This window comes from Panthera pardus, unplaced genomic scaffold (genome assembly GCF_024362965.1).
Source record: "Panthera pardus isolate Hobbes unplaced genomic scaffold, ASM2436296v1 HiC_scaffold_13, whole genome shotgun sequence".
Taxonomy (NCBI): Eukaryota; Metazoa; Chordata; class Mammalia; order Carnivora; family Felidae; genus Panthera; species Panthera pardus.
This window is the reverse complement of record NW_026526688.1, coordinates 11,306,240-11,378,328: the sequence shown is the minus strand read 5'-3', so window position 1 is coordinate 11,378,328 and position 72,089 is coordinate 11,306,240.

Sequence of the window (72,089 nt, the reverse complement as noted above, 5' to 3'; positions counted from 1 at the left end):
AAGTGAAAAAGCTGTTTGTACCATAATAAAGGACAGCCCTTTTTATACCCCATCTATAACCAGTTTTCATTACACCTTTGGATCCTAGTCGGGCAAATCACAGTGTCTTTTTTGGTGGTATTATACGAGGCCAAGCTCATGAAAAAATGTTACCATTCATCATCCAGTCCTCCGTGGGCATCAGAAAGGTATACAATAAACAAACAAACAAACAAACAAAGAAAAAAACCCCAAAAAATCCCACTCTCTTACACACACACACAGAGGCACACACAAATTCTCCCACACTAATGACACATCATATGTGAAATTGTACATTAGAATGAGGTTCCTTTTTCTCTGATAAGATTCAAAATCCTATGGAAAAGACATATGTCATTCACTTAGACAACACCGATCCAATAATTAGGGAATTGCCGACTGGAAGTGAGTCCATTGTATTAGCTGTGAAATTAAAGAGGAGCTGATGACATTAATGTAAAGACACACAGTTGGAGAGGATGAAATGGCTCAAAAAAGCAGAGGTAGTTGACAATAGCTGTTTATTGATACCCATTATATGCTTGTCCAAATGGAAGGAATTTTTTAGTGAAAACTCATCCTTCATTGTTTTTGTCTGCTTGGGCTGCTATAAGAAAATACCATAGAATATGTTCTTCTAAAGAAGATAAATTCTTTCTCATAGTGCTGAAAACTGGTAAGTCCAAGCTCAAGGTTCTAGAAGATTGTATATCTGGGGAGGACCTCATTCCTGGGTCATAGAAGGCCATCTTTTCACTGTGTTCTCACACATGGAAGGGATTCTCTGGGGTCTCTTCTATAAGGCACTAATCATATTCATGAAGGCTCTATCCTCAGGATCTAGACACCTCCCAAAGCCCACCACCAAATATTAGGATCTAACACATTTGGGGGAAGACGCAAACGTTCAGTCTATAGCATTCAAATTTCACAATTTAGACAAACAGGGAGCCTTTCCTAACTTGCCACATCTGACAAGCAAAATCCTGGTACAAATCATGACAGACATGATAAGAAATTGAGAGTTTGATATCGCTCATGAAAATAGATGCAAATATCCTAAACAATAAAAAAAAAAAAAGGGACAGAATAAGAAAGAAAAGTAAAAAGAAACCCATTACGGCACTAGGGGCACCTGGGTGGCTCAGTTGGTTACGTGTCTGACTTTGGTACAGGTCATGATCTCAGTTTGTTGAGTGAGTTCGGCATCCACATTGGCTCTGTGCTGACAGCTCGGAGCCTGGAGCCTGCTTTGGATTCTGTGTCTCCCTCTCTCTCTGCCCCTCCCCCACTTGTTCTCTCTCTCTCTCTCTCTCTCTCTCTCTCTCGCTCTCTCTCAAAAATAAACAAATATTAAAAGAAAAAACCCAGCATGAGACTGATGTGAGAAAGCCCTGATTTTAGGCAGTTACTCTATCACTGCCATTGTGTGTCATTGTGTAAAATATAACGTCATTAGCCACATTCCCAAGGCTGTGGCTACCACAGCCAAGCAGTTCTACCCTCTGAAGACTATCATAAAGCTTATTCACCTGACAAAAACTGTCTTTTTTTCCCCTGCACTTGCTTCCTTTATTTGCCAAGTGCTTTCTGCAGGCTTTTGCTTTACCATCATCACTTGCTTTGCATCCCGTGATGGAAAAGCAGAGAACCCTCATCCCTAAGCCAGGAGATTGTATGGTCTGGCAACTCGGGGTTGAAAATGAGCATGGAAATGAGCCATATTTCTCTTGATAGAAGGAAAGAGTAAGAGAGGAAAGTAGAAAAAAATGAGGAGAGACTGAGAAGGACGACTTAGAAATAAATGAATAAAATAAATAGGAAGTGCTAAATGTCCTGCATTGGAGTCCTCAGACAAAAGAGAGACCAAGTGAAGTAATAAAATCTATGGATCCCAAAGGGAAATTCTACCTAACAAAATCTTAGGCTAGGTTCTTAATGTTTGAGGGAGATGTCAGGAAAATATACACAAAGTAGCTCACAACAGACAGGTTTATCATAAAGATCATGATATTTAAGGTTCAGCTTCTGAAGTCACTGAGGGCCCCATACACATTGTTTTCACATGGCCATGTATTTAAAATGTTTGGAGAGGGAGAGACAGGCTTCCAGTTATGGAGTGAGTAAGTCTCTGGAATAAAAGGCATAGCATAAGGAATAGTCAGTAAGATGGAACAGTCAGTGAGACGTAAGGGGACACACGGGGGTTACTCTTGTGGTGAACATAACATGATGTATAAATCTGTCAAATCACTAAGGTGTACACCTGAAGCTAACGTGACATTATGTGTCAACTATACTCAAATAAAAATAAAAATTAGAAAAAGATATTTTGACCCTTATCTATTATGAGTATTATTCATTTCCTCTGTCTTCTAGTGGCATAAGAGTCATTTTTAAGGGTTTGGCCAAGAGGAAATGTAGTGGAGTACATACAGATTTAATTCAGAGATACTGGGATATATTTATGGGGCTCAAGATCACTTCTATGTAAAGGGATAGGAAGGGTTTTAGCAAATAATCCTACCACCACTATGCTGATTCACCAGCCTTATGGCTGGAGGCCATATTGCCATACAGTCATGTACTCCATTATCCCCAACTAGAGGTTTGAAGATCAAAGAGAAGCTAAGTGTTAAATATGTAATACAAAAGGCTAGTCTGTGGAAATTTCTTCCAATTATCAAGCATGTAAAATTAAAACAAAGTCAAGGGCACATATCCTCATTTCAAAGATATATTTGATAATGCAACGTATATAATTGTAAATATATGACATGTTTTTGAGGGGTATTATCTGAATAGAATTTATCAAATTCACATTTTTAAAAACCTAAGCTGATAGAAGTAAATACATTTATGTGTGAAATTGCACGTTTTGTGTCTCAGTTATCAAAAGTTAAAAAAATTCATTAAACTAGATGAAAAGGCCAAATTAATTTTCTGTTCTATCCATAAAAATACAAAATTTTCATGTTAAGAGGCAATCAAAAAGTACACAAAATGTAAGGAGAGAAATATTATAGTAGTATGTGAGGCAGCTGATAACAAAATGTTGCATTATTTTTCTGCATTTTGTGTTATTTGGTATTTGTCAGCTTTTAAAATGTTTAACCTGCTGGTATTTCTTTCCTCTTTATAAATAAATATTCACTTTCATAAATGAAAATATATAGGTCATACTTCAACAAGCAGTTACTAAATATATACTCTATGCAAAAATTATATTTAGAATTCTAGCAGTGAACAAGATAAAAACCGTCCTTACCCTCTTTAATATTACAGAACATAAGACAAACATTGAATTGCTAATGAAGCAATGGTCTAATACAGTGCCAAAAAAGAGAAATTCAGGGTGCTTAGAGCTCCTGTTTCCCAAGCAGAGGTAGGGAAGATGGTAAGGGAAGGATTTCTTAGGGAGGTGAATTGTGTATTAACATTTTAGGATGAATTGGGATTATGTAAGGAAGTCTTGGCAGGTGTGAAAAGAGTCATTCAGGCAGAGGGGGAGCATATGTAATGGCTCTAAAGAAGGAAAAACCATGGTATGGTTAAGAATTTGAAAGACAGACAATTGATAAATGACAGATAACAAGGTGCAGCTGGGGCTGGTCAGTGGCAGGTGCCACAGGGCTATGTTAATCTCTCTTTTATCACTGGAAAACAAGATGAGCTTGTGAAGAATTTTAAGTATTCGGTGACATGCTTGGTAACAAATACAGTTCTGACTACTCTGAATGATGCCTAAAGGAGCATAGGATGAGACAGGATTTTGAGGCAAGCCAGATAACACCTGCTGCAACCAGGATGATAGCAGAAACGTGGAAAGATGGGAAAGCTATTCTTAATGGAGGAAAACAATGAAAACAAGAAGATAGAAGCCTGAAAATACAAAATCTATCAGGACTTTGACTTATCGTATGCAGCAGAGCACACGGTGACTCTTTAAAGGAAAGCGTAGAAAATGAATGCCAACAGATGGTCTATCTCCTTGAAGTCTTTGCTCCAGTACTCTTCAGTATTCTTTCAAAGAACTTCTAGGTCTTTCTATCACTCTAACTTGATTTCTGTTTTGTTCAGTTGTCTAAGCTCTCAAAAGAGTGCTTAGCATACACAGAACAAAATGGTTATGTGTGTGTTGAATGAATAAACAATGGCTCCAAACACTGAAACAAACAAAACCCATGATTTTGTAAGAACTGTATTTGAAGAGTTAATTCTAGAAAAAAGAGGACCTTTTTGTTGATATCTGGCACCTTCAAAATCTTCTCTAGTCACATCTAAGTTGCAAGTTTGTCTGAAGAACAAAAACAGCTATATCTCTCTTTTTCCTGTCCCAAACTCTGGTGAGATTTCAAAATAAGAACTTCCATGGGGCACCTTGGTGGCTCAGTAGGTTGAGTGTCCAACTTCAGATCAGGTAATGACCTCGTGGTTCATGAGTTCAAACCCTGCATAGAGTTCTGTGCTGACAGCTCAGAGTCTGGAGCCTGCTTCAGATTGTGTTTCCCTCTCTCTCTGCCCCTCCCCTGCTCACAGTCTGTGTCTCTCTCTGTTTTCTCTCTCAAAAATAAACTTAAATTAAAAAAAAAATAAAGAACTTCCAGATGGGACTTAGAACTTAATTTGAAAAGGTGAAAATTCTGCTCAGGAACCATTATCAAAAGTTCTAAAAGGAGAGCTGTTTTATTTCTTATTGAAAATTTATTTGATAAATATTAACTATCTACATTAGGAAGGCACTGTACCATATTATTTAGAGATATTGATGAAAAGAGCAGGCATGGTGTTTAATGTCTACGTTAGACATGAAAAACAAACACACAAAGTAGAACAAAAGAAATTAAAAGAAAAATATTTTAAAAGAACATGTCGATTGCTTTGGAGGTAACAAAATTTACTGAGATCGTGATTAGATGGCTCTCTTCCATAAGAAACGAATGGGAGGATTTTCCAAGGAGATAGTATTTAAGCAGTGATATGAAAGGTGAAAAATTTTTCCTGGAAGTAGCTAAAAGTTTGACAAAGGGAACAGAGAGTCTCTAAAGCAGGAAAGGACTTGAAAGGGTGAGGAAAAGGAAGGAAAGAAAGTAATGACAACAGGTGGCCTTTACTGATGGTTTCCTGTGTTTAAACACCATTCCAAGACTTTTCCTCTACTATATCTTTGAAACGAAACATCCTCACCAAGATCTCATCATTTTAGAGTCAAGGATCAAGTCATTCAGAGGTGTAACAATCATCACACATTTTAACTCAACTCCCTATCTATCACACAAGGGCTTATAAGAGGCTGTAAAGTTGTGTGGTCAAGATAACCTGGAACTTGAATTCTAGTATTAGCTGTGCACTGCTCTTATCAGCATAGATGGTTATCATACATGATAGTATCTTCATTCCTTAAGATTTCCAACTGGTATTAAAGGTTTCCTTTTTTCTAACTAGAGATGGAATTTCTGGAATTAGGCAGTAACCAAATGTTTCAATAGGATACTTATATATCCTGGAAAACATTCTCATATTTCAGAGAAAATTTTAAAAAATATTTAAATAAATGGAGAGATATACAGTTTATATTATATTATTATATCTTATATTATATCTTATATTACATTATATATTATATTATATTATATTATATTATATTATATTATATTATATATTATTATTCACAGTTATCCTAACTATAATCCCAGAAACTTTTTTAAAAAAGAGAAACTGACAGGTTTCTAAAATGTAATGGAAATGCCAAGGACCTTGAAAAATATATATTTATATATATAAATATACATATGTGTATATGTGTGAAGAATGAGAATGAAAATAGGAATAATACATGCTATTTGATTTCATGACTTACTATAAATCTAGAATAAGCAAAATAATGCAGTCTTGCCTTAAGAATAAAAATATACATCAATAGAAAACAATTGATAGCTGAGATATAGATCTACCCTTATAAGGCCATTGTATTTATGACAAAAAACACAAAAGCCATGTGGTTTGTATGAGAATTATTTTTCAAAAGTGATGGAATAGTTGGTTATATATATATACACACACACACACACATATACATACACATATATATTTCATTTATTTAATTTGATATTTAATTTAATACTATATATGTATATATATTATACATATTATATATATTATATACATATATACATTATATACATATATATATTTAATGACTTCTATTCATTTAACAGCATTCCAAGTGGTCTTAAGCATTAACTTGCTTCAAGCTTAGGTACTCCTTGCTGGCTGACCTAAGTCCCTTGATCTATAACAAAACTAACATACTTTCCTTGAGATTTGCAGACCACTGGCCTTGGAATGTGAAGAACCACACCTTCCCAGCAGGTAAGGCCTGACTACACTGGAAAACAGCTCTCCTGGATGCCAGCGAGTCTGTTCAGAGTCATGTTGACATATGACTAACTGCCTGGGCACTTGCTTCTTCTGCACGCAGACCCCCTCGTTTTCCCATGCCTTCCCATTTAAGTCCTCTGGCTTCCCCTGGACAGGGAAGGCGGTCTTTGCGACGTTAGGTTGCTGGCTTCCTGAATAAAGCAACCTTTCTTCCCCCCCCCATCACTTGTCTTTCAAGTATTGATTTTTGAGCAGCAAGCAGCTACACCTGTGTTTGGAACCTGTTCTCTGTCTAGACATACTCACACCTTGTACCTAATGAACTGATTAATTCAAGATGAAGCATATCCCTAAATATAAAAGCTAAAACCACAAACTCTCAAGAAAAACATAAGAGAATAGCTTTCTGACTTGAGGACAAGAAAAGATTTCTTAGGTCACAGAAAATAACAACCATAAAAGTGACTAATCAGACTTCATCAAAATTGCTAAAATTTTGGTCATTAAGACACATCTTTTAATAATACAGACGAGCATTACTGTAAAACAAAATATGCATAAAATATATATCTGACAAAGGACTCCTATAGAGGATGTCCTCACATCTCCTACAACTAAATAATAAAAGAAAAACAGATACTTTAAAATAGAAGATACACTAATGACCATTACACAGTTGGAAACTGCTCAAATCATTCATTGTTACGGAAATGTAAATTAAAATCACAGTGAGATGCCACAGCACACCCATCAGAATACACTGACAGATCAATGTTGGCAAGAATGTGAAGCAACGGGAACTCTCATAAATTGTTGGTGGAAATTTAAAATGGTACCATCACTTGAGAAACATTTTGGAACGTTTTCTATAAACTAAACATTAACTTGCCCCATTATGGTGTCATTCCTAAATATATTCCTAAGAGAAATGAAAAACATATTCACAAAGCCTTCTGTCATCATCAAGACAGAATGGTACCGGAACAAAAACAGACACGTAGATCAATGGAACAGAATAGAGAAGCCAGAAATTGACCCATAAACATATGGCCAACTAATCTTTGACAAAGCAGGAAAAAATATCCAATGGAAAAAAGTCTCTTCAGCAAATGGTGTTGGGAAAACTGGACAGCAACATGCAGAAGAATGAACCTGGACCACTTTCCACACCATACACAAAAATAAACTCAAATGGATGAAAGACTGAAACATAAGACAGGAAACCATCAAAATCCCAGAGAAGAAAAGAGGCAACAACCTCCTTGACCTTTACTGCAGCATTTTCTCACTGGACATGCCTCGAGAGGCAAGGGAAACAAAAGCAGAAATGAACTATTGGGACCTGATCAAGATAAAAAGCTTCTGCACAGCAAAGGAAATAATCAGCAAAACTAAAAGGCTAACCAATGGAACCGGAGAAGATATTTGCAAATGACTCATCAGAGAAAAGGTCAGTATCAAAAATTTATAAAAAAACTTACAAACTCAACACCCAAAAAACAAATAATTCAGTGAAGAAATGGGCAAAAGACATGAACAGACACTTTTCCAAAGAAGACATTCAGATGGGTGACTAATAGACACATGAAAAGATGCTCAATGTCACTCATCATCAGGGAAATACAAATCAAAACCACAATGAGATATCACCTCACTCCTGTCAGAATGGCTAAAATTAACAACTCAGAAAACAACAGATGTTGGTGAGGACGCAGAGAAAGAGGAACCCTCTTGCACGGCTGTTGAAATGCAAACTGGTGCAGCCACTCTAGGAAACAGTATGGATGTTCCTCAAATAATTAAAAATAGAACGACTCTATGACCCAGGATTGCACTGTTCCTATATCCAAAGGATATAGGAATGCTGTTTTGGAGGAGCATATGCACCCCAATGTTTATTGCAGTGTTATCAACAATAGCCAATGTATGGAAAGAGCCCGGATGTCCAACAAATGATGAATGGATAAATAAGATATGGTACAGGGGCGCCTGGGTGGCTCAGTCGGTTGAGCGGCCGACTTTGGCTGGGGTCATGATCTCACGGTCCGTGAGTTCGAGCCCCACGTCAGGCTCTGTGCTGACAGCTCAGAGCCTGGAGCCTGTTTCAGATTCTGTGTCTCCCTCTCTCTGAGCCTCCCCCATTCATGCTCTGTCTCTTTCTGTCTCAAAAATAAATAAACGTTAAAAAAAAATTAAAAAAAATAAAAAAGAAGATATGGTACATATATACAATGGAATATTACTTGGTGATCAAAAAGAATGAAATCTTCCAATTTGCAATGATGTGGACAGAACCACAGTGTATTATGCTAAGAGAACTAAGGCACTCAGATAAAGACAAATATCATATGACTTCACTCATATGTCAAACAGATAAACATAAAGGGAGGAAACCAAAAATAATATAAAAACAGGGAGGGAGACAAACCATAAGAAACACTTAAATACAGAGAACCCACTGTGGGTTGGCTGGAGGGGTGTGAGTGGGGGGATGGGCTAAATGGGTAAGGGGCATTGAGGAGGGCACTTGTTGGGATGAGCACTGGGTGTTATATGTAAGTGATGAATCACTAAATTCTATTCCTGAAATCATTATTACACTCTATGTGAACTAAATTAGATGTAAATTTTAAAAATAAAATAACATTAAAAGGAAAATTTATGTACTATATTATATTCTATATTTGTATCATAATTTATTTAATTATTCCTTTAGTGCACACTAATGAAATATACTGTTTTGCTACATAAGTAATACAGAGAAGTAAAAATTTCTACAATTAAAACAAAATAAAGCCATGAGGCTATATTTGTAATAGTTCAATATGACAGGCAACTTCAGTATCCATTGGTGAAAAAAATCTAGCATATGCAAACAATTGAAAGCTAGTCAGCAGCCAGGAACACAAAATGTCAATACTTGCAACATTTTTGATTAATATCAAAAACAATACACTAATCTAAGAAATCTGAAAGAGTACATGCTGCACAATTCTAAATGTATGAACTTTTATGACCCACGAAAATAATCCCTGTTGTAAAAACATCAGATGCTTATTGTAGGACTGGAGTGAGAGTATTGACTTGAAAAGGGCAGAAGGAAACTATCTGAGGTGATGATACATTTTATATCTCAAAATGATTTGGGTTACATAGATGTAGACAGTTTTCAGAGACTAGTGAATACAAACAAGTTTTGTGTATTGCATTGAGCAAATTTATATCCAAAGAAAAAAACTGCAACCAAATTATCATTAACCAAATTCTCATTGATTGAATACATATGTATAGGAGAAGGTATAATGATTCCATTTCCTTGGAAAGGTACCATAAATAATGTAGCTTGGTGGATGGATGGAGGAATGAACAGACGTACTGATATGTGATAATTATTGTAACGTGTTAACAGCAAAGTAGTTTGTAAGCCCATAGAGATTTGGTGTTGAGAGACTAAGAGAAAAATTACCAGGTGTACTCACAACTGCAAAGAAAAGACCCCCCCCCCCCATTCCCGAAACCAGCCAGGGCGTGCCTGGTTGTGGTTTGAAATAAAGGCGGGAACCAATCAAGTTCTGCTGAGCGTTCAAATTTAAATGTCAACCAATAACAGCTCTGTAACCTCAAAAAACCCCTAACTTGTTTGTGCCTGTCTATAAAAGAAGCTGTAAGATCCTTGCTCGGGGCCTCTTAGCATCACCGGCAACGAGTGCGCAGAGGACCGGGTTCGAACCTGCAATAAACGACCCTTGCCGCTTGGCTTTGACTGTGGACTCTGGTGGTTTGTTTTCGGGGGGTCTCTCGAATCGGGGCATATCATTTGGGGGCTCGTCAGGGATCCCCCCAAACCCACCAGACCTCAAGTCAACGGGTCGTCCCTGAGACCGATTGGTAAGTGAGCCGGCTCTGTCCGTTTCTGTTTGTCTATTTGTTTCTGGCTCTCCCGCGCGGGATCTGTATCGGTGACTGACACGGCCCTGGCGGACGCGCTATAGGGCAGTCGGTCGGGTCCAGTAGGAGACATCCACTGGCACCCGTCTGGGGCACCTTTTTGGGCCCATCGGAATTTTTCTGTTCGGGTGGCAGACACCCGAAACGCGCTAGCGATCTAAGTGTTGTGTTAAGTGTTGTGTTCTCTATTCTATAACCTTTAAGTGTTAAACTCCTTCTCTTTCACAGGTGACCTGGCCTGGCCCAGCCAGAAATCCTCATAACTTTACTGTTTCTCCTTTTAATCCTTTCCTCCACCTCCAGGATACAGATGGGCCAATCTCAAAGCACTCCTCTTTCTCTCCTCATTGCTAACTTCAGGGATGTTAAAACCAGAGGACAGAATTTGAGTTTAGACATCCGGCGGGGAAAATTAATAACCCTCTGCCGCTCCGAATGGCCAACCTTCGGCGTTGGATAGCCAACCGAAGGAACTTTCTGCCTCCCTATAATTGCTAAGGTGAAATCAAAGATTTTTCTACCGGGTCGCGAGGGACACCCGGATCAAATTCCCTACATTCTTGTATGGCAGAGTTTAATGGAAAATCCACCCCCTTGGTTGGCCCCCTTCCTATCCTCGGGAACGTGTAAGGTCCTTGCCATGCAGCCTGCAGGTCCCCCAAAATCAAGGACGCCAGCCGCGCCCTTGTATCCCATATTGCCCGATAGTCAGGACCTACTATCCCTAGACCCTCCACCTTATCATCCCCCTCCCCTCGCACCCCAGGCCCTGCCCGCAGCAGCCGCCCCACCAGTCACCCTGCTAGTTGCCCCCCTAGGGGAACCGGGAGGACGGGAAGCGGCAGCTGCGCCGGAACCAGGAGGACGGGAGGCAGCAGCCACGCCGGGCCCCATTGAAAATGAAACCAACCACAAGGGGCCAGCCGGCCGAACCCGCGGGCGCACCCAGCGTGAGCCAAACCCTCACCTCCCCGACTCCACTGTGGCCCTACCCCTGCGGGAAATAGGATCCCCCGATGAAACAGGCAACCCCCGACTCCAGTATTGGCCCTTTTCCACTAGTGACCTTTACAACTGGAAAACGCAGAACGCTCGATTCTCTGATAACCCTAAAGATCTAATAGCTCTTTTAGACAGTGTCATGTTCACCCACCAGCCCACCTGGGACGACTGTCAGCAGCTCCTCCGCATCCTGTTCACCACAGAGGAGCGAGAGAGGATCCAATTAGAAGCAAGAAAGCTGGTTCCCGGAGACGACGGTCGGCCGACATCTAACCCTGACCTCATTAATGCGGCTTTCCCCCTAACCAGACCTCCACAGGACGAATGGGACTACAACACTGCAGAAGGTAGGGGAAGGCTACTCATTTATCGCCAGACTCTGATGGCGGGTCTCCGGGCTGCAGCTCGCAAGCCCACCAAGTTGGCTAAGGTATATTCAGTCGTACAGGGAAAGGCAGCTGCTTACTTAGAGAGATTAATAGAAGCCTTTAGGCAGTTTACCCCCATGGATCCAGAAGTCCCTGAGAACCAGGCTGCAGTCGTTATGTCCTTTGTAAATCAAGCAGCTCCTAACATTAGAAAAAAAAAAAAAAAAAACCTCCAAAGGCTAGAGGATTTAGAAGGTAAACAGATCCAGGATCTGCTCTGTATAGCACAACGGGTCTACAACAACAGGGATGCCCCAGACGAGAGACAGATCAAGGCCACAGAGAAAATGACTAAAGTCCTGGCCGCTGTAGTCCAGAAAGAACAGCTACCCCCAGAAGGCACTCAAACAACACGCCCTCCCAGGTGGCACTTAGATAAAGACCACTGTGCCTATTATAAAGAAAAAGGCCATTGGATAAGAGAATGCCCCAAGAAGAAACAATCCCGCCCCAGCCAAGGGCAATGGCAGCCTAACATAGCCCCCATACTGTTTACCCAAGATACAGAATAGGGAGGACGGGGTTCGGATCCCCTCCCCGAACCTAGGGTAACATTGCAAGTGGAAGGGACCCCGGTCCAGTTCCTAGTTGATACTGGGGGGATCACCAACAGGGAGTGGGGGCGGGGCCGCGGCTCGTGCAGCAGTGGGCAACGCCGCGGCGTCCCGCGGGCCGCCGCCGGGGCACACATCCCCGGGGCACAGCCCCGCGCACGACTCGGCCTCGGCGCGAGCCACCCCGACAGGGCAAAGGGGGCCGGGAGGACTTGCAGGACCAACCACCAAACATTATCGGATGCGGACGCCATCTGGTTTACCGATGGAAGCAGCTTCGTTCACCAAGGACAAAGGTATGCGGGGGCGGCCGTAACTTTAGAAACCGAGGTGGTTTGGGCAGAAGCCCTACCCCCCGGAACCTCGGCCCAGAAGGCTGAAATAATAGCTTTAACCCAGGCCCTAAAATTAGGAAGAGACCGCAAGCTAACCGTGTACACTGATAGCCGATATGCCTTTGCCAACGCTCATGTACATGGGGCGATATACAGAGAACGGGGGCTCCTCACAGCTGAAGGGAAAGACATCAGAAATAAAGAAGAGATTCTAGCCCTGCTAGCAGCCTTATGGGAACCCAAAAAGCTAGCGATTGTGCATTGCCCAGGACACCAGAAGACAACCGATCCAGTTTCCTGGGGCAACAATTTGGCCGATCAGACTGCAAAAAACATAGCTTGGCCCCCAGCGCAATTGCTGACCCTGCAGCTGCCAGACCCCGGACCCCTGGAATTGCCCCCCCAGCCCTGAGTATTCAGAAAGCGACATTCAATGGATGAGTAAACTTCCTATGACCCGAATCAAAGATGGCTGGTGGAGAGACTCCAAAAGCAGCATTATACTCCCAGATAACCTAGGATGGCAAGTTCTAGAGCGGATCCATCACAGCACCCACTTAGGTTCCCGGCGAATGTTGGACTTACTGAGACAGACTGGACTAAAAATCAGAAATGTCTCTGATAAGGTCGATCAAGTAGTCACTAAATGTACAGTGTGCCAACTCAACAATGCGAGTAGCAATCCTCAGACAACAGGAGTAAGACAAAGAGGGAGCAGACCGGGGACCTATTGGGAAGTAGATTTCACTGAGGTAAAACCAGGAAAAGATAGAAGTATTTGCTAGTTTTTGTAGATACCTTTTCAGGATGGACTGAAGCCTTTCCAACCAAGAATGAAATGGCGCAGATTGTAGCCAAAAAGATCCTAGAAGAAATCCTGCCCAGGTATGGTTTTCCAGTAATGATAGGGTCAGACAATGGACCTGCATTCGTCTCTAAGGTAAGTCAGGGACTGGCTTCCATACTTGGGGCTGATTGGAAATTACATTGTGCATACCGACCCCAAAGCTCAGGACAGGTAGAGAGAATGAACAGAACATTAAAGGAGACCCTAACCAAATTGACCATGGAGACTGGCGCTAATTGGGTGGTCCTTCTCCCCTATGCTCTGTTCAGGGTACGTAATTCCCCATACAAACTGGGACTCACACCCTATGAAATAATACATGGTAGACTACCCCCCATCATCCCTAACCTAAAAGATAACCTTGTCAAAGCTGAGAACGATAATAGTCTTGAATTCTTGTTCTCCCTACAAGCCTTGCAGAGGGTCCATGAAGATGTATGGCCCAAATTAAAGGAACTCTATGGACTGGACCCCCGCCTATTCCACATCAATTTTGGCCAGGGGATTGGGTCCTCGTCAAACATCATCGGCAGGGAACTCTGGAGCCCAGGTGGAAAGGACCCTTCCAGGTCATCCTGACAACGCCTACTGCCATCAAAGTAGACGGAATCACCACCTGGATCCATTTCGCCCACACCAAACCAGTGGACCCGTTCTCAGACCTCATCGGACCTTCAAAGGCAACCTGGACTGTTGATCGGACTAAGACAATCCTTTAAAATTGACCCTACGCTGCCAACGGACTGAGCTGTAACTATGGTACTTGCCCTTCTCTTGATTGTTCTGCAAATTCTGTCTGTAAATCCAAACCCCCGCAACCCCTATAATTTGACATGGGAAATTACTAATTTAGAGGCTCATGAAGTCTACAACAAAACCCTAGGAACTGACCCATTAAATACCTGGTGGCCAGATTTATATTTTAATTTAGAAAAAATTAGTCCATTAGAAAAAATGGAAGGAGGTAAATGGAGGCAACTGCAAAGGAGGGTATCAATAAGTAGAAATGGAGTTTATGCATGTCTGGGATTTAGGATGGGGGCGATGAAGCACACATGTGGAGGGTTTGAAACCCTCTATTGCGCAGCCTGGAGTTGTGTCACCTCCAGTGATGGGGAACGGAAGTGGGAAGTAAAACCCCAATTTATTGAAATGTCCTATGTCCGACTATGTACCAGCACCAGGTATGATGAAAACTGTAACCTTATTCGTGTAAGATTTACAGAGGAGGGGAAAAAGGACAGGCGGTGGGTCTTAGGACTCACTTGGGGACTCTACTTATATCAATATCCCCTCTTTGGGACTGCCATTCAAATAAAATTAAAAGTCTCCCCTCTTGTACAACCGGTGGGGCCAAATCAGGTATTAGGAAAAAAAAAAAAAAGAAAAAAAAGAGACGAGCCTATCCCCAGGCAGATCCCCACTACTCCCTCCAGCAGGACGCCCGTCCTTATCCCAGGAGTAAAAGCACAAGCTGTCCAAAAAAAATCAGTACCCAGAAGGCATAGACTCCCTATGGAAATTGCTAACAGCAGCGTATGAGGCCTTAAACCGATCGGACCCTGAGGCAACAAGGGCCTGCTGGCTATGCTATGATATAAAACCCCCCTTCTACGAAGCCATACGTCTAGCTGCCCCTTTTTCACAGTCAGGAGAAGAGTCGCCAGCAGCTTGCAAGTGGAATCGAAAGGGCCCCGGCCTCACACTGCAAGCGGTCACTGGCAATGGGACTTGTATAGAAAAGGTCCCCTCTAGCCATATCCAGCTCTGTGCCCAGACTAATCACCCTATGGGTGAATCTAAATGGATGATTCCAGCTCCTGACAGTTGGTGGATTTGTTCTAAGACAGGGCTCACCCCATGTGTTAGCAGGGATGTTTTTAATTTGTCACCCGAATATTGTATCATGGTGTTATTATTTCCAAAGGTTATTTACCACCGAGAAAATGTTGTATATGATCTGTGGACAGAAGGGACGGAAGCAAGACAGTCAATAAGAACAAAACGGGAACCCTTTATGACCATAACCTTGGCCACCTTATTTGTCCTCGGTGCCATAGGGGCAAGAACAGGGATCTCATCACTAGCCATCCAGCACAGAGGGTTCAATAGCCTAAGGGCAGCCATTGATGAGGATACAGCCAGACTTGAGGACTCAATCTCGCGCCTCGAAAAATCTCTGACCTCCCTTTCTGAAGTGGTCCTACAGAACCGAAGGGGGCTAGATCTAGTCTTCCTCCAACAGGGAGGTTTATGTGCAGCCTTAAGAGAAGAATGTTGTTTTTATGCTGACCACACCGGAGAAGACTGAGAGTCCATGGCTAAAGTTAGAGAAGGCCTGGCCAAACGGAAGCATGAACGAGAACAACAAGGCTGGTTTGAGTCTTGGTTCAATCAGTCCCCATGGCTAGCCACCCTGCTTCCTGCTCTAGCTGGGCCCCTTATACTCCTCCTTCTCCTCCTCACCCTCAGGCCTTATATTATTAATAAACTAGTTGCCTTTATCAAAGACCGAGTTAACACGATCCAACTGATGGTCCTTAGGACCCAATACCAACCCGTCATTACCGAAACATTTGAGTCAGACACATAAGATCCAAGATTGGCTCTTAAGGCACCAAAGAGAGGGGGGAATGAGAGACTAAGAGAAAAATTACTAGGTGTACTCACAACTGCAAAGAAAAGACCCCACCCCCCCCATTCCCGAAACCAGCCAGGGCGTGCCTGGTTGTGGTTTGAAATAAAGGCGGGAACCAATCAAGTTCTGCTGAGCGTTCAAATTTAAATGTCAACCAATAACACCTCTGTAACCTCAAAAAACCCCTAACTTGTTTGTGCCTGTCTATAAAAGAAGCTGTAAGATCCTTTCTCAGGGCCTCTTAGCGTCACCGGCAACGAGTGCGCAGAGGACCGGGTTCGAACCTGCAATAAACGACCCTTGCCGCTTGGCTTTGACTGTGGACTCTGGTGGTTTGTTTTCGGGGGGTCTCTCGAATCGGGGCATATCAGTGTAAATATTTTTCAAATTTGCTATATACCAGAAAATTTTAATACTACTGTGCTGGGGAAATAATGTTCTCCTAACCTATTATTTGTATAATTATTAATATTTTTCCAATTACATTTTCCTACTGGCATAGCTATACTTTTCTCAAACAAAAAAAGACTAAGTTCATGTTAAGTAAAAAAAATGTATTTAAAATCTAACAACAATTAAAAGAAATTTACAATCAAATGGCCTTTTTCAGTTGCTATTACTAGTGTGTGGATAGTAATATACGGTGCATAAAATAACATACATAAATAACATACAATAATTGGACACCATTGTGACAAACTTATTTAGGTGATTAGTTCAAAAATGTGATATATCAGTTTTGACATTGTAGCGCAGGTGTCAAAACGATACACAAAGATTCTGGCATTAACATCTATTTCCATTTGTATATATTAAAATATATGGGAAAGGAAGAAACTATATTTCAATGAACTTACTCTTAAATGGGTACATGGGCTATGAACCACAGATATGACAATAAATGCAAAAATCACTGGATTAAGAAGAGAAAGTTACTACACATGGAAAAAATCATCTTCCATGTATTAAAAAGTGGAAACATTAGGAGAGACTAGCTACTGGCATTTTAGATAATCGCTTGATATATCCCATATGACATACTTCAAAAGTAAAATTTGAAAAAGAAACCAGAAATTATTTGTTATCAATAAAGTGCTAATACGAATTATAACCTTATTTTCTACAATTTCCAAAATTTGTGCATTTCTCTGGGAAGACCCCAAAGTACAAGTGAAAAAAATGGAGAGAATTTTTATTCTTACATGGCATGACTCAACATCATAAGGATGTCAGCTTTCCTAAGTTAGGTTATAAATGCAATGTCATCACCTCTACCCAAATACTACCAAATGCTAACAAGCTCTTGTAAGGAGCAGGAAAACTTGATAATGAAGTTCAAAGGGAAAATAACACAGATGCAAAAAAAAAAAAAAAAAGAATTCATGGAAAAAGAAAAGCTATGAGAAGGGATTGGTATTTTAATTCATAAATCCTTTACATAAAAACAGTGTAGTATGGCTCATAAGTATGTATTTGTAGAAATCTCATAAAGGAGAGTGTCCAGAGATTTACATAGGTATGTGTGGAATTTAGTATCTGATAAAGACACTATCTAAATCTTCAGTAAGATAGATGATAATAAAGAGTGCTGACACAACTGACTGATCATTTGAAAATCACGTACTTTTTGTTTCAAACTTCATTATATGCCTAAGCCAAAACTCAAAGTAAAACTGAGATTTAAATGTAAACAAATAAATTTTTAAAAAGAAAGAAAGAAACCTTACAAAAACCATAAGAACACATGGATGTATTGCTCTATAACTTGAACATAGGAAAAGTTTTTAAACTATAACTGGAAATTCAGATGAAATAAAAGATTGATGAGTTTAACCATAAGAAACAAACATTTTTTTCTGGATAAAATCCACTATAAACATAGTCAAAAGACAACTGAAAAGCTGGAAGAAAAAACTACAATATATATCACAGATAAAGGGCCAATATCCCTAACATATAAAAGCACTCTTTAAACTTAAAGTTATAAAAACAAAACCCTGAAAATCCTACAGAAAAATGAGCAAAAGCATCACAAACAATTCACAATCAAAGATATAAAAATTGCTCTTAAACATAGTAAAATACGTTTAGTCTTGCAATTGGTGGGAATAAAAACTACCTGACATACCCTGTACTCCTTAAGAGAATGGCAAAAAATGTTTAAAAAGTATGAGGGCTACATTCTATTGGAAAGGCTGTGTGGGAAATAACGTTCTCAAAATTGTTTGTGGGAATGCAAATCAATACAACCCTCTTGGCAAATATCTGACAAGTATATTATTTTATTTTTTATTTTTTTATTAACATTTTTTAAAATATTTATTTATTTTTGACAGAGAGAGAGACAGAACATGAGCGGGGGAGGGGCAGAGAGAGAGGGAGACACAGAATCCGAAACAGTCTCCAGGCTCGAACTCACAGACCGCGAGATAATGACCTGAACCGAAGTTGGACGCTCAACTGACTGAGCCACCCGGGTGCCCCTGACAAGTATATTATTTTAACCAATATATATTTTTAACTTCAAAGTATTTTTTAAATACTTATTTTTGAAAGAGACAGAGCATAAGCAGGGGGGTGGGGCAGAGAGAGAGACACACACACACAACAGAAGCAGAAGCAGTCTCCATCCAGCTTTGAGCTGTTAGCACAGAGCTCCACGCAGGACTGGAACCCCCAAACAGAGATCGTGACCTGAGCTGAAGTAGGTTGCTTAACCGAGGGAGCCACTCAGGTACCCCTATATTTTAACTTTTTAACCAGAATTTCTCTTGGAGGTATTTACTATGAAGATATACTTTGAACATATACATATACATATGAACAAGATTCTTCATTACAGCGTGATTTGTAATTGAGTAGAGCTGGGAAAAACCTAAACGAGGCAGGATGGCATGGACTCAGACACATCCATCTAAGGGGGCAGCTTGCTCCTGTGGAAAAGAGAAAGAGCTCTATGTGCACATGTGCGTGTTTCATCACTGTGTCTGCTGAAAGGATCTAGAAGGAGTGATATCCCTGTAGCAGTGAACAGACCTAGCGCCCGTAACTTGGTTTCTAAATGCATTTTCCACAGAGGATACAGAGCTACAGAGCTCCTTGAAAAAACACCCAATTCCTGGACTCTGGCTGGGGAAAAAAGTAATAAAATTAACCAGATCATCTCTTTGTGCCAGAAAGTGAAGGACTACTTGAAGAGTAATGGTGCCATGTCAAAGGACATGGGAGCCAGCTTGGAGGGACTTAGGCGGGCCAAATCTGAAACAGTAAATCAATATAATGATAGTAATGGATTGTCACTCATTATAAATGATTAAGTAAATAATTAAATTGGATAGTAAAGAAATCTTCATGGTAGAATGCCAACTAATTAATATAGAAGGCGTGACAAAATTGGAAAATCACCCTTTGACAAGATCATAATAATAATCTTTGTAAGCAAAAATTATCTGGATGCGAATACAGTAGGTGAAATTATGATGTGGAATGGGATATTTGCAGATCTCAAAGTATCTCCCTACTGTATTTATTAATTACAAAGGGAAAGTGGAAACTTTAAACTGATGACATTACCTTAACCAAAGGATCAAAGTGAACCTCATCAGTGAAGGGGATTCGGCTTCACGTGACCAGTGCTATAATGCATCAAGAAGGATGTGCATTAATTTCATGGCATTCGTGGGGCGCCTGGGTGGCTCAGGTCCTGATCTCACAGTTCATGACTTTGAGCCCCATGCTGGACTCTGTGCTGATAGCTCAGAGCCTGGAGCTGCTTCAGATTCTGACTCCCTCTCTCTCTGCCCCTTCCCTGCTCATGCTCTCTCTCTCCTTCTCAAATAAATAAAAACATTAAAAAAAAATTTTGTGGCATTCCAGGCAAAATGCATAATGCAATCATGAGGAAACATCACAAAATTCATCACAAATCAAGGACACTCAGCAAATGTTATCTTAAAAAAAAAGTCAAAGATATGAAATTAAAAAAAATGAGAAACTGTTCCAGTTTAAAAGGCATTAATGGCCTCTGTGCCACATGCGGTTGGATCCTGGACCAGGAAAAAAAATCTTTTTTCCACATTTGTTATACGTATAATGATATTAGTGGAATAAATGACACCTTTGGAGCAAAGAATACGGATTAGATAATAGTATTTTTATTGTTGTTAATTCCTTGATTTTGATCACTGTACTGTGGTTAAGTAAAACATTGTTTCTATTTTCAGGAAACTCACTGAAGTACCTAAAGGGATATCACATCAGCAACTTATTTTCAAGTGTTTCATAACATTTGAGGAAACCTAAGTGAAGGGAAGGATACATGAGAAGTCTTTCTGCTATTTTAAATCTATAAATCTATAGATGAAACTAAATCTAAAAAATCTCAAACTAATTCAAATGAGAATGTTTAAAATATTCATACATATATTTTATAGCTGTATATAAATATATAATATACATTTATATACATATAAATATATAATACCCATTGAAAAATCTATATTATATGTATATAATATATATACATTATTTATATACGTTGTATTCTGTCACCTTTAGATACTAGTCTGGAGAACAGTAAAATTAAAGAATTACTAAATGGTGATAGAAAATAAGATATATTCTGAAAGAGCAGACCTATGCCGGCCGACTCCATCTTGCTCTGTGTCCTCCATCTTGAGTGACTATGTCCCTGACACGCCCCCTTTCTGGGAAAACCGCAGAAACCTCAGACCATGCCTCCTCCCCTTGAGTAACCTCCCACTCACCCGTTCAAACTTCCTGATCAAAACACGCCCGGCAACCTGCCTAAGGGACTCTGACCCTTCCCCAGCCAATCGGCTGAGGCCACAACCATTACCTCACCAACTGCCCCTAGACCCCTATAAAACCTTTGTGCTTTTGAAACTTGCTGGCTCTCTCCAGCATCTCACCACTGCGTTGGTGCAGGTGGGGGATTGAGCTCCAGCTAGCTCGAATAAAGGCTCTTTGCTTTTGCATGGGACTCGGCTCCCTGGTGGTCTTTGGGGATCGCAAATTCTGGGCATAACATATTCTATGGACCCTAAAATATTCTTAGCTAGAAATTGAAGGAGTCACAGATTGTACATGCCTTCATTTATTTATTATTTTTTAAATATCTCGCCTATGTCATCAGCCCTCTGGAAACACTAGAATAATTAAATTCTCACCAGTTAAATGTGTAGAATAATTAAAGTTGTCAAAACCTCCAATGTGCACAGATCCTGAGGCTATTCATATAAACAAAGCCAAGCAACATAGATGGAGTCACTTTAAGGTCATTTTCAGCATTTTTAAGTTAAAAAAAGAATGACACATAAAACAGTATAAACTATCTAATATGGAACTTCTGAAACCTTAGCAGGAATTTTTATATTTACAACAGAAATATAACAAATAACAGGTTAATAGGTTAATAACTATTGGATTCTTTCCCCTGAATGTCATCCTTAAATAACAAGCCTTAACCATCCCATTCTTTTTGCATTAATAAAGCAGACAAAGACAGGGGCGCCTGGGTGGCTCAATCAGTTAAACTTCTGACTTCAACGCTGGTCATGATCTCAGGGTTCATGTATTCAAGCCCCCACTGGGCTCTGAGCTGTCAGCACAGAGCATGCTTCAGATCCTCTGTCCCCCTCTCTCTCCCTCCCTTCCGCCCCTTAAAAATAAACTTTTTTAAGACAAAGACATTTTGGTAGTAGAAAAAGTTATGTGTAGTGAGAAACCAAGTTAGCATGCATCCTTCACAAAAAGTGAGGCCCTTCAAAATAAAAGCACGGGGTCTGAAGCATTGTGAAACGCTACTTAAGTAATCATTATGATTTCTACGTAAGGGGCAAAGACAAAAGCTAGCACTGTCATCACCTTGCATGAAAATTTTATGCTAAGGAAAACGCATCTAGATGGCATTAGAAGTTTACATGTAGAGTCCTTTCTCTGCCTCAAATCTATAGCAATGATGACCAGAATAAAAATGTATACTTAAAATATAAAATCGTATATGGACAAGAAACAGGACAGAAACAAATAGAAAATGAGTCAAACTGGAACTGAATAGAAGCAAGAAGAGGTGGCCTGGAGTTTCATCTCCTGGAAAACAATGAATACTTCAGTCAACCACTGTGGCCTCTAAAACTGAGGCCAGGTACACTTCCGGCAAAAAGTACATACTGTGGAATCCCTGCGCACTTAAGGGGAGGCTGAAAAATGCACAGCTGAGCCCTACCTGCCGCTAGGGTTTCAATAAGCCTGTTTATGTAGGAATCCAGTAGTATGTGGCCTCCATGCTATGCAACTGTCTTGGCTCCTTCTGATTCTACAATATTGCCTCAGTTAATAGAAGGACCACAAATATGCTTCAGGACTGGAGACCCTGGGGAGTCACGAGGGAAAAAAGTAACAAAATTATGAAAGCAAAGAGAGAAGGGTCATTCCACACAAGTTTGCAAACCAAAATTCCAGAATGTATGAGTACAACTGAAAAGGTTAGCTGACAAAATATTAGATGAAACCTTTAAAATTGAAGGAAAAGAGGAAAGCAATCTAAGAATGACTGATTTTCCAAATATAAGTGAAAATACTGTTTATAAAAAAGAAAAACAATTAAATAAAAAAACCCCACAGAAATGAAGCAAGGAAAAGTGGATATATAAATAATGAATTAGAACTCAACAAGTATTAAGTTTTGGTTATACGAGATAAATAAGGTCTATAGATCTGCTATCAGTGGGAGAGTCTGTGTTGTTTTTGTGGATATCTTGGTCCTTGGATTCCCCAGATTTACCTGAGTTGGAATAAAGACAGCCAGAAGGAAACTTGCAAGCACAAAACAGTTTATCAAAGAAGAAGGACACTCTCAAAATGGGAGAGCAGGCAGCTTCCTCAGGTGGAACTGGCCCCTAGGCTGTTTTGGGATGGGATATTATTGGGTCTTTCTGGTCTGGGAGGAGCTGGGATGAAGAGTGGGGTGGTCTCTAATGGAGGTTGCCTCCAATCCACTGCGGGACTCCTCTCACAGGTTGGGAAGGGGAGTTTTCAACCCTACTAGTTTTATAGCAAAACCTTCAAGGCAGCCTTTCTCTATGGGGAGCAGGGGGTCAGTGGGGAGAAGTGCCTGTAATGCACATGCAGTATAATGAGTCTAGGATTAGCCTGGGGCTAGGGTGGAAGAGGGAACCCCAGGCTTGCATTTGTGGGTCTCGGTCTGTCAGCCCCAAGGTCTTGGAAGCTACGCCTCAGTATGTTGTATTACCCAACTTATAATGTGACCCATTCATCCCCTTCCTTGCCTCCAGCTCTGGTCCTTATCACACCCCTTCAAGGACTTGGGACTAGGCCTGAGGCCTTCCTTTCATGGCTCAAGTCTAGCTTCTACATAACATATGCTGTAGGACATTGTACTTGTCACTGACAATACTGTACTCTCAGAAACTTAAGAGGAGAGAACTCATATTAAGTGTTCTTCCCAAAATAAAACAATAATTAATGAATTAAAAATGCTTGAAATGAAAAATGTACCATGAAGTTTGTTACATGACCCAGAAAGGGACTGCACACAAAGAGAAAAAGGAAAGTGGACACTACATTCAGAAATTCACCCAGAACACAGAGAATTCCCCCACGGAACAGAGAAAGAGACTTTTTAAAAAGGATGTACGTAAGGGATTCTACTTGGTCTAGTGTGGATTCAGTTGATCCTTGAATTAATTATCTATAATCATCCTTCCTCAGAGCAAATACCTTAAGCAGAAGTGATGAAATGTTTTTTAGTACATTTTTGGCTATGGAATGATTGTTACCAATTAATTTATATTTTGTGAGAAAAAGAAAAAAAAGGGTTACATGTGGATAAACAAATGGTGATTGAGGACCTAAAATACATTGTTGAACCCTCAGCAGAACATAGAATAATATACTTGGAGCACAGAAAAGGGAACAAAATGTACATTTTGAACGTGTTCCTGCAAATGCACATTCCAGGCAGACCCTCGCATATATTAACCCAGAGCTGGGGAAGACTTGGGGCTTGATATGCAAAAAGAGTAGACTAGCTCCCTAGCCTGTATTTAAAGCCAGACGAACAGGTGAAACAGCTCAGGAGGACTTGCAGAAAAGAAGATAGTAGGTCCAGACTGGAGCGCACAGCACTCCTCTATTTAAAGTTCAAGGGCAAAAGCATGGTTAAGCAAAGGAATTCTCAAGGAGCAGTCCATTGAGGTGGAGACAAACCAGAAATGCCTTTCTTCCTAGAAGGGGACACAAAGGTTATTTAAGCAGGGCCCTGGGGAAGGGCCTTGAGTGTGAGCAGTGCCTCCAGCCCAAGAAAGAGAAATGGCCTTTAGATTTGGAAACTTAAAGGTGATGGAGAGTGACTGGCATTTAGGCAGTTTAAATTTGTTATGATAATTGAACTTAAACGCTGAATAAGGATTAGCCAGTCAGACAAATTTGTAGGGAAAAGACAGTGACTGTGATAGCTTCTTCACTGCAAGGTTGGGCAGAGGGCAGGAAAGGATTAAACTTCCTACACTCAACAGTGACTATCTCCTTTCTCTCATGTCATGCCTTCTTAGCTGCTCAGAATACTGTAAAACCTTGGTTTGTGAGCATAATTCATTGTGGAAACATGCTTGCAATCCAAAGTGCTTGTATATCAAAGTGAAATTCCCCAAAAGAAATAATGGAAACTCAGATGATTCACTCCACAACCCAAAAATATTCATATAAAAATGACTACAATACTGTAATATAATACAAAATAATAAAGTACAAAATATAAAAAAAATAAATGAACTGCACTTCCCTTTGGAAACCTTTGTGGCTGGTGTGAGGGAGACAGGAGAGGAAGGTTACTGTGTAGGACGACTTTCACTAATGAAATCATTGCTATCTGTTGGCTCCATGGAATCTTTTTCTGCACGGTGGCCATCGTATACACTTGCATGGATGTTGACTACAGTAAAGTATTAATAAACTCTTTTCATGTACTGTATTTAATGTAACTTGCAATAAGGCAGCAGAGGAAAGGGTCTCTATCTGTAGGCAGCCCAACCTAAAATGAAGTAAAGCATTCCTAAGCTTACTCTTGGATGGAAAAGCAAAGGACTGTCCCTAGGTGCTTGGAAGTGACAAAAATTACACTAGTGCCAATTGTGGGCATTTTCCAACGTTCTGAGATACCACTGATTTCTGCCAAACACTGTGGCCTGAGACCAAGTCTCTGAGCATGGGAGACAATCACCCACAATCCCACAGAGAGAGAGAGAGAGAGAGAGAGAGAGAGAGAACCACCATTGGCTCAGTTGTGATGTGACTTTCCACATCATGTACTACTCATATTGCAAGACATCAATCATTTATCAAGTTAATTTAAGTTTATTTATTTTGAGAGAGAGAGAGAGAGAGAGAAAGAGAGAGAGAGCATAAGCATGCACAATCAGCGGAAGGGCAGAAAGAGAGGGAGAGAGAGAGAATCCCAAGCAGTCTCCACACTCCACACAGTGTGGAGCCTGACGTGGGGCTAGAACTCATGAACCTCGAGATATGGACCCGAGGAGAAATCAAGTCAAAAGCTTACCCCATTGAGCCTCCCAGGTGCCCCTCAAGTTAAAATCTATTAGAAATATTTGCTCATCTTGCAGAATACTTGCAGAACAAGTTACTCACAATACAAGGTTTTACTACATTTACTTCTTAGCACTCATCGACCACCCAAAGCCCTTCTGAGACCTTAGCCTTTCAATTCCCCCCACTGCACAAAATTACATCTTTGTAATGTAATAGGCAAAAACGAACCAACTTATAGGTAAAATTCAAATTCAGGATCTTGGTTTTATTAATATACCAATCTGAGGAAGAAGATAAAAGCAAACATTTTTTTTCTCTTTATGTAGCTAGACTCAGGAATAACAATTATAACATTAACTTCCCAAATTGTTCTCACATATAAAATTCATATTTATCCCTGTGTTTGGTCTACCTGGGCCACTATAACAAAATACAACAGACTGAAGGGCTTATAAAAAAAACCCCACAAAAATAAAACAAAAAACAAACATACAAAAAAAACAATGTTGTTTATTTGTCACAGTCCCTGAGGCTGAAATTCCAAGACTAAGTCCTAGTAAGGATACCACCTGTTGGTTTATAGACAGCAATCTTCTCACTGTGTCCTCAACTGGATGAAGGGGCAAGGAAGCTCTCTGGGTTTCCTCTTATAAGGACCCTAATCTCATTCATGAGGGCAGAACTCCCAAAACCCCCCAAAATATCATCACACTAGGGATTAGGCTTCAATGTGTAAATCTGGGGGGGATCACAAACATTCAGTCTATGGCATCCCATAAAATGTTATGCAGAATTCAACAGGAGGTAACATCCATAGAAGCATCCAAATAGCAAAGTGTTCAATGTTGCTTTTTAAAAACTATTAGTCGCCTTTCAAACCAGCACCATCAAAGTACTGAATGATTTACTCTGAGTAGGGAGTGCAGGGAGGAATTGATTTTGCAGGCACCAGAAGACTAAACTGTGGTGTCTGGTCTGCTCCACTGAGACAGTGAGCAGGCAGGAGTACTGTCCAGAACAGACAGAGAGAAAATGCCTGTCAAAGCCTATTTCATGTGACAAGTCTCGAATTTTGTGGAAAGGAGGACATTTACCTTTGAGTAGGAGCACTCTGGGTATTCAGGCTGAAGCGTAAGCAGTGCAAGGACAATGTTGCAACGTGGCATTACATCTCCTCCTTGCTTAATTTCTGCAGGTGCCATCTCAACAAATCATGAGTAGGGCATGAGTGGGTTGCTCTGCTCCTAACCAGTGACCACCTTTCAGGGGATAACCTTGTATCGCCAATTCAGACTTCCGGTGCTAGAAGTGATAAGTAATAGCATTTCATTTGGCTGCATCTCCAATTATTTAGGCATTAAATATTCTGATTTTCTTTCACCGAGAGATAAATTAAAGCCTTTTCAATTGGTATAAAATTATGACATACTTAATGCATACTTTACAAAATTTAAGTGAATACTGGCTCTTTTTTTATAGCTTTTTAACGGAGAGCAATAAACATATAACAGAAAGGTGCTCAAAACTAGTATATGGCTGAACAAAATTATTTCACAGTGAACATCCATAAAACACCACGGAGAAGGCTTCCTCATCTCTCCATCCAATCACCAATAACCATCCACTCTCTGCTCCTCAAGGATTTTATCATCATCACTTACATGCTTTTATTTATCATTTACCAACTATACATTCATTCCTAAACACTATAGTTTAGCCTGTCTTGTTTTGAACTTTGTATAAACAGACTCATCTATCTTTTATGTTAACTTCTTATGCTCAAAATTATGCTCATTTCTCCTGTACTGTTGTGTGCAGAATGGTTGGTTTGTTTTCATTGTTAGATTGTCTTCAATTGTGTGAATATGCCAGAATTTATTTAAACATGTTTCTGATGATAGATATCTGGGTTGTTTAAAACTTTCAGTTATTATGATTTACATGTTAGAAGAAATACATACACACACATTTCTCTTGGATAGACGGGTAGATGTGTGTGTGTGTGTGTGTGTGTGTGTATGTGTATATATATATGTATATGTATACGTATATGTATATATATGTGTGTATATATATATGTGTGTGTGTGTGTGTGTATATATATATATATATATATACATATATATATATTGTGGTCATAATATATGTGCACCTTCAACTTTGCCCGATCATGCAAAACTTCCTTTTTCCAAGTGGCACTATCAATTTACAATCGAAGATGCTGTATAACTAGAGTGTTTATTATTCCTTATTCTCTCAATACTCGCTCATATCAATCTTTTAATTATAACCCATTTGGTGGACATCGGTATTCAACGGAAGTTTTACTTTACATATACCTGATCAATAACAAAAGTGCATACAGTATGAACAGACGGTTAACTTGTGGCTAGTCTATGATAACTCTTGGCTTTTCTCTAGGGATGTCTGGAGCTACGGGAGTGATTTTGGCCAAAGATCAGGGTGAAGCATACCTTAGCTCTTGATTTATGGCAAGCAAGTTAAAGTCAGAACCTGCTTGGAAAGCGCTCTGCACCAAATGTGGATACAATGTTCATTAAAAGTGTGTAGGTGGATGTTTGGTTCTTTGTTTATCTGGTTACACTGCCTGAATTCAGCTGTGTAACCAGTAGCATATATAGACCCCTTGGTAAACTTGTTAACTTGATGGCTAACCATTGGGAGCTGAGCTCAACCAGAGAGTTTGTGAGAGGACCCAGAGCTGGGCCTGAAGGTCTCAGGTATGTGTTGGTATTTGCTGGCATTTTCTTTATCTGTTTATTAACTGTAGTTGATGCTTTGTGTGGGTATACCCAATGAGTACTTTCGATTGTTTGATTCCATGTAATAACTGCAAACAATTGCTTATGTTTTAATGACCACTTGGGTAAGCTCTATTATAAAAAAACTATTTAAGCCTTTCAGTTCTCCATTGTTTCCTGTGAGATTTGCCCTGTTTTCCCCATTCATTTCTAAGGGTTTCTCATAACTTATGAATATAAGCTCTTTGTCGTTCTATATACCTTCACTTGAGTTCTCATCCTCTTAACAGTGCCTTTTAATGAAAGGAAGTAGCTAATTTAGATGTAGTTTGTGGCAGGCAGAATTCTAAGATGGCCTCCAAACACCTGCCTCTGTGCCTATGTAACCGTCAGGGCTGCGAACTCTGAGCATGGCTGGCCACGAGCAAGCAAACAGTACCTCAGTCCTGCAAGCGAAGCAAAGTGAAATCCGCCAGAACCATATCACCACGGATGTGCATTCTAAGCTCCTGGTGAGAACTCAGGCCACTTGACGCTTTGCTTTTTAGCGTAGGAGACCCTCAACAGAGAACCTGTTGTGCCATCACTGAATTTCTAATCTACAGAAATATGAGTTAATAAATGAGTGCTGTTTTCAGCCACTAAGTTTGTGGTAATTTGTTAGACAGCAATAGAAAACGAATCCATAGTTTGACAGACCAATTATTTCATTTGCCGTTTTTGTGTGTTCTGTTAAAAAGATCATCTTACGTCAAAATCACAGTGATAACATTCTGTATTTTTGTTGGTGTTCTATCAACTTGTTATCATATGTCTATCTACCATCAAAGTTACTTTCAGGAACTATGGTTTCCTAGATAGAAATTTCAAATGATTCTACAGATAATTTTTATAAGTATTCGATGATTTTAGTGAGGGCACTAGAGATGCTATTTAGAACAGGATCAAAAAATAAAATTCTTTACAAATGTATATAACAAAATATATACAAGTTCTTTATACAGGAAAAATGTAACTCATTACTGAGAAAAATGAGTAAGAACAAATTACCTCGGGGGATAGTTCATGTAACATGATTGAAATGAGTTATTAATATAAAGTTGTCAATTAAATCCAAAATGCTCTATCAACTCCTTGCAATGCCAGTGTAAAATCGCATTAGATTTCTTGTTGGTGGTGGTAGTTATAGCTTTTTGTTTATATTATTTTTGAATTAATTACAAAATTTATATGGAATTAAAATGATTGAATTTAGACAATTTACCTTTAAGAACAAATTCTGGAGAACATGTGCTAACAGATAAAATAATTATAAAGAGAGATAATATACTGGGTTGGGGGCAGGGAGCATGACAGAAATTCATTTTGGGTTCAGGCAACAAAGGGGTAAATCATCTATACAGATTTGTGTGTGTGTGCATGTGTTTGTTTATTTTGAGAGAGCGAGAGAGTAATTGGGGAGAGGCAGAGAGAGAGAGAGAGAGAGAGAGAGAGAGAGAGAGAGAAGCCCAAAGCCCAAGCAGGCTCCATGCTGTCAGCTTGGAGCCCAATGTGGGGTTTGAACCCATGAACTGTGAGATCATGACCTGAGCCGAAATCAAGGGTCGGACACTCAACCAACCGAGCCAACCTGGCACCCCTGACTAAACAGATTTTAAAAATTAGTTTTTAAAAGTGACCAGATGTTGGTTTAAATTATTATGAACATGCACTGGAAATTCTGAATAATATCAGCAACAAAGAATTTCTCCCTACCAAGAAGATCACTGCCATGAATCCCCTCTTGGCATGCAGCTGGGTTTATTAAAAAGTAAAATAACTGAGATAGTAAGGTAGGCAAATACCCAACAGGATCAAACAAAAGCCCAGAACAGAAACAACGAACCATAACATTGGCTTTATGACAGAGATTGCTCTGTGCAGTGGTGGAAGGAGTAGTAAAGAATGATCTTTGCAATAAGTGTTACACTGTGGGAAAAATAATAAGTACACTATGGGAAAGAATTGAGCTTTGACCTTTACACCAAACAAAAGCAACAGTAGGTAGACTGTTCATCAAATCTGTTACACATATATTTATAGTAAGTGGTTGGTTTTTCAACATAACCTTTTTTAAACTTAAAACAAATTTTAAACATACGTTATTGCTCATTGCACATCGTAAATCTTATGTTTAAAATGGCTTTTCCACTCAAATCTTTCTGCTTTTTGGGTTTTAGATCTATAAACCACAGATATATTATGAATCTGGAAAACTTTCAGGTCTTGACCATTCTAACTACATGATATTCTGTAATTTGAGAACTGAGTCGTTATTAACACTGAGAAGCTGCACAGATGCATAAGACCATAGGTCAAATAAATGACAAGAAACATTAAAAGGCAGAACATTTAAGTGAAAATCTCTTTGCTTGCATGGTAATAGAATGATCCTTTTGGGTGTGATTGTAAAATATAAGGTTTTATGTTCTGTGCCAGCCCACTCTTAAGATAACTTCTTTCTGACATATCACAAATTCCTGTGTGTTAATGTTAGGCTAAGAAATATTTTGGGTCTGACATTTAAGTCGCCATTCTTAAAAATTAAAGCTTTGCAGAATCAAGAAAAATTTATTTGGAAACACCAGATGTTTGGTATTATTTAAACTCAACATCTGGATAATTGGGATTTTTTTTTCCTTCTCATCCAAATGATTTGATGTCATGTGGGTACAACCACAGTCTTCTATAAGGGCAGAAGAAGCATATTTAACAATGGGTAAAACCGTATTGATAAACTAATGTCCCTATTAAGACAATAAAAATGAAGTATAGCTATTTTAAAGTTTCTATAACACAGGGGATAGAAACGGACATATTTAAATGTCCTTGTGACCTTAAAAATATGTTGAAGCATTTCAGAAATGAATTAGCTTAACAACTGAACATATTAGCAGGACGTGCCAATGAAAAATGACTGATTAATCCATAATAGATGATGTAGCTTTATTAAAATATCTGATACAAAATAAGTGTTCAATAAACATTTGCTGAATTAAATCAGAGCTAAATGTGACAGGATACCTAATATGACAGAGTAGCAGTTAGAGTTTCATGAACACAGGATTCAAATACAATTTTATCTTATTTACTTCTCTAAGTAAACACTCAAGCACCGTTGACCCTTAATGACACAAATACTGGTATCTCCTTCTGCTTCTTCCTGTTTGATAAAAAGTGATGTTAAGTGACTCAGTCTCAAGAGCTCAGTTCTTCCAAGCTCTAGGAAGAGATCAAAATGGAGACTCTAATCTTCTTATAAGTTCTTTTTTCTTTGATGCTATTAACCAAATTGAAAATTGTTTTGGCGTAGTCTGATGCACTGTTATCCAGGGCTTCTGTGAATAGTTTCCTCTCTAAAATCAATGTAACAGTCCTATAGACTTGAGCCCCAATCTTATGCTTCCTTCTGTTCATGACAAGACTGGGTCCCTTTGGGACTCTTGATTTCCTTCCCTTAATGTGAGCCTCCAGACAGATTTCCCAAACTTTGAATCTCTGGGGCAGATTCACTTCTAGGAAAAACAAGTTTTTCTTCCAGGGCATCCAACAAAAGATCTACTAATTCTAAGTATTAGATTTTTCAAAAAATGTTTTAGTCTTGTTAAATTTATAGTCATTAAAAAAAAAAAAAAAAAGCAAACACCTATTGTGCTCACTTATGAGGAGCCCTGAGCAGTGAACAGAATTGTTGAATCACTAAATTGTGCACCTGAAACTAATATAAAAAACTGTATGTTAACCATACTGGCATTAATATTTTTTAAATTTTAAATAAACCACTATTGTCCTACTTTTTAACACAAAAACTAAACTGTTTTCAAGAAAATGTCACCAATATTTACAATGATAAGAAAACTACACTAACATGTTTTCCTCTTTTGTCCATTCTATACTACATGAATGAAGCAGTTAGCCAAGTGGTCAAAGATTGTAAGGAAACTGAGGCTCTTTACAATGTTGGAAGGTGCCAGGCACCTGGGTGGCTCAGTCAGTCGAGTGTCCGACTTCGGCTTAGGTCATGATCTCACGATTCGTGGGTTCCAGGCCCGCATCACGCTCTGTGCTGACAGCTCAGAGCCTGAAGCCTGCTTCAGATTCTGTGTCTCCTTTGTCTCTGCCCCCACCCCCTGCTCTCACTCTGTCTCTCAAAAATAAATAAATGTAAAAAAAAAAAAAATTGAATGTTTGAAGGTGCAAATACGGACAACTGATTCATTAATCATCTTCATTTCACTTGGTCTTTAAGAACAAAATTAAATGGATGACTAAAGTAACGATATGCCTGTATCAAGCAAAAACAGTATAGTACTTCAGATATGCTACATTATAAGGGTCTTAAATAGATTTGATGAAGAAATTCCCCCTTATTCCCATAGCATTTTAATAGAATCTATTCTCTGCATCTGCTGAACTACAGAATTGTAATAATTCTGTATTTCCAGGGTAGTATGGCTGTTTGCTAGGGTACACAGAATGCTTAGAAATCCAATGGCAAGAGGTACTTTTTTAAGTAGAAATTATTTTTATTTTTCAATAAGGATGCATTTAGTATCACTTCTCTCATCATAATCCAAAGTAAAAGCACAATTTATTTTCCTTTTGTGTGCATCGTTTATTCATGTATTATATCATTTTTCTTGACTTAGGTGGATTATGCATATAGAAAATGAAGAGAGAAATGGAAAATAAGACAATATAGTGAAAAAGATATTTATTTGATGTGTAACACATGAACCACATTTCCTTCCATTAAGATAATATAACCCATGATATTTAATATACTCTTTCAAGGCTGGTCTAAAAATGCCCCCATAATTGAGGTGACATTTATTTTAAGGATTTGTTTATAAAGAAATATAAAATATGAGGTTTATTTTCTTATTGTTCTATGACTATGACATTCATATTCTGTGGATTGTGAAGAGTCAGATAGGAGGCTAAATTCTATCATTAATGTACTATATCATGTCACTTTTCTTCTGTTCTCATAATTGCTTTTTGGAAAAAATGGACTATGTGAAACTTTCAATAAATTAATTTACACATGACAAATACTGTATTGGGTATTAAATTATGTCATATAAAAGTACAGGAATTTTCCATTGGCCCAATTTTACAGGTGGCTATTAATTTCTTATAAATTAGAAAACCCAGAAATAACCAAAGTCAATCCTAAAACTACTAAATACGCTGAATCAATGTGATGATAGCCCACCAGGATGTTTTTTTAAATTTTTTAACTAAATTACAAAATAAATTTTGTTTTACTCACTTGTCGTTGAAATAAACTTGAATTAACTATCTAACTAGTTTGTTTAAATGGTATACTCACTGATACAGATACTCATTTCTTCATTTAGTTACCTCCTGGGTAAATACGAAAACCAACTGACTTAACTAGTTTGGTTAAATAGCCAGACAAATCTTTCAAATTTTTGACAAATTGTTTATCAGGAATCAAAACAATAAAAAATATTTTTAAAATATATATTTTCCATAAAGCTGCTTTTCTGGCCCTATAAACAACTAGAATAAGAAAAAATCTACCAACTAATCTTAAATGTGAAATAAACATTTTCCAGTTCTCTTCATAACCTTGATAACTTCGTAGAAAAGGATACTGTCTTTGGAAACTTAACATTTTGATCATTTTTTCCCAATGACTCTTCATACAAAACAAATTCTAAATTCAAAATGCTTGCTCTGTACCTCTGTGTAACTTGTACTGTTAACCTTTGCTTTCACTTTTCATTTTGATAAATGAAAATTCTTTTTCCTTATCTTCAGAAAAATAATGCACCCTATTTTGCATTTCTAGAATTTTATTAGAGCCTTCCAAAAGACCGGTTAAAATATGTTTTCCACCACCTGTTAACTAGTCCATTTTGGATAAACTTAAAACAGTGCTCAGTTTACCTTTATCAAAATTTAAAAGCATGTTTAGTATTGTGATCATCACTTTTCAGTGTTGTTACTAATTGGCACATGTATGCCTCTAGGGTCACCTTAAGTTAATACAAATGTAATCTTAACACATTTTGTTCCCCATCATTTTTATCAGTTTCTTTGAAATTGGGGAGGATTTTAATGCTCAGAAAGCAATTACCTTTTAGGAAAAGAAAGAATGGAATAGGATAGGATTAAAGTAGAGGTTAAAACAACAAAAGGCATAATGATTGCCTTATAAGAGTTTCAAGACGCTGTGTATTCTAGTCTAAGGACTCATTGGACAAAAATAACATAATCATAACAAAAACAGAGAAATGGCTTTTTTTCCTCTATTTCCTTAAGAAACATCTAAACTTTTGACATTGTTTTATTAGATCATTAAGAAAGGGGTTGCATGTGGTTGAATGTGTATTCCCATATACATGGAAGGTGTTGCTGAGATTCCCTGGGAACTTATTCACAGGTGCTCAGAAGAAACATAGTGCTGCACAGTACAACCCAATTGCTCTTGGCTGAGCGGGGGTATCTGACGTATACCTGTATTTTAACGGCTCTGGACATCTAACTGGAGAGAAAGGAAATGGCATCATGCTAACATCCATCTGTATCACAAGAGTACCTTCTGGGTCATCAGATTGAGGCAGAATTCCACAATTATATCAAAGCAAAGAAACACCTATGTTGTATAAGAAGTACAAAATGTTCCTATCTTCTCTTTGTAATCAGTTTTATGCCATACTAATTAAATAGACTAAAGTGCTAAAAATATCTTACACTTCCTAAGTTATACTAATTATAAGATAGGTTTATCTGATTTTCAAATGTATAGAAAAGCACCTCAAATGCATTTATTTCTATATTTTGACCTGAGAATTAAAAAGAAAAAATAATGTGAAATGTGAGTTTTAAGGCATTTTAAAATTTTTTGGTTGCAGATCTTTAACAATGAAAGGTATTTTCCACGAATATACCTCTGGGAAATTCTTTCATAATAATTATCAACAGGAGTGATGGTTCTAATGGATTTTTAACTGTATCAGGTAAAATATGGATTCTTACATAGCTTTGAGGAACTTCTTTTAAATCATTAAAAATATGTATAATTGAGTTTGTGTCTACTGGATGCCGGTGTAAGTACTCAGTATCATCAATCATTGAATGTGTTTAATAAAAGCCAAAGATTTATCCACAAATGACACATCTATACAATATGCTTATTTTTGAAAATTAGAGAGTTTATCTCTAAGAATGCAATGAAAATTAGACTGAAATGGTAACAATGAAGTATAAATATGTGTATTAAATTCATAACAGTTTACTTAGTTCAGAACAGGAAATACTTAGCATGGTGAAAAAAATAAATTAAGAAAGACTTTAGGCTCTTAATTAAAGGCTCTTTAATTAAACAGGAAAGGACACCTCCATTTCCCGGGACTATGACAAATGTTAGATTTTTCAAATGTGTGTGTGCCTAATAGTTACTGGCTGACTGTGTGTCCTCGAAAACTGGTTCTGTGGACTCCAAAGAAACTCCCTACCCTGAGGCTTCAAGCTGGATGCTGTGGGCTAAATTAGGGGCCCCCCAATTCACCTGTCAAAGCTAATCTGCAGCGTGATGCCATTTGGAAACAGGGTCTTTGGGAGGGAATTAGGTTTGGAAGAGGCCATGAGGGTGGGGACCTGTGGTGGCATTAGTGCCCTTCAAAGAAACAAGAAATCTTGCTGGCTTTCTCTGCCACTGGAAGAAACCATGAGAAGGCAGCTGTCTGCAACCCCACGAGAGAGCTCCCAAGACCAAGTGCACGCTAGCACCTTGATCTTCCACATTCAGTCTCTACACCTGTGGAAACAGCAGGTCTCTCTTCGTAAGAAAACAAGATCCTATTTTTTAAGCCATTCGGTCCGTGGAATTTTGTTATGGCACCTTGAGCTAAGACACTGGGTGTGGCTGATGCAGAAACTGGAGATGAGAAATACAGGTAGACAGATGGGAGGTTCTCATTACCTCCTTGGCATCCTGCCTGTGTTTGACAGGGGCCGTGTTCCTCCAGCAAAGCTAGCACATCCCTCTGGAAGCCGCTTTAAAGGGCTGCTACCAGGGCTGTCTGACTTCTCCTAAGAGCTTCTTCCTTTTTGCTCCTCAGGGCCGGGGAAGCCTGTCTCCATCTCTAGTTGGAACGTTCTTCACCCTCTGTAAATACTCCACTAATTAACCTCTCTCCTGTCATCCTTTGTTTGCCACCTGTGTCTTACGGGTGGCAATAAACTGTAGAAGCTCCAAATTAGAAAAACTCCAAATGACACAACGAAATGCCTACTATGGTGTTCTCTATCAAATTATATATTTACAGAGTGCTCACGGAAGCCCAGTGCATTTGTATGAGCATGCTTATAGGTTTTCCAAAATGGAGTGTGTTTTTAAAATCTTTTAATGTTTATTTAGTTTTGCAAGAGACAGAGCACAAGAGGGGGAGGGACAGGGAGAGAGGAAGACACAGGATCGGAAGCAGGCTCCAGGCTCTGAGCTGTCAGCACAGAGCCCCACATGGGGCTTGAACTCACAAATGGAGACATGATCATGACCTGAGCTGAGGTTGGAGACTTAACTGACCTTGACACCCAGGCGCCCCCAATATTGCAGTTTTACATTACATTCTACACTACCTGTTTTAAAAACAGTGTATTCCACCCCCAATTCAGAAGTAAAAGGTTTTTGTTTTTTCTAAAGGCAAACTAAAAACACAATATTTCATTTAAATAAAGAGAATGGGATGAAGACAAGACAGCTAGCTTGCCTGGCTGTGCCACTTACTATGTGATTTGCAAAATCTTCATCAACTTTCTGCATCAAAGGATATTACTTCATAATAATATGTAACCTCATGGGCTGGTAGCATGGATTAAGTATCAATATGTGATTTATTCTTATTTCCCTCAGTCATGAAAACCCAACGTTCTTTTCAGCAAATATATATAGGACTGTCAGTTGTATAAATGTGTATTATCCAATGACCATAAATAATAAAATATTTTTTAAATACAGGGATTCTGTGTCAAATTTAAATGTAAATCTGGCTCCAGTGTTATTTTTTTTAAGAAAAAAGGATGTTTTTCAAATCTTGAAAAAAAAAAAAAACAAATTCATTTATTAGCTGGTCACATAACTTAAATGGATTTTCAGACTTATTTTTGGGGGAAGTTCTGGTTAGCTTGATTAGTTCTTTTTTATAGTAAATTTTCTCCATTTTCTTTCTTAATTTATATCCCCTCAATTCAATACTATACTTCTCTCATATCTGTTACCTATATGTGTGCATGTATATAATGTAACTCATTTACTTTATAACATGCATATACATACATACAATGTAACTGATTGTCCCTACATGGGGACATGCCCAAGACTAAACCCTTCAATAAAGACTACTGATGTTTTTTATTTTGTTAGGACAACATTTTTATTCTTTATATTTCCTAACTCTTACACTAAATCCAATTCACATGCCATATGCTAGTTTTCTATCGGCATTTGAAATTTGACATTTATTTTAGATTATTAAAAGCTTACCTGAATATAACATGTACAGTACTATTAAAGCCTGTGGGTCCATTTGTGGAAATCCATAAATTAGATTATATTTTATATTACTTATAAATGAACTAGCTTAAAACTCAGAACACTTCTCAATCTCATTTATAATACTGAAAATGTAAGCACTGATTTTCGAGGAGTTTCAACTTAATTAAGAGAAAACAGAAATTATTTTTCTTGATCATACTTTTTTTAAAATAATGCTTTGCCAAATTCCCTCTTCCTTTTCCTCAACAACATAACTCATAGATCAGACATCTTTTGGGTCTTTTTTGTACCAGTCCAGTAAATTCTAGTTAAAATGTATAATTTTACATGAAAATCAAGGCTCTACACTTCCCTTGTCCCATGCAGGTAGACCTCTGAATTTTGCTGCTGGGAGCAGAGACAGGACTATGTGCTGTAGGATGTGTTTACTTTCTCTGAATGTTCTACACATCAATTTTCAAGGAGTGGGTGAAAGTAGGTCCGAGAGGCAGCAAAAAATGGCCAAATATGCTTAATCTAGAAGTGTTCCTGTATCCCTTTGTTTAGGAATCACATTTTGGTTATATTATGTGCACACCATTATTGGTGCAATGTACATTTTCATTCCACATTTTCTGTGGCTGAAGATTTCCTCAAAGAAAGATATCTCCCTCATTCCTGTCAATGATCCTTACCCCAGCCCCTTGTGAGGCCACCATACAGTGAGGAAATACGTCACATGGAGAGGCCGTGGCAGGCACTATGGTTGTCAGTGCTAAATTCAGCTTTTAATTCATCTCACGTCAATTGCCAGATGTGTGAATTAAGGAGCTCCCACATGACCCCAGCCCCCAACCATTTGAGCCTCTTTCAGAAATTCCACATATCAGTTATCTTGCTATGTCCTATCTGAACTCCTAGCCTCAGACTTTATGAGCATAAGAAAATTCTAAAACCTGCTAGAATGGCTATTATCAAAAAGACAAGAAGTATTTCAACAAAGTAGCTTTAGAGGGAACATACCTTAACATAATAAAGTCCATATATGAAAAACCAACAGCTAATGTCATACTCAATGGTGAAAAACCGAGAACTTTTACTCAAAGATCGAGAACAAAATCTCACTACCTTTAGTCAACATATTACTGGAAGTCCTAGCCAAAGCAATCAGACAAGAAATAAAAGGCATCCAAACTGGTAAGGAAGAAGAAACTTTCACTACTTGCAGATGATATATTTTATATAGGAAACCCTAAAGACTTCACTGAAAAACTACTGGAACTGATAAATAAGTTTAGTAAAGTCACAGTATGCAAAATCAAAATACAGAAATCTGTTGCATTTCTATACACGAATAATGAAGCAGTAGAAGAGAAATTAAGAAAACAATCTCATTTACTATTGCACCAAAGAGAATAAAGTACCAAGGAATAAACTTAACCAAGGAGGAGCAAGATCTGTACTCTGAAAACTATAAATCACTGATGAAACAAATTGAAGACAATGCAAACAAATGAAAAGGTATTCCATGCTCGTGAATTGAAGAGTCAATATTGTTAAAATGCCCATACTACCCCAAAAAATCACCAGATTTAATGCCATTCCTATCAAAATACCAACAATATTTTTCACAGAACTAGACAAATAACCCTAAAATATGTATAGTACCACAAAGACCCTGAATAGCCAAAGCAATTTTGAAAAATGAAAAAGCAAGCCGTAGGTTTAATAATCCCAACTTTCAAGATATACTGCAAAGCTGTAGTAATCAAAACAGTGCGGTACTGGCACAAAGATACACACATAGATACACACACACACACACATAGATACACACACAGATACACACAAAGATACAGACATGGAACAGAATAGGAGCCCAGAAATAAACCCAGTCATATGGGTCAATTAATCTACAACAAAGGAGGCAAGAATATACAAGAGGGAAAAGACAGTGTTTTCAATAAGTGGCACTGGGAAAATGGGACAGCTACACACAAAAGAATGGATTCGTTTCTTACATCAGACACAAGATGGATTCAAGACCTAAATGTGAGAACTGAGACAATACAACTTCTAGAAGAAAATACAGGCAGCAATCTCTTTGACATTGCCTGCCACATTTTTCCTAGATATATCTTCTGAGGTAAAGGAAACAAAAGCAAAAATAAACAAATGGGGCTGTAGCAAAACAAAAAGCTTTTTTGTGGTCAAGGAAACTATAAACAAAATGAAAAGGTAACATACTCAACGGGAGAAGCTACTTGACAATGATGTATCTAGTAAGTATATAGCGTCCAAAATATGTAAAGAGCTCATACAACTCAACATGCAAACACACACACACACACACACACACACACACACACACACACACACACAAATCCAATTTAAATATAGGCAGGAAACCTGAATAGACAATCTTCCACAGAAGACATACAGATGACCAACGGATGCATGAAAGGATGCTCAACATTACTAATCATTTGGGAAATGCAAATCAAAAGCACAATGAGATATCACTTTACACTTGTGAGAATGACCATTATTAAAAAGACAAATACCATGTGTTGGTGAGGATGTGGACAGAGTAAAAGGAACCCTCACACACTGTTGATGAGAATGCAAAATGATGTAGCCACTATGGAAAGCAGTATGAAGGATCTTTAAAAAAATAAAAATGGAATTGCCATATGATCCAATAATTCTGCATTTCAAAGAAAATGAGAACACTAATTTGAAAAGATATACGCAGCCCTATGTCTGTTGCAGTATTATTAACAATAATCCAGATATGGAAGCAACCTAAGCATCCACTGATAAATGCACGAAGAATATGTGCTGCGTATATACACATGCACGTGCATGCATGCGTGCACACACAGACACACAAAGTGGAATATTATTCAGCTATAAAAAAAGAGTAAAATATTGTCATTTGCAATCACCCACGTGGACTTAAGGGTAGAATGCTAAGTGATATAAGAGAAAGACAAACACCATATGATTTCAGCCATATGTGGAATTTAAGAAACAAAACAAAGAAAAAGAGACAAGGAAATAACCCCGGACTTTTAAATACAGAGAACAAACTGGTGGTTTCCAAAGGGAACCCACAATGGGAAGATGTGTAGGGATTGGTAAAAGAGATAAAGAGGACTAGGAACATACTTACCTGCCAAGTGCTGAGAATGTATAGAATTGTTGAATCATTATATTGTACAGCTGAAACTAATATAGCATTGTATGTTAACTATAATTGAATAAAAATAAAACAATAAAATAACCAGTGTTAAGGAGGATATGCAGAAAAGGGAACCACTGTGCATTGTTGGTAAAGATGGAAACTGGGTATGGCCACCATGAAAAATAACATGGAGTATCCTCAAAAAAGTAAAAACTCAGCTACCATATGATTCAGCAATTTCTCTTCTGGGTATTTATCCAAAGAAAGCAAAAACACTACTTTGAAAAGATATATGCATCCCCATGTTCACTGCAACATTACTTACAATAGTCTCACCATGGAAGCAATTTAAGTGTCCACTGATGGATAGATAATAAATTGTAGTAAACACACACACACACACACACACACACACACACCCAAATGGAATATTACTCAGAGGGTAGAAAATAATGTATTCATGGCAACATGGCAAGAAAACAAAAAAATAACAAGTTCATAGGTACATAGGACAGAAGTGGTTGCCAGAGGCGTAAGGTATGGGATGGAAGAAATAAGTAAAAAGGGTCAAAAGGTACAAACTTCCAGTTATAAAATATGTAAGCCATAGAAATGTATGTTATGGTGACTCTAGTTAAAACAATACATTGCCTATTTGAAAACTGCCAAGACATTCATTTTTAGAAGTCCTCAAATAAGAAAAATTTTTAAGAGTGCATAGGGATGGGTGTTAATTATACTTATCATGGTGACCATTTTGCAATATATATGAATATCAAGTCGCTATGTTTTACATCTGCAGCTGATGCAATGTTATATGCCAATTCCACTGCAGATTTTAAAAAAAGGAACATTTTTCTTTGTGCCAATATATTCATGATGACTTCATTCACAGAAATATAACTGAAATAGTCACATTAGTCCCAAAATTCCAGAAAAAATTGTACAAGTTATCTAGAGAAACCTTCTACCCTTGTGGTGTTTCGAGGATAGCCCATAGCTGAATAGCCTGTAGGACCAGGGGCCCAACAGCATCTGGCTGGCAACTGAAGACAAATTGTCTATTTTTGAGATGATGATCAATCTTTATGAATAATTCTCTTGCAGGCCCACCATTACAGCCATGCTAAACTTTGGGGAGGGTATGGGTGCTTGGTCAATATAATTAAGTCAACAAAACCTCCCTGAGAAAGCACTACAAAGATGTATGACTTTGTAGATGGCTCCTTGTAGCTTTTGTGACCATGGGGTGAAACTTAATGGCAGTTGTTTTCAGTTCGGGGTCTCATCTCCAAACCCATGGCAATATAAAAAGATCCTGTACAATACTCTTTAGTATTGTGTATGTGTGTGTGTGTGTGTGTGTGTATATATATATATCTTATATATATATATCTTATATATATATATCTTATATATATATATCTTATATATATATATCTTATATATATATCTTATATATAAAAAATATATATATCTTATATATATAAAATATTTTTATATATTTTTACTAAATATATTTAAAATATATTTTACAATATTTTTTAAATATCTATTTCACCATATTTATAAATATATATGTAAATACAGTATATAAATATAAATATATATTCTCTAAAAAGTTATACAGTATATAAATATAATTTACATAAGATATAATATTAAAATATATTTTATATATGATATATACAATTACATACATTAATTATAAAAGGATTCATCAAATGAAAAAAAATTGACAATATTAACCAGAGGAATTTGGTTGATTTACACAAAAAAGTCAATTCTAAAGGAATATACTGAGAACATACAGGGTAACCTCATGTCCTGTGTCAAGTTCTCATTAATTCTATTTTCTTGATCAGATGATACTTTATATAATAGTTTAAATTAAAAGACATAAATTATGACAAGAGGTCCTATGTCCTGCTTGGGCATATCAGACTCCTTTATTTCATATAATATTTGAAATAGCTTTGTTAATCAAGGAATATTCAGGAACACTGAAAGAGACGTACACACATACCTAATTTGCAATGTGATATTAAGCAAATATGCATTGAGCAACTGCTTTGAGTTCCTATTACTTTGAATATTTGGCATAGAGCATGAGCAAAATAGAATAAAAAACAAATCTTGCTTTCATGGGCTGTAAACCTGAGTGAGGAATACAGATAATAAATAAAAGACAGAGTGGTCATTTGTTGGCAGGTGCTAAAGATAACTTCAAATCTGGAAGGAGGTATGGGCAGTTTTGGTGAAAATACTTGAAAATTTAAATTGTCCGTTCACGGAAGTCCCCACTCCCCAAGGTGACTTCATCAAAGACTCCTAGGATGTGAGAGGGAAAGCCATTCTGCTATTAAGACAAGTATGTTTAGGCGGAGGGCAGAGAAAAGACAAAGTCCCAGAGCTAAGAGTTCACCTGATGGCCATTACAAATAGTTTAAGGTGGGGTAGAGAGACTCTCAGAACATTGTGAATGCATCAGCATTTACCTTGAGACAGGAAACCATTGGAAAATTGGGAGCAAAGAAATGAGGGCATCTGTTGTAGGTTTTCAAAAGGTACTGTGGCTTGTTTTTAAAAATAACCTGTATGGTCAAGAGTGGAAGTAGGTAAATCAGTTAGGAGACAATTTTTATAAATTAGATGAAAGGGATTGAGGTTTAGAAAGGGTCTGAAGGTGAAGCTGGTTTGAAATGGTTCTAAATCATGATGCCACTAAGGGTTTGGGGTCTAAGAAACTACAGGAAGGAAATGACATTTACTAAGACAGGGAAGTCTGAGTGAGGAGAAAGTTTGTAAGACAGAGCAAGAATTTGGGTTTTGGACATGCTAAATTTGCTTAATAGTTGCATGCAGACAGATGTGCAATTGGCAGTTGCATATAACAATTTTTAGTTCAGAGAACACTGAAGTATGTATGTGGAAATAATTTATAAAGTAGGTATTATTTAAAGATGAGGCATTAGGTGAGTTCATTCTACTCAAGAAAATGAACATAAAATGAAAACAATTCCAAGGACATGCTGCACATTCCTACATAAAAATCTAGAAATGAGTAGGAAGACACAAAAATGAATGAATGAATGAATGAATGAATGAATAAAAATGGAGAGCAGTTATCCACAAGAAAGAAGGAAAACTATTTCGTCCTGGACAACTAAGTGTTTTCTCTGGGCAAGAATTTAGAAGAGATGACCGAGTAGCTCTTGCAAATCAGTGTAAGAGTTCTGGCACAGGATTCACCAACGTCAAATGCATCAGTGTTGAAGTAAGGTGCAGACTGTGAGCTGACCATTTGCTTTAGCAACATGAAGTTTTAGCCATTGGTGATTACGATAAGTGAAGTTTTGGGTAAGTACATAGAAACTGGGTACAAGGCTTTATGAAGGAAATTGGTAAATAGAGAATTTCAAAACACTGAGTCTGTAGAATCCTTCCAAGGAATTCTGATATAAAAGCAGAAAGAGAAATAGACCGGTAACCTGAGGGGTCTATCTAGTAGAGAAAAAAATCATCTGTATAAATTGATGGAACAATCACTTAAAGAAGGGGAAGTTGATACAGGCTGGAGGAGGCACGATAGAGGATGATGTTCTCAGATGGAAAAAAATTGAAAAGTGGTGAGGCTGTATTTAGATATGAATACGGGTGGTCTGACAGTCAGCAGGCTCAGGACCCAAGTAAAGCCAGTTTTTTGGTTTGAGTTCCAAGACAAGAAAAGCCTAATGTCTCAGCTCAAATCGTCCAGCAGGAAGAGTTCCCTCTCCTTTGCCTTTTTGGACTATTCAGGTTTTCAACTGATTGGATGAGGCCCATAAACATTAGGGAGGGCAATGTGCTTTACTCAGTCTCCTGATTTAAATGTTAATCTCATCCAGACACACCCTCACAGACCCCCAGAATAATGTTTGGCCAAATGCCTGAGCATCCTATGGCCCAGTCAAGTTAACATGTAACATCAACCAAGCCACGTGGATAGATGTAATAGAGTAGCGTGTGTATGTGTGTGTGTATATATATATATATATATATAATGGAATAAATATATAAATATAAATATATATGGAATATAAATATATATTTATATAAATATATTTATTTGAAATTTATTTTATTTATTTGAGAGAGAGAGAAAGAGAGCACAAGTGGGGGGAGGGTAGAGAGAGGAAGAGAGAATACCAGGCAGGCTCCATGGCATCAGTGCAGAGCTCGATGTGGGGCTTGAACTCATAAACCGTGAGATCATTACCCGAGCCAAGATAAAGAGTAGGCATTTAACTGACTGAGTCACCCAGGTGCCCTTAGAGTAGCTTTTAGAAGTTCTTCCCTGATTGCTTCCATTTAATATATAACATAGATCACCACAGAGTGATGATGCTGGTAGTGTTTACAATTTGAGAAGGGAAAGTGTGAAAAAAATCATTTACAGGAGAAAAAGAGTAAATTGTCTAGGGACCGTAGAATCATAGCCACTCATTGTTAAAGTCACACTTTTGTGTGGCGCTGGGAATTTATATTAAGATCGGTCAGGAAAATTGTAGTTTTTACCAAAGCATACAGACTTACTGTGGCAAGCCCAGAGTATGTGGTGAGTTGGTTCAGTCAGGATTGGAACTGTGCTAGAAGTGCATGGAAAGAGAAACAGAAAGGAGAGAGAATTCAAGAATGGTACAAGAGGTACAGACAGCGATGTCCCATAAAATCCAACACCATAGGTGGAAAATAAGACGATAATACACAGTGAAATGGTTGGGAGACCCATGGAGTTCTTCTGGAGGTTGAATGACAATTGGAATCGGTGTACTACAGGGAATTAACTGGAATATAAGGGTTAGTGGCTGAAAATGGGGACTCCTGAAGTTGGTGTAATAAGAGGGGTTATGATGATCGGTGATGAGGGGAGCCAGGGGCATGGAGTGAAAAGCTGAGGTGGGTGGAGAACAAAGTTATTAGTAGATATGAGTCCAAAAACTGTGAAGCCATGATATTGGAAGAATATACTACTTGGGCACAAAAATCATCGTACATTATGAGAGAATTATAAAGTTGGTGATAACAATCCTGGAGTTAGAATCTTTCATGAATGAGTATGGATCAATGTAGTTTTGCAGATGAACACAGCAAGGAGATACAGTAGGGGGTATAATCTGTTCGGACGGATTTGAAGGACTGGGAAAACAATGAAAACTGCAAGGACATCAAAAACTTTACCTACAGGCCCAGCAGCATGCTAGGTATGGAAAAGAAAACACACATTACTTAGGGTTGCTACAGCAAAGTGGTCCTTGGGGAGAAAGGTTTCTGGTAGAGAAGGAAAAGTGAAGGAAAAGTGAAGGAAAAGGCAGATAAAAGGGTTTGAAAATGGAGGACATTTGCTGATGACTGGCTGTGAGTTTCAGGGGCCTAATGAAAGATTTTGGAATTCGGGAAGGATTAGAAGTAATATAGGAAAAGGAAAATAGAATTTTGTCTTGATGTGAGTCCCAGAATTGAGAGATTACCAGGGGTACTTGGCTTGTTGTAGTGAATTCACACAAAGGACAAAAGATGTAATCTCATAAATTCTGAAGTTTTCGAGGTATATGGCACCTAGGATTTAAATGCATGCTGTCAGCAGAGTGGTGGTTGTATTTTGAAAATCATGTAAAGATTTTAGACTCAAATTCAGTGCTTCAGATGTTAATATGGATGCTGTGTGAAGATAAATCCCTCACTCCAAAGCTCTCTTGGGTCTATGTCTTTTCAGTCCTGCTGATGGGTGGGTGGAAATCAAGGGAAATGGTTGCCTTATCCGGAGCACATGCAATTCTGTGGCTCCCTCTTTACCCTGTTGTCAGCTCTGAGGTCAAGAACTTGACAAGTTTTATCTGAATAGTTGGTAATTAACCACACACAGATGGATCTGATGGACTAGGGTTTTCTAAAAATGATTCATCTTCGGAGGGGGCAGATTTATGAAACAAAATTATCATGGATTAAAATTTATGTCAGCACAAGACAAACTGAACATCAGCCCAGGATGTTGGTCAGTGGCCACATGAACAACATGAAGCTATCTTTAAGCATGGCTTGACCTCCAAACCTCAATTCTTTCCCCACCTTTTCCTGACCCTTTTTGGATAGGAGAAGGGAAAGGTTTTTTCTAAGAGAAAAACTGTGATACTTACTGTCAGTCTATAAACTCTATTTTGAAAAGACATTCTACAAGGTGGATCGAGGGATTTATTAAACATTTTCCTACCAGCTAAAAAGTACAGAAAAGCACTGGGCATAACTGGTCTTCCTGAGGTGGGCACCAGCAGCAATAGCCATCCATGAATATATTGAAGAATGAAAGTTTGGAAAATAACAGCAATGTTACAGGTAGTGTCTCAGCTGCCACAAGGGGGTTGGAGAGGGATGGCCATTGGGGAAAAGCAAGGACAGGAGGGTAGAAGCTTTAGAGTTGAGTCCAGTGGTGATGATACAAGACTATCCAGCCCTAAGTGGCTGGAGGCTGGTTGAGGAACTAAATACAAGAATCCTGTCAGTTGGGGCACCTGGGTGGCTCAGTTGATTGGGCATCTGACTTCAGCTAAGGTCACAATCTCATGGTTCATGAGTTCAAGCCCCACGTCAGGCTCTACGCGGACAGCTTAGAGCCTGGAACCTCATTCAGATTCTTTGTCTCCCTCTCTCTCTGCCCTGCCCCGCTCATACTCTGTCTCTGTCTCTCAAAAATAAATAAACATTAAAAAAAGAAAAAAGTTCTCATCAGAAGAATCCTGTGAGAAGATCACATCATTTAAGTGGGTGAGAGCTCAAGAATTTATTTTTAATACTTTAAAAAATGTTTATTTATTTATTTTGAAAGAGTGTGTGTGTGCATGCATGTGAGAGAGGCAGAGAGAGAGAGAGAGAGAGAGAGAGAGAGAGAGAATCCCAGGCAGGCTCTGTGCTGTCAGCATGGAGCCTAATGTGGGGCTCAATCCCACAAACTGGGAGATCACGACCTGAGCCAAAATCAAGAGTCAGACACATAAGCAACTGAACCACCTAGACATGTCAGAGCTCCAAGATTTCAGATGTGTGAACTGTTGCAGATGTAACACACACACACTCACCTAAATAACCAATCGAAGAAGGTATTTCCCAAAATAGACACATAGATTAGCTGTCGTAGACTGCAGTCTAATTAAAGACTTTAAAGTTTAACGTGTTGGTGAGAACTAATGAGCTGGTGACTTATAATGGCACACATATTAAAGTACACCTAATATTGAAATTAGCTAGATGATCTCATCATTAGACATTCTTACTAACTAATGTTTTGGAAAATCAGAAAATGGGTTAAGAGAAGCTACCTTTCCAGAATTCCCCTTTTGCATGAATACTAACTTCCCCTTTTAAATTTTCCTCAGGATTTGTATTGTTGGGGCATGCCATGGGCTTCCCCACATTACCTAATTTAAGGCTAGTCTTCTCATATCTGAATCTGGGCCATCTGGTCTCAGTATGATCAATAGCATAAAATCTGCTTCTTTCAGTAAACAATCCAACTTTTTTTCAATTGATCAGAACCTCGATTCACTTACTTCCTTTGCCTTATACCCAGCCAGCACTTTCTGGTTTTTGAGTAGAGAGTGTTAATTAATTCAACATCTCGTAGAGGGATGAAAAGGAAAGAAAGTCATTGTAGATGTCTCAGCACTCAAACACCACAGAAATTTATTTCTTGCTTATATAACAATTTTAGGAGATTGTTCATGTTGAGGGGGTAGCTCTTCTCTATGTCATTTTTCAATGACCTAGATGTCCTTTATATAAACCCATCATCTCTGAGTACCTCATTACTGAATGCTTTCAAGGGGCAAAGTGGCAAAAGAGCTTGGGCAGGCATTCTTGTGTCTTAAAACTGAGAAGCATACATTAGTTTTGAAGACATTGGTCACATCACCACACCCAACTACAAAAGGTGGGAGGTGTGTTGGCTCTCTACGGGCAGCTACTTTCCAGCAACTCTTCTCCTTAATACAGTAAGTGAAAATGGAATTTGGTGGACCAGCTCAACATGGACTATCCCTGTGGGCAACAGAAATCTGTATCCACTCCTACTGCCACACAAAGAACGCTCACTTCCTTAGGGATGTAACCAAAAGTCTATCCAATCACTTCAGACATAGCAAAGTCCAGGATCTCGAGTAACGTGCAGACTTTTCCACTGAACCCAGAAATGGCTCCTTATGGTGTTGCCACTCAATAAGCAAAAAGGAAAAGTTCCCTGACGATGCACCCATTAGGCCTGCTGACATGTTTACGGAGATAAACTGATGGGAACAGAACACATCCCAGGTATGCAGGTCTTCTGTTACACACTGCATCCTGACTCGGTGCTCAGGGACCCAGCAGGTGTGGACATCATCGCTGGGGGAGGGAGGAGGGACTTCTTAAATTAAGAGACTGAGGAAGAATCAGACCTGGCCCTGGTAGTTCTGGGGCCTGGGATTGAACAGCATTATAATGGAGCAAATACTGGTGTTTAGCACCCAATTTTGCCAGCGTATCATTCATGGGAGAGGAGCATCATTCCATCAGCTGGAGTGATCTGGGCCCTGTGCTGACAGATGTGTCAGAAGACAGGTCAGTGTCGCAATAGCATTCCTGTGATTTGGGGAGTACACCCCCTCCCGTGGTGTCCAAGCCTTGTGTTGGCAGCATGGAGCACTTGGCTGACAAGTGACTTGCCTTATCCCATCAGGACTCTACCAGAATTGACGGTGTTAGGTACCTGGCCATACCCAGTTTTCATGCTTTGCAGGAGCCCACTCTGCAATCCGTTATTCCTTACGTCTCAAATATGTAGATCAGGGAGTCATTAGATTATATATCACCACATGATTGCCTATAGGAAACATGAAGAAACTTGCAGAATAGGCACATGTAGTACAGAAAGATTGATTATATTTTAATCCTTTGTTTTGGTTTTGAGCTTCTGACAGATATGTCACTTAAAGACATTGATGAGAATTATGTTTAATACGAGTAACATAATTCTCAAGAAGGATGTATAGACTCAGACTTAAGGAAAATTTTTATAGGTGGAAAAGTCACAATATTAAATTTTAAAGTATCTTAAGGCAAATAAAACTTTTCAAAACACAGTAGTTTTAGGATAAGAACAAAGGAGAAGTTTTTGTTGTTGATAAAAAATACAATGTCTACCTTTTTATGTGATGGAGGGCATTATTAAGTGCTTAAGCTAGCTTTTAATACTTTTTATACAATGCTAAGTTATTCCTGACTCTATGGAAAAATTTTAGCTAAAGGTATGATTATCAAATAATCTGTTAAGGTTTTACCTTTTGTATCTAGAATCATCTATTCTTATACATATACATATACATATATATATGTGTGCGTATATATATATACATATATATGTATAAGTATAATTGAAATATATATTTTTGGTTTTTGTGTCTTTTTTAATATTTGATATGTCTGAAGTTTGTGGGAACATACTTGGAAGGAAGACTGAGCAAGATTCTAGTGTGTGATAAGATATTTAGGTATGAACTGTGAATTTCTTATCTTGTTCAGATCAAAGATAATAAACTCTACATAACAAACTTATCTTTAATAAATAATAGACTTATGCCAGAATAAGGACAAATAGCTATATTATTATAATATATGTGCAAATTAGATCATGTTATGACTAAAAAGTAAAATTATAAACTTAAATTTCTGGTTATATTCACACAGGCATAGATTTAATATAAATATGAATCTTTAAAGATTTTGTTTATGTGTAATAAAATGGAAATTCTTTCAACTGAGTGAGGAAAAGATCATTTTTTATATTTTTACTAAGAAGATCAAGTATACACGGGTGGCTCAGTGGGTTAAGACTATGACTCCTGATTTCGGCTCAGGTCATGGTCTCACAGTTCATGAGATCGAGCCCCATGTTGGGCTCTGCACTGACAGTGGGGAGCCTGCTTGGGATTCTCTCTCTCCCTCTCTCTCTGCCCTTCCCCCATGCACTCTCTCTCTCAAAATAAATAAACTTAAAAAAAAAATCAGAACCTTTTTTCTTTATTTGGGTGAATTCTATTTTATTTTTAAAAATGCAAATATTAAATATGTATTCTCCCATTTAACTTAGGAGGTTTCAAAAATACCATTTTTAAAAATTCAGAGGCAGTAGCTGGCTTGATGTCATTGTTAAATTACAGATTTGGTCAAATTATTACTTTGATAAGCAGAGCTCCAAAAGCCTGAGCTATTTTAACATGGTTTGAAAAATATCAGTTGGACTAAGTCTAGAGCAGATCAAGAGATTTTTGGTTTTAGTTACTATATTAATAGTTGGTATTAATCCAATTGTACCGATCATATTTTATTATGTCATTAATAAGATTGCATTAAACTCTAAATTTGCGTTTACTGTTATTTATTCTTATTTTCATTTCTTGTATAGTCGTGATGGATTTGATTTACCATTATTTCACTGACTATATTGATGAGATATATTTTTCCTTATCATAGGAAATATGACGATAAAAGCAAAACGAGCTATGGGTTTGAGAAATAAACCCAAAGGCACCTGAGGGATGTGACACACAGTTGGAGTTCACTGTGTTCTTGGCCTTTAATTTTTATGAGATTGCCTTTGTTTGAGGGTTAAGTCTCTAAGATCTGGCACTGAAGGAGATTGGTGGGTTATTAAATATAAAAGATCTTACAGGGGAAGAAAAACATTAGCTTCAGCTTCAGAAATATTTAAAATACAAGTTAGTTCTGAGGAATTTAATGAACATGCATTCTCTGACTTTTCTGATTTGATAATCATAAACTCGTTAAAATTTAGTTTTCATGTTTTTATTAAATTGTGTAAGTTACATCACAAGTGCATTTGAGATTTTTACCAGTTTTTGGTTATTTGAACAGTTAAAGGACATCAGTCATGAAATGTTCTTTCCATGGCTAATTAAGTTCTCATGGAAGTATGAAAAAGCCATGCAGGGAACACCTTAGAATTTATTGTACTAGCAGTTATCTTTAAGGTAGATTTGGACTCTGTTCAACTCTTACTTTTAATTAATTCTGAATCCTTCACTGCCCTTTCCTGGAAGCATCTTAAGTCTTCCCTGTTTGCCACATTACCATTTACATGTTTAAGTGTTTTAAGACATGCAGGTAGAAATATCAAAGATAGAATTGATGAGAATTGCCCTGAATCATGCAGGAGGGTTGCCAGCAAGAGTGAGTTTTAAATTCTTCAATAATGCCCAGATTCAAGCCTGGAGAAAGGCTTTCATAGAATTAGTTCATCTAGGCCTATTTTGCTAAATGGGTATAAAGAAAAGACAAGAAAGACAGGAAGGCTAGGTTATTGGCAAAACGTTTGCCAAAGTAGGATAATGTAATCTAAGCCGGGCAAGAGGAAGTGGAAAACTAAAAGAAGTTTAATAAATGGGAAAACGTTTAGAAGTCAAAAGACTAAAGCTTCTATTTAAGTAAGTACATACTCTTACTGTGGCCTAGCAAGGGTAGAGGGATTTGCTTTTGAATGGAGAAAACATAAAATCAGACCTAAGGAGGGTAGGATGGGTCCAGATGTGAATATGTGAATAAGTTTTTATGTTTCATGGGGAAAGTGATAACAGGACACTGACCAGGGTGTCATGGGGAGAGATTCTCAATCTTCCAAAGATACAACCATGCTATCCATTCATTCACCATGTCAGGCGATAGTGTGTCAGGCACTAGTGCTAGAAATTCTTTCGTGAGTAAAACGTGCAAGATTCTCTGCCTTCAACTGGCTCACATTTCAGTTGTGGAAGCTAGGAAGAGACACCTTAATGAAAAACAAGTAAGTACAAGTATAGCTGGAAGAGAACACTGGCTATGAGGGAAAATGGCGCACACAGGTTAGAGGACAATGTGTGTGCACAAGAAATTAGAAAGAGGGACATGAGGTCTTCAGAAGAAGGAATCATATGTGTAAGGAGGTGAAGGAGAGTAGGGAAACACAATGGGATCCTGGAGGAAAGACACACGCAGAGAAGTAAAAGCAAGCCCATTACGAAGGGGCAGTGAGGAGACTAGGGTATCTGGAGCAGAAGAAGCCCGAAGGGGGACTGTATGAAATGAGGGCAGAGAGGCACTAGGGAGGCACCCCCTGTAACCTTGCCAACTTTGGGGCTGACTTCAGAGTCACTATGAGACGTTGGAAGCCACTGTCACATTCTAGCTGAAGGGTTTTGTTTCAAGGGTGTCACCATGCCTGGCAGATTAAGAATGGATGGAAGGCTAGCAGGAGCAGCAGACGTAGGGGGAGGAGTTATGGGGTGACCACAAGATTCTGACCAGAAGCCAACAATGATCTGCACTTCAGCAGTTGCTGTGGAGATGGAGAAAAGCCATCAGAGACCAGATATATTGGAGCAAGAGTTCAGTCGTGGAGTAAAAGGTAAACTGGTATGAGAACATCGAGGGAGAGGCAGTTATAGGGATGAAAATAACTTCTTCATTGTTGCTTTAGTGGCACAGAATATTACTTTTAGGTTATTTCATATGTATTTCAAAAAGTATTTGAGAAAAAGGAAGCCTGGCGGTTTCACTCACTTTGTTTGGCTTGTCTAAGAACTGCAGCGAGAATATGCAACGTTTTCAATAAATGCTTAACAGAAATGGAATTTACTTTCGTTGGGTCTAGGCAGAATGATTGGTTGATGGTAAATAAAAAAGATTGGTCTTGTTATTTTCAAAGCAGTATTTAACACTAGGACGGTAATTCACAGCATAAATACTTAACACAGCAGCATAGTCTGGATAATGAACAGCAAGCAAACCATGAATGAGATGAGGCGAGATCATGCCGATGCGGATTTCTTTCTTCAAAGCTCTTAATTCTGCGTGATTCCGTAATTTAAATATTATTCTCTGAGACCTACACTTCATTTAGCAGGTGATTGAGTATATTTTCCCTCTACCAGGTCTTGGAAAGTGGTTCAGTTAAATGTTATTTGGAAAAAGTTATCAGATCATTAAGAAAATGTTCAACTATTTAAAAGTATCCATAAATTGCCAAAGTTTTTAATGGTTTGTATGACAAAATTAGCAGTTATATGTTCTGTATTTGATTTTTTAAATATAATTTATTGACAAACTGGTTTCCACACAACACCCAGCGCTCATCCCAACAAGTGCCCTCCTCAATGCCCATCACCTGTTCTGTATTGTAAATATATGAAACCTTTCCTAGATGGAAATGGTTTACATCAACTAGACTTATAAAATATAAGTTCTATTCTCCTTATATTCTATGAACTTAACTTATTCTTCCATCAAGCAAATCAAAAAGAGGGTCTGAAAAGATAAAGTTTAGGATTCAGGGAGGCTAAGATCATATTCTGGATTGCTAGTTTTTCCATTTTATAACCTCCTTCAAAAACACTCTGAATTCTTTGAAGAGAAAAAAATATTTTCACATCGTCATCATTTCCATCATATGTAAAAGTTATCTAATGTAAAGAATAATGATTCTAGGGTCAAGTCTAGGATAATGCCAATTTCACAGCCCACAACTTTTAAAACATCCCTTTATCAGGTCATCTTGTAACAGACAACAATTATAATTCTATATGTATAGAAAGAATTCCTTAAAATAGGAAACTCTGAAAGGAAACTGTAAATGTAATCTATACTATATCAATGAGATGGCAGAGAGACCAGTATTTGCTCAGTGGGAGGCAGTTTAGGATCAGTTTATAGCCTGCCCCCCATGAAACCTTCAAGATTCACTGTTATTAGATGGTCGAGTTATCCGAAATCTTTCAGAAAAAAATCTATCTAGATGTAGGCATATATCCATCTATATATCTATATCTATCTATCTATCTATCTATATCTATATCTATATCTATATCTATATCTATATCTATATCTATATCTATATCTATATATATAAAATCCATAAATTTATAATCTATATAGAGATATATGGAGAAATTAAATATATAAATATCTTTCATAATCCACATTTACGGTACTGGGTAAATCACAATGATAAAAGGTTTACACATTAATAATGCATTCATGACAATAATTGTCCACTCTATACTAGACTCTGGGTTTAAAATAAACCCACACCTATATGGTCAATTAATCTGGACGGCTGTATGTAAAGGAATAAAACTGCACCACTTTCTCACACCACACACGAAAATAAACTCACAATGGATTAAAGACCTAAATCTGAGACCTGAAACCATCAACTCCTAGAGAGCACAGGCAGTAATTTCTCGGACATTGACTATAGCAACATTTTTCTAGATATGTCTCCTCAGGCAAGGGAAACAAAAACCAAAATAAACTATTGGACTATACCAAACTGAAAAGCTTTTGCACAGTCAAGGAAACCGTCCACAAAACAAAAAGTCAAACTACTAAATGGGAGAAGGTATCGGCAAATGATAAAATTAGTAAGAGTTTAATATCCAAAATGTATAAATAACTTATAAAGCTCAACACCGAAAAACCCTAAATGATCGGATTAAAAATGGGCAGAGGACCTGAACAGACATTTTTCCAAAGTAGACATACCCATGACTAACAGACACAGGAAAAGATGCCCAACATCCCTCATCACCAGGGAAATGCGAACAAAAAACTCAGCGAGACGGCACTGCACACCTGTCAGATGACTAAAATAAAAACTACAAGAAACCACGAGTGTTGGTGAGGATGTGGAGATAAAGGAACCCTCGTACACTGGTGATTGAAATGTAAATTGGTGCAACCGCTGTGGAAAACAGTATGGAAATTCCTTAAAAAATGAAAAAAAAAATAGAAATATCATACACTCTTGTAATCCCACTACTGAGTAAACTCCACTACCCTGTGGAAACAAAAACACTAAATTGAAAAGCACCCCTGTGTTTAGTGCAGCATAATTTACCATAGAGGAGATATGGAAGCAACCTAAATGTCCATGGATGGATGAATGGATAAAGAAAAATGTGGTGTGTGTATGTGTACGTATATGCATGTATATATGTGTCTCTGTGTGCATATATACAAACACCTACACACAATGGAATATTACTCAGTCATAAAAAAATGAGTCTTGCCATTTGCAGGATGGATGGACCTAGAGGATATTATGCTAAGTGAAATAAGTCAGGGAGAGACAAATACCACGTAATTTCATTTTACGTGGTATCTAAACCACAAAACGAACAAAAAAGAAATAAACAAAAAACTCATAAAAAGACCCATAAATCCAGAGAACCAACTGGTGGTTCCCAGAGCAAAGAGAGAAGTGGGGGAATGGGCAAAATGGGTGAAGGGGAGTGGCAGACACAGGCTTCCAGTTAGGGCATGCGTAAGTCCCATCAATGAAAGGTACTGCACAAGGCATATGGTCTATGGTATGTAATAGCATTATATGGTGACAGATGGCAGGTACACTTGTGGTGATCATAGAGTAATGTAGAGAGTTGTAGAATCACTATGCTGTACGCCTGGAACTAATGTAGCACTGTGTCAAATATACTTAAATAAAAAGAAATGAAGATATGGGGTAGAGATCATCTCAACTTGTCATTGAAATGTAACATTCACTTGTAGCACTATATACATTCATACTAACAATAAACCATGCATTTAGTAAAAATATATAGATCTATGATATGACCCAGTCATTTCACCTCTAGGTATTCACGCAGAGGAGATGGAAACAGGAGTTTGACAAGATATATGCATCGTCAGTATTTACCGCAGCATCACCCACAATAGCCAATATATGGAAACAACCAATATGTCCATCAACAGATGAATGGCTAAAAAAAGACTTGGTACATACACAATAGAATATTACTCAGCTATGAGGAAGGAGGACAGCTTTCCATTCGCCAAAGCAAGAATGTAATTTGAGCATATTATGCTAAGTGAGGTAAGTCAGACAGAGAAAGGTAAGTAGTCTATGATTACGTATATGTGGAATCCAAAAAACTTAAATATATAAAAAACGGTTATTAAATTGGTGGTTACCAGGGGTTGGGGTGGGTAACAAGAGTGATGGTGTTTAAAGGTACAGACTTGTAGTTAGCAGTAAATAAACCATATGGATCTAATAGCCAATGTAATGAATACAGACCATATTATACTACAATGACGTAATGTGATAAATCTTGCCACACCAGCAATCATATTACAGTATATAAATATATCAAAGTAACATGCTGTGCAGCATAAACTGTCATATTTATTAATTTTTTAAAAAGCAAGAAAATATCTACCAGTATTGTGTCTTTCTCATAAGTTTATGTTTCCCATCTTTCACTGGCCTTGCAGGATCTCTATGCCTAACCAAAAATACAAAACAAAGTCATCAATAATTCCTGGAGGAAGAAACTCAGAATCATTTCATCTAAACTTACCACCCAGTGTGGACTTTTCTTGTTACAGGAGAGGGAATAATACCCCCAAATAATCTTAGTCTTTCCCCTGCATTTCACAGGCTGCTTGTGGTTAAGCAAACACACCTGGTTAAGGTGTGTGACAAATTCTGGCCAGTGGGTCACAGACATATCTGACACATGGCAAAGCCAGGTCACAACCTCACAGAATGGGTCTGGGTTCTGAGTATCATCGTACCCTTTCAAGTTCAGGTTGGGGAGTCAGATCTTGGAAGTGACCATGAATGCTGAATCACAACATGAAGGACAGATGTCCTGGAACACCAAATCTCCAGAGGACTGTGCTTCAAGGAGAAAAATCACATTTGTTGTATTTAGATCCTTTTTTTCCCCCTTTAATCCTGTATCAGCCCAGCCTAACCTGCCTAATTTACTTTCCCATACAGTTTTTAAGGTTATAACTAACAGAAAATTAAATGTGGGGCATTTCGCCTCTTATCTTTGGCAGATTTTGTATCAAATTACAATTTTTTTCCTCGTGACTTTGTCAGACTTTTTTTTTCCTTTCCAAGTTTTTATTTAAATTCCAGTTAGTTAACACACAGTGCAATGTTATTTTCAGGTGTAGAATTTAGTGATTCAACACTTCCATACATGACCATCAGTGTGTTCTCTATAGTTAAGAGTCTGTTTCTTGGTTTGCCTCTCTTTTTGTTTCCCCCTATTGTCATTTGTTTTGTTTCTTAAATTGTCAGGACTTATCTTTAAACCAGTCTAAGCTGCCTAATTGTACTTGTTTAATGGATTTAAGTGTATTCAGGATTTAAAATCTTCTCCTAGCACTACCATTTAGAAATTTATTTTCTGAGGATGGTGTTAATATCTGTTTTTATCTTCCATTTTTTACTGAATGATATATTAGCAATTTTTATTATTCCGGATTAATAGCTAGCATCTCCGCATTCCACAGATATGATTCCACTAAGCGCTGGTTCATACCCTCTGATTGGTCATTCTTTTGTAGGGAAATTATCTTTCGACAGTAGCTATTTTTTAATTGTTTTTAAATGTTTATTCGTTTTTGAGAGAGACAGAGAGAGAGAGAGAGAGAGAGAGACAGACAGACAGACAGACAGACAGAAAGAGAGACAGACAGACAGAATCCAGAGCAGGCTCCAGGCTCCGAGCTGTCAGCACAGAGCCTGATGTGGGGCTTGAACCCACAAACCGCAAGATCATTTCCTGAGCCAAAGTCAGAGGCTTAATCTGAGTCACTCAGGTGCCCCAGCTGTGGCTGTTTTTATAATATTCTCCTTGACTTTTATTCTGTAAAAATGTTACATTCTGTAATATTTATTCTGTAATAAATAAAAAATATTTATTCTGTAATATGCCTCCTTGTGAATTTCTTTTTACTTGTGGCATTTTTTTTTATTTCCCAAATTTGAAGGTTAACTTTTAAAATTATTTCTGATAAAAAGTGTTAAATGTCATTAAATATAGTTCCTTCTCTAGTAATTCTCTCGGTTATTTGTGAAGTAAATTCATGTGTAGATTCTATATTCTTTTTTTTAAATTATTTTTTATTTTTTTAAGTAGGAGCCATGCCCAACTTGAGGCTTGAACGCACTACCCTAAGACGAAGAGTCTCATGCTTTACAGACTGAGCCAGCTAGGCACCCCCATATTCTATATTTTATCTAGTTTGGATTTCTCTCACCTCTCCATGATACTAAGCTTTTGTCACTCTTGCTGGGCTGAATTCTGTGACATGTAGATTTCACTAAGTCGCTATTTGGCAGGTTTGAATCAACAGTTTAATCCACCTTTTGAAATTTTAATTTTAACATTTTCTCATGTTTAATAGTGCTCTATTTTACTTTTTCATATCTGCCTGATATTTATGATAGTGTTTGAAGTTTTAGCCCTTTAAAGGCTTTAAGGTAATTACTTTATACTCTTTAGCTTATTATTCCAAAATATAAATACTTGGACATCTCCTGCTCCTCCTTAATCATAAGGTCTGTCTGTGATATTGGCTTGTATTCTTCTATACTTGGAAACTTGGTCAGTCATCTCAAATTCTATGAGGTTTTATTTACAGGTGATACGAGAGGCTTGGGTTGAAGATGTGTTCCCCTGGAGAGAATTTGCTTTTGTTTTTGTAAAGCAACCTATGAACCCTTTTACATTATTTTTGTGACTGTGGTTTACACAATCATATTGGTAATAAAAGTCAGACCCTAAACACCAATGTGGAAGGACAGTGGAAATATAGTCCCCACCTAGAACACAGGCTCTAAGAGAAAACATCTATGTAATATTGTATATAGACAATATCCACATAGATCCCTTAGTTTTTCCTCCTGTTTAACATCTGTAGGGCTTAGCTTTGCTGGGGCAAATCTTAGTTCCCAGTCGGCTGCAGCTTACTGAGATTGGCTGATGGTCAAGTGTAACTAAAGTCTCAGAGTTTAGGCTTCTATTCTCCACTTTGAAACCCTGCTGCTTTAAAATTTTGGTTTCTTTGATGTTATCTTTTATCATGAGGGTTAGTTATTAATGTCAAGAATGACTGTAATTTTATTCATCATTACTAGGTGCTTTCAACTGTAGGATTCCTAAATATTAAGGTGTGAAAGGCCACTCTTGCTGTATGATAGCTATGCCACAAACACTTTTCTCCTCGTTAATGTATTAGTCTAATTTATATCCAATAGCTCCTTTCCATACATTTCTTGTCACTCTGAAGCCTAAAGATTTTCTGCCATTCCAGAGGTTTCCTCAGTGGAAAACTCTTTCTTTCTTCCTTTCTTCCTTTCCTTTCCTTCTCTTATTTTTTCCTGTACACTTAGCTAGTGCTCATGGTCTCTCAGTAGCTCTCCTTCACTTTTACAGCCCTTCCTGCTCACAGGTTCAGCCACGAGCATGCAAAGCATCAATCCCTCCAAAGCATCCCTCAGTATGTTCAAGGTTGGCCTCCTATACACATTCCATCCAACTACACTAATGCCTTAAGTACTGGTAATTCTGGATCCAGATTTTACATCCCACTCTTTGAGACAGTGAAGTCTTTAACTCCCTGACTAGTCCTTGCCTCTTCAGTGGATCTCACTCTTAATTTTGTCTCAGACCTAATTTCCTTTTGTAGCCAGAGCCATGGATACAATTAACCTTTATTCCCCTTCTACATATTAACATATTATACCAAAAAGTAAATATATGTGGGTTTGTTTCCTATTATTCATATATGGAATATGGACTATCTTTGGAATAATATAAATATTTGGAGGTCTCCAGGCATTTAGATCTCATCTCTGGACAGAGGTCTGACCTTAATTCTGGAATGCAGAAAAAACAAACATTCATTTCTTTTGCCCTGGGTTTAGAGAGATCCTGATTATCTCAGCTTTTAAACTGACATCCCATCTAGAAGCTCAGCTCTACATATTCATGGACCCAGCTCTATTCATAGCTGTGATTTCTTCCTAAACACTTGTGTAATATTAAGGTGATCAAGATATTCCAGTTTCCCACTAAAACTTTCAGTTTTAGAGCTGAAATTTCTTTGTTCTAATACACCCCCTTGTCCCTGAAAATCAGGCACATTGCGTAATAAAGTTTATATTGTATATTTACTATTCATAGTCTAATGATATACTAATATTCTGAGGTTACATACTTGACTTTATCATGTGAAGTAGGTGATTTTTCTGTTGATAAAAAGGTACAAAAATAACAAAATTCCACAATGTTTTTAGCTCTTTTTCAAAAGGACAGGGCACCTGGATAGCTCAGTAGGTTAAACATCCAACAGCAGCTCAGGTCATGATCTCGCAGTCTGTGGGTTCAAGCCTCGTGTTGGGCTCTGTGCTGACAGCTCAGAGCCTGGAGCCTGCTTTGATTCTATGTCTCCCTCTCTATGCCCCTTTCTCACTTGAGCACTCTCTCTCTCTCTCTCTCTGTCTCAAAAATAAGTAAATGTCAAAAAAGTTTTTTTTTTTTTTTTTTTTTAATTTTTTTTTTTAACGTTTATTTATTTTTGAGACAGAAAGAGACAGAGCATGAACGGGGGAGGAGCAGAGAGAGAGGGAGACACAGAATCGGAAGCAGGCTCCAGGCTCTGGGCCATCAGCCCAGACCCCGACGCGGGGCTCGAACTCACGGACCGTGAGATCGTGACCTGAGCTGAAGTCGGACGCTCAACCGACTGAGCCACCCAGGCTCCCCAAAAAAGTTTTTTTTAAAGGATAAATAAGAAAACGATTTCACATACACAGTAAGATGACCTAAAAAGACCTAAATTTCTCTGGGAATTTTGAACATGACAAGTAAAACATATACTTTCTACATGAGTAAACTAGAGCAACATGTTCTTTAACCATTTCCTTATACATGCATCAAAACAGAATTTAGACATGGTTATTTAGGTGTAACTTAGGTGTAACTACTTAGGTGTAACTTGATGACATTCTTGTACACAGAAGAAACAGACACTGTTGAGTAATGGCCTGTTTTGTTCTTCCTTATATTTATATTTGTTCTTATTATAAATCAGGTCAAGTGGTTTTATGAAGGTCTATGTAATGTGAATGAATTCTCCAAGAATTAATCTAGTATTTTTGGCTCATCCTGGGAAATAAGAAGTGACCCCAAATGATTTCAATCACTTCAGGATTTCCAGGATCTAGGGACAACTTTAACACTCTGGTAGTAGAATATTATTGTCCAAGATGACCTCTGTAAAGTAGTCTTCATGACTTCAGATAAATTAAGACTTCGTCATGGTAAGAAAAGGCAGGACTTTATCTTCATAGGGAAAATGGGTTATAATAAGCACTTAGACTCCTTCAATCCCTTGAAATTGAACTTCCTCAAAAATTATAACCACTTGTCTCTTCTCTTCTCCATCTATACTTTCTGCTGTTACCAACTACTCCTGTGCAAGAACAACCTGCCTTACCTATGACTTCCAAACATGATCTTCAGTTTCCTTCATCTTCTGAGCCCTAAAACTGCCATGGATGTTCACCTGAATTCTCAAATAGTGGATAGAGAATATGAAACTCAATGTACACCTCTTCCCTAGAAATGTGTACTTTCTACTTAGTTCTTCTAGGTATCAAGTAAGACAATTGATCAAATGCATCCTGCCTTCTAGGTTAGCACCAAATGCTCACCTGGGACGTCTCTTTCACTCAACTCTCAAAATTTAATTTCTTACAAAATTCCGTCAATTTTCACTTTCTCTTGAGTATCTTGCATGTTTCTATTTTTAAGGCCACAATTCAATCCATTGGTAATTTGTGTCTAAATTACCACAATAATCTCATAATTGGCAACTATATTTTGTTTAGTGTATGCATATGTATATATATGTTTATGTTAACAAAATGAAAAACAAATCCAAAACCAAAAAACTATCGCCAGATTTAGAGGCATCAAACAACAGCCATTTTATCTCACCATTTTGTGAGTCAAGAATTTGTGTAATTCAACTCCATGTGGCTTCCTCTGGGACTACATGCACTAGTTATTGAGTTGGTCTGGAGAGTCCAAGTTTGCTTAATTCATATGCCTGGCATTTGGGACAGATGGTTGGATGAGCTTATCTGGGCCACTCTCCCTCTTAAGGTCTTGTCAGGGACTCTACTTGTGCTCTCACTGGGAGAGTGGACTTCTTTTTTTTAATTTTTTTTTTAACGTTTATTTATTTTTGAGACAGAGAGAAACACAGCATGAACGGGGGAGGCGCAGAGAGAGAGGGAGACACAGAATCGGAAGCAGGCTCCAGGCTCTGAGCCATCAACCCAGAGCCCGATGCGGGGCTCGAACTCGCGAACCACGAGATCGTGACCTGAGCTGAAGTCGGACGCCCAACCGACTGAGCCACCCAGGCGCCCCATGGGAGAGTGGACTTCTAAGGTGGCACCCCAAAAGCCTCTAAGGGAGCAAGGAGAAAGCTGCCAGGCCTCTTAAAAGTAACACTCAGAACCACCATATTGTCACAGCATCTGTTTTACCCATACTCTTTTGGTCAGAGGTAGTTACAGCTCAGGTTCAAGTGGAAGGGGAATATATCCCAACCTCACAATGGGGGTCAGGGTGGTGTCAAAAATGTGCCGCTATGTTTTACCCACCAGTCTTCTTTGTGCCCATGAAAAATCTATGGTCATCTTAACAGTTCTGACATCTTACATTTCTCCAAGTTTGAACTTTTCTCTGAAATTCTGCCAGAATTTTCTCCCGAAGACACAAGGCTAATCTTCTACTACTGAAAAGTCGTAATTACCATTCTGAGCTTCCATGCTTAGTATAGAAATTTATTTTCCTCTTTACTCTGTGGTTGTACCTTGTTACTTCTCTTATGCTTTGGATCCTATTGTCAGCTTTCTGATAGAACCAGACGATCAATGCCACTCTGCTTTACTATTCTCCTCAGAAGGAAAGCTTTACATCTCATTAGAGTTAGCCGTACTGAGGCCATATATCAGCAATGATATTTTCCATTGGCACAGCAAAGAAAACTCCAATTCAACCACATGGAACAACAAGGAATATTTTTCAGCTTACCAAATAAAACTTGTCCAGGCAGTGTGGTTTGAAAAGCACTTCAGTTCAGTGCATCTGTGTCCCCAGCATCACAGGTTTCCTCCAGCCTCATATTCTTCCAACAGTAGCCTACCGCTTTATCTCCCTCCCGGAGGCACGTTGGTTGCAGTAGTTTTCCTCTGGTGTGTGTGTTTTGTCAAAATTGTAATGAATCCCTATAACAAAATAGACGGCTATTAAAGGATAGGAGTCCTAAGTGACTAGCTTCTGCAAATAAGGATGGAGCATTGAGGGTTGAGGAGAAGAAAGCAGGCGAAGTAGCTGGAGTAATGCTGGCATGCGGAGGAAGGACTGAAGGGCCACTGGAAGCCTCTCAGCAATGCCTCTGCTCAGAGTAAACAAGGGCTCAGCCTCTGTCAACTCAACTTGGCTCATTTCTGATTTACGGAATGCCATAAACCAAATACATCTAGAACCTAAGAATATGCCATCTAATAGCTCTATCCCCTCTAATTTATCCAAACTAAGTTAATTATAACCCAAGGCTGTCTGCTCTACCTTCCCTCATTTCCTAAAATAAGATGAACATAATCACTTTGCAAAATTTCATATGAAGAGCCGCTTTGGGTGACTCTCTCCTCACGAGCTTCCCTCCCCATCTCTACTTGCTTTTGTACTACGAATAGGACGTCTCTTCCTTTCCAATTAAATCCTATTCTTGTTCTAAGTCCCAGAGCAAACGTGGACTCCTTTAAAGCCCTTTCTAAGGAACAAGTTAGACTAAATCCTTCCCTCCATGCTGGATCATCCCTTTTTCACCAGTCCTTCGAGGGGACAACACAAGGTGCACTTTGGAGTGATAGACATTCATTCAACTTCTGAATCTGCTGCTCACTTTGCCCCAGACAAATCAATAACCTTCCTGCACACTTATTTCTTATTTTTTAAATGTGGAAATCAGAACTCCTAGAATTAGCATTGTTATTAATCATAAGATGATATACACACATATTTTTTAATGATTCTACTGTACATGTATATATGTTTTTATAAGAGAATTACCACATTCAGCAGTTAATTAATTTGGGTAAGAATTTCCTTGGACACTTTGCTGACAGCTAAGGACCTCCTTCTTCCGATAACAATGAACAAATAAAAATATATTACATGTTTTATGACCTTGGAAATGCAAAACCTGACTCACGAGTGTAGCTTCAATATATACTCAGAACTTTCATATTTACCTTTTCAAATGAAGCTAAAATTGCATCAAATAATGCCAGAACTCTTCATGACTATTTGGAGTAAATTAATGTCAGAAAGTTTCCTCTTTCCTTTATCCTTAGTGCTAAACTCAATTTGGCTAGCGGCTGCATTATGAATGCTGTCTCTATTAGCAAGAAAGGTATTATGAAGCCACATTTCAATTCTAAAGTCATCTGAAGGAAATATTTTAAAGTGTTCTTTGTTTTCAGGTATCTGGAGATTTCTGTCCACAGAAAAATTGACAAGACTTTGTAGTTTTCAATTCCATCTTGAAGAAGTGGTTTTTCCAGCTTTGCAAAGTTTGTGTAACTAGGCTGTGTCCTTTTCCAGAGAGTCTGCATAGAAAAGACCACATGGTTCTTTTTGCAACATCCATAATGGTGACTTTGGGATCTTAAAAAAAAGATGGATGCCATAAATGGGCCCAAACTACCCAAAACAGTGAAGCAAGGATAGAACTGCTTCCTGTTGAATTATTCTGAAATTATGCAATCTTTTTTTCCCCATAAAATATTTATACCCATATATATTAAGACATGTCCTATTTTAAAAGGCCACTAGCCATCGACATGCCAGACAAGAATAGTAACCATTGTCCTGCAGGTATGTTCAGGGATTTCTTTAATCGATATTTTCTCATGACCCTGATTATAAGATGTCATGCCTATGGGAAAAACACATTTTGGTCTCATCGGCAGAGGCATTGATGCCATTGGATATTCACAGAGAAAGCCATGAGTCATAAAGTCATTTGGGCGTGTACCCTTTATACATGTAGCAAAATTAGATGTGATATACGGCGCCACGTGTCTTCCGTCTGATCTCAGAGCGAGAAGACTTTTCTTCCAGATAAAGTTCTACTTAGAAATGAAATGATTCATGACTTTGAACATATCAATTGCCTTTCTTAATTTTTTAGAGCGAGCAGGGGAGGGGCAGAGAGAGAATCTTCAGCAGGTTGCATGCTCAGTGTGGAGTCCACTGGCTTAATCTCACAACTCTGGAATCATGGATCATGACCTGAGCCAAAATCAAGAGTCGAATGCTTGACTGACTGAGCCACCCAGGCGCCCCTCAATTGCCTTTCTTATTTTTGAAAGAGCATCACAAAACAGAAAGTCTCCTATGATACTCAACCTGTCCTTAGCTAGAGGTTTATAAGTTGGGTTTGAGAAGTTCCAATACTTCTGTGCAGCTACGTGCTGACAGGAGATAGCACAGATGAGCAATCTACCAAGACCTGCTTCAACATATTGAAGGACTAGTGATTCAGAAGCTATAGCATCATCTGGCAGAGATACACTTCCAGATCCTCCTTCTGCTTAAATAGCTAAGTCACTTCCAGGATACATAAATTGACCATGTTCTCTCCAATCTCGAGTGGCTTCTGATTTAGCATCCAACGACCTACTATGAAGGGTACTTCACATGCAAGCTTTTAGCTCAAAGTCCAACCTTTGCAAATAGGGCCACATTCTTCTGGAAAAGCTGCACATTTTCTTATAGCTTTGCCGGCTTCAGGCATGGCACTCCAATAGCACTGCGGTTTGTTGTTTTAAATAAATATGGAAATGAGTAAAAATGCTTTCTGGTGCTTTTATCTATAATATTTTCCAATATATAGGCTGGGTTTAATATACATAAAGATTTATGCCATAATCATATGCCTAATCAAAATGTACATTTACTTCAAGTTTCATTAAGTGTACATTTATAGATATTGTGACAAGTGACTACTGTTCTGACAATTACAAGCAGTATCAAAGTTTATCCTACACTTTTGTAGTGAAATAAAATATTGACTATATGTTTTAAAATCAGTTTTCAGAGGAACCAGAGAAGAAACCAGAGACAAAAAAAAAAAAAAAAAAAAAAAAAATAGCTGCCAGTTCACAGACTCTGTAAACCACATTCCTAGATTCTGTAAGTATATGATTTAAAACTGGGTTTATTACTCAATTGCTGTGTCCACTTAGCCAAGTTACTTGATTTTCCCACTTTTCCCAAAGATAAAATAATCATGATTACGTCCATCTCATTTTTACAAAAATGAAAGGAACCTAATTGTACAGAGTGCTTGGCAAATATCTGGCATACAGATACACTATTAAAAAAAAAAACACATTGTTTTTTCTTTCTGGCTTTCCTTATGCACCATCTTATATTTTCCTGTACATTTCTGTTATTGGAAGACAAGTCCTAAAAAATGTGGTATAGCTCAATGTTTGAATATTTTAGGTGCTAGGGTATTTTCTGAAGTCGTGTGGTCACAGCCCAGTTAATGCCTTTGTGTTCAGCGACACCTTTTATCCTTCTGGTAGATTTATTGCTGGTCTGTGATCTCCCACTCCATATTTGATCACCAACTTCTGTTTACTCATTTGATCCTTGAAAAATATTGACTTTTTTTTTCTTCGACTTTTACTGGCCACTTCTCAATTCTTCATGCTTTGGGTGAAGCTAGGATATATTCCATGCTTCAGACTCTGTATTCAGGCCCTGGGTTCTAGTCCCCAGCCTATCTCTTTTCACAGCTTAATCAAAGCCTTTCTCAGGAAAAGTACCCAACAATGTTCCAGTAAGTACAAACATTTCTATAGGACCCAATTATTTAGTGCATAAGGCTTCTTTTATCTTGTTCCCAAACTCTTTTTTAATATTTCACTGCACAACTTAAACATTTTCAAAACCCGATTATTAGTGCAAATTATCCCTTCAGTATTTATTCTGCCTTTTGTTTCATTCCACTGGTTTATTTCATAATGAATGCCAACTTTCATCTACTCATCAGAATTGATCCATGTTTACCACTCTATCTGCCCAAATAGTTGGATTCAAACTAGAAAGAAAAAAGAATCGTATCTGCTAGTTTATGGAAAAGGGGCACCAGCATATTCTCTCTTTGCTGCCAAAATTTCAGTGGCTACTCCCCATCTCCTTGGGTATATCCACTCCTGACCGTGGGCAAACACCCTCCTTCCTGTAACGGGAGACATGTGACTAACTCGACACCTCTTTAGTGGCTATGCGCTTTGCTTTATGCAAACTGCACAAATAAGATTAGTAACAAAAACCAAGAATAAGGAGAGAAATGAAAGAAACAGAATTTACTGTCGCGATGAATTGTATGTGTTGGTGCTATCAGGGCACCAGGATTGCTGCGACATCAAAGATGAAGCATTTGGACTGAACAAATCCAAATTGCTTATTTTTTTTTAATATTTATTTTTAGGGAGAGAGAGAGCACAAGCAGGGGAAGGCAGAGAGAGGGAGAGAGGGAGAGAATCCCAAGCAGGCTCTGTGCTGTCAGCACAGAGCCCAATGCAGGACTTGGTCTCCCAAACCCTGAGATTACAACCTGAGCCAAAATTCAGAGTCGGACGCTTAACCAGCTGAGCCACCCAGGTGCCCTGAACAAATCCAAATTTCACCGAACAAGTGTATCCCAACCTTCAAATTCCAAAAGCTCAAGAACAAGAATACTGTTCAACCCACATACATAGGGATGCTGTGGTGTTCCACCTCGACACCTTTCCCCTCCGCCTTCCAGAAACGAACCTTGCATTTCTCCAGATGCAGGGACAGTAGGATAGTTGTGTCACACTGTTGTCCCTTCTGGTGACTGTCAACAGCTGAAGAGATGTGTGTGTCTAAGATGATATTCCCTTTCCTGTTGTCATCTGTGTTCCATCAAGGGATGCTGTGAAGCATAAAGATGCAGCCACCATGATTTAACCAGGGACAATTTTATAAGCCATAATAGCTTTTCAACCTCCTAAGGGATCGATGGAGGCCTTTGCTGTGACTGAGCTACAGCTGCCCTATCCAATCCTACGTTCTTTTCTTCGTCCCAGGAGTTGATCCTAAGAGCACTCTTCAATAAACTCCCAACACACCAATTTCCATCTCAGAGTCTGTTTTCCAGGGAACCTGACCTGCCACAGTATGGTATGACATTTTATAGAAGTGTAATAAAATGTTTTTGGCATTGTTGTGTCATAGGAAGGGTTTCTGCTGTTTCCTGGGCTTATACTAGATAAAAACGAACAGCCACGTTTACTCAGATGCCAGAATAATCACGATCAAACAAAGAACTTCGTAGAAAATTAAAGTGAGATTTAAATCAAGAGATAATATTTCATTGTTCTTCTGTTTATAGGACCATAATAGGAGATAAACATATCAAAATTAGATAATAAGTTAATGATAGGACTCCACAGAACCACGTGTTTTATTCTTGGAAATTATGTGATGCTCTCTCTTTCATGAAAGGACAATTACATTTGAATAGAGGATAAAATGAACTGATAAAAATCTTGGATATAAAAGAAACAGAATTTTAGGGCTCTTCAAGGGTACTTTTGAGTCAACAGCACAGTGTTGTGATGGGTCCTCCTACCAGAAGCTCAACAAATATTTACTCCACTAGAAGGAAGCAGGACCTGTTATCTGTGTCATTGTAACCTTGGCTAGAATTCTGGTTTTGCTTTTTTTATCGGGGTTTTGGGAAAACACTCTTTTGTTTAACAAGGTGCTATTTTCTGCTGTGCATGATTGCCAATGGACCCGTCGACAAACAAAAGACTCTTAGATCTGGAGGGCTTACTCCAGCAATGTAAGCTCTAGTGAGCATGAGCAGTGGGAACATGGGACTGTCGGCCTCCTGGCCAAAGGTGCTGCTGTGGGGAGAAGGGCCCATGGCAGTGTGGGTTTCAGGGCTGACGTGCCATTATCGCTTGCCTGTAAGATTCATAAAATAGGACTGACAACACCTCCATCCCCATTACACCCAATTAAGTTCCTATTTGATGAAGTACAATTTGTATAATAAATAGAGAGACTGTAAATTAGAGCAAAATAGGTAATCATTAAAAATCAGATGCAATAAGAAAGTCAAGTATGTGAGGGAAATTATCTTAAGGAAAAATGAACTGATATTTCAGGTTTTTAAAAAGCCAATTACACGTTACACAAAATACCTTGATGAATTTAACATTCCTTCTGGGTTGGATATATTTTTATAAGGAATAAAAATCCCATGCCTGGAAATATGTTAAAGTGATACTTTAATTTTGATTCACGATCGCCATCAGTATGCTTTAAGAAGCATATGGATAAGGGTAACTCGACTTCAGAGAGAAGAAATCTAAGTCTAATTTGCACTTGAGAGGAGGCGTGTGAAGGACTTCAGTCAATATAGAGGAGCTCATTGTATTTTTGTGTTAAGTATTTGATATACCCTTTTGGCAGTGTAGTCACATACTTAATTTGCATGAAGAGTTTTTCTTAAATGTCAGAAGTGAGATATGACAATAAGTATTCTCTTTGATTAACATGTTCAAAATTTTGCTTGACCTTAAATGAAGATATGCAATAATAACTCACTTCAAAAAGGTGAATTTGGTCTTTATAAATTGAAACAAAAAATCCATCCCGACAGTCAAGATCAGAGTGCCTTACCTTGTGCATATAGATACAGTGCTAAAATATATATTTTGCCCTCTTTGAGCCATTTTCTTATTGCCATTACCGAGATTCATTATTCAAAGTAGATTATCACCTTTTTAAAAATGTCTTTGCACTTGAATGAATTCATGAGCTATCTTTTCTAAATAAGATAAAAATGTAACAGGCAATTTTGTGGTAGTAATAAAATTTAAATAATAATATTTATGTTATAGAAGGTATTACATAATGAAGCTTTCTTATAAGTGTAACAAAACACCATATGCCTGTTGACACAAATATGCACATGTGTGTTTTGTGTGTATGTGTGTGTATATGTGTGTGTGTGTGTGTGTATATATATATATATATAGTCACCCATATGAAACTGTGCTATAATTATTGACAGCCCCCATGGTTTTGAGTGAAGTAGGAAGTCGTCATATTGAAAGACTTTGCTCATATTCAGATATTTGATAAGAATTCCTCACAACATTGTTATACTACATAATATATGCAGGTAATATGAAAATCATTTTCACTATTATAGAATGTCTAGTGACTATATTTTAATATTCTTATACCCAGATAAAATAAACCAATCTGGAGATGTGTAAATATATTCATATGATTTTCAATTTGCTTGGCAACTGGAAATACATATTTATGTTCCGTTATTCATAGCTGGAGTCCCATCCTTAAATTCAAGTCCTATCACCTCGAGTTTCCTACCTACCCAATCAGTTTAAGTGAATTGGCAATTTACCTGTTAGTTATTATCTAGTCACATCAAAAAGAATGCTTTCTTGTCGCCTGTATTTGGGACACAGTCACCGAATATTCCTCTGAGCAGCTTAAGAAGTGATCAGAAGGGAAGAAAATGCTGACCATCACTCCCCAAAATTCTCTGTCTACTGACTGAGCTCTGAATTGAATCCATTTCCAATATGCACAGGAAGAGCCACGAGACACTAGGAAAGGACTGTGTACAAGTGTTGCTCTGTGTTTCCGGTTGTTATTTGTACCAACTTCCACGGTTGAGTCATGAAGTCTACCTCCCTTGCCACTCTCTCTACACTGAGTAAAAACTGGTGTATATCCTTGAATCTCTCTAGTTTTCTTAATGATAGGTTAATTAAGTTCAGTGATTCCTTAGCTCATCAAAAA